This window comes from Schistocerca gregaria, chromosome 1 (genome assembly GCF_023897955.1).
Source record: "Schistocerca gregaria isolate iqSchGreg1 chromosome 1, iqSchGreg1.2, whole genome shotgun sequence".
In the NCBI taxonomy this organism is placed as follows: Eukaryota; Metazoa; Arthropoda; class Insecta; order Orthoptera; family Acrididae; genus Schistocerca; species Schistocerca gregaria.
The window spans coordinates 152888167-152960255 of NC_064920.1; the positions used below are offsets into that span (position 1 = coordinate 152888167).

Below are 72089 nucleotides of genomic sequence, written 5' to 3' on the forward strand. Positions count from 1 at the left end.
CGAGGTGGCCGTGCGGTTCTATGCGCTCTAGTTCGGAGCCGCGCTGCTGCTATGGTCGCAGGTTGGAATCCTGCCTCGGGCATGGGTGTGTGTGATGTCCTTAGGTTAGTTAGGTTTAAGTAGTTCTAAGTTCTAGGGGACTGATGACCACAGCAGTTAAGTCCCACAGTGCTCAGAGCCATTTTGAACACAGTTCAGCAGAAGGCAGTGTTACAGGACAGGATGCGACCATGGAGATGCTACAAAAAATGAACGATAGTATAACGAAACAGAATATACAGATAACGAAACAGAATCACGATATTAATAGACAAATGACGGATATTAATACACAGATAACGAAACAGAATACACAGATGACGAAACAGCATCAGCAATTGAAACAGGATAACCAGAACTTGAGACAAGAGATATAGACACAGATTCAACAGGTTAAAGTCCAGATGGAAGAAGGGATCGCTAGAATTGATAGATCACACAAATAAACAAAGACGCGAAAGAATCTAGAGAAAGAATTCAGGTACTAACACAAAGTCAGCAGCAATTAAGCACTTAGGTGGACAATGTCCAATTGGACATCGTTTACGAAAAAACCACGCGAACAGCAATACAAATTTCGGAAGAGCAAGCAATTCAAATCAAGGTCGCAGAAGTTGCACCGAAAAAATATGATCAAGGGATCAATAAGATAGAATTAAAAACAAAGATCTCTTTGAAAAGTTTCGAACAGAGTTGATACAAACTATTGAAGAAAAGATCGAGAACGATTCCACCTGTAGCGAAACAACTGATACGGCAAGCATTAATTCAGTACACGAACACGCGCCGTCTAAGAAAGTCCAAGTAGAACCAAGGCCAGACGTAACATTCGCGCAGAAATCGAAACAGAAAACCCCGACTAAAGTAATACATGGCATACCACAGAGCCAGGCACAGTATCTAGAAAAACAAGACACATACAGTCAGCCGATACCAACTGAAAGACAGACGACTGAAACAGGAGATCCAAAGACACAATATAACAGTAGCATAGGTACCGCGAATGACTAGAGTAGAGACAAATGAATAACACTTTTGTTCACCAATCTTACGATAGGATGCAATTATGGGGCAGGAAACTGAGCATATGCAGACAGGCAATAGATTACCAGAGAATGGGCAAGATGACACAGACAGTGGCAGATTGAGTCCATGAATCAGCCACAAACCGGATTTATGAGTAGATATGATGCAGACAATTTCCTAACAGAAAATTTCAACATTTCAAGGAAGCAGGCGGTAGCTTGCTTGCACGCACATTCATCGATCAGTTCCAAGTAGGCTTGCCAAACCATTGGAGTGTGGCTTACAAACTTGACTTCATTTGTGCACACATGTCAGGAACAATAGCGGAGGTGATTGCAAAAGATCGCTGCTACCTGTACGTCTTACCTATAGTTAAGAACATCATTTCTCGAAAGACATTGGTGTAAGGCGGCGCAAAATAAAATTAAATACGAGTTACTTCAGATAACGCCATATGATAACTCACGGGAGAAAAGCGTGCAAAAATTCTTTGACGCAATGGACAAAAAGAATCAATGCCTAGACAAACCATACAGTAACGGAGAGCTGATATGTCTACGTCGAATGAAGTTACCGGTAAAATATCAACAGGCGACAGTACGAAAAAATAAAAATACCGAAGAATTCAAATAGATCTTTAGGGAACCTGAATTAGTTTAAAGAAGACGAGGTGATAGAAAAAAGAAAGGAGGGGACAGCAAAAGGAGAGGACTAGGAACGAATATTCCAATAATAATAATCGTTTCCTAATGCCAATAATTTCAGGCAATTTAGCAGATCAGGACAGTGGCATAATGAAGGTAATTGGCATAGAAACGAGAACCAGAATAATTGGTACCGAAATAGGAACGGTAATGGACACTCTTACAGTGTTGGATATGGGTTTAGGAATCAAAATGCCAATGGTCAAGGGTACTTTGAAAGAGTCACGATGTCAGAAACAGCAACTGGCGAGATCAGGGCGTGAATAGTTACAGAGGAAATTATGGTCCACAGAGACAAGAGTTCAAATGGTTCAAATGGCTCTGAGCACTATGGAACTCAACTGCTGTGGTCATTAGTCCCCTTGAACTTAGAACTATTTAAACCTAACTAACCTAAGGACATCACACACATCCATGCCCGAGGCAGGATTCGAACCTGCGACCGTAGCAGTCGCACGGTTCCGGACTGCTCGCCTAGAACGGCGAGACCACCGCGGCCGGCAGAGACAAGAACAACACAGCAAATAAGTAGAAGTTAGTCCACTGAATACTGCAAAACGTAAAGATTGACATGAAAAATGCGGAATAGGTTAGGCAAACTAACATCCACCCTATCTTATACTATCCAGTAAATAAAAGTTAAATTAATAGATCAACAGAACAACATAATTAAAAGAAAAAAGGGACACAAAACAGATTATTTCTTGTAGTATTGAGTATCATCCAACATGCACACAAACAAAAAATGATACACAACCCATAAAACGATGAAGAAGTGGTACGACACAATTAGAACATATATATTTTTTTGCCACTATCAGAAAATTTTTGCATTATATAAAATCAGATTTTTTTAAAAATAACAATAACAAATATATGTAAAAAAATTGTAGATATTTCCACGTGTCTAAGGGACGTCGCCGCCACCAACATCAATCGCCATCTCCCTCAATACCAGATGCTTCGAGATAGCGATGGAGAGAGTACAGACATTTTGAGAAAGCACTTACGGCAATGACAACATGAAGACAAACGCCACACTGGAAATGCAGGTTGCAACCAGGTTAGACTTCGGAACAACAACTTGCAGCACGGACATGTCATATGCCACGGTACTGCTACTTCATGGACAAGTGTTGGGAGAATCATGATACGACGAGACTACAAAGAAGGTACAAGAAATAAACTCATTAACGTATCTTTTGAAAGGCAGTCAGATCCTACAATTTCTATATCTCTCTTACATTAAAATTCACATATTCCTAGCCAAAGAAGAACAGAAGAACGCAAGAAAGAAGATGCAAGACAGCAAAATATGGAAGGTAGGAGACGAGGTACTGGCAGAAGTAAAGCTGTGAGGACGGGGCGTGAATCGTGCTTGGATAGCTCAGTTGGTAGAGCACTTGCCCGCGAAAGGCAAAGGTCCCGAGTTCGAGTCTCGGTCCGGCACACAGTTTTAATCTGCCAGGAAGTTTCATGCCTGCGATAGACTGAAAAGGGCTGTTTATGGACGACATGACCCACCAACAACCCTGAGGCTGGCACTGAGCACTATGGGACTTAACTTTTGAGGTCATCAGTCCCTTAGAACGCAGAATTAATTAAACCTAACTAACCTAAGGATATCACACACATCCATGCCTGAGGCAGGATTCGAACCTGCGACCGTAGCGGTCACGCGGTTCAAGACTCAACCGCCTAGAACCGCTCGGCCACTCCGGCCGACCGACTCTGAGGGATCTACGCCGAATCCCTGTTGAGGAGTGGGACAATGTGGACCAACAGTGCCTTGATGGACTTGTGGGTAGTATGTGACGACGAATACAGGCATGCATCAATGCAAGAGGACGTGTACTGGGTATCATAGGTACTGATGTGTACAGCAATCTGGACCACCACGTCGGAAGGTCTCACTGTACTGTGGTACAACATGCGACGTGTGGTTTTAATGAGCAATAAAAAGGGCGGAGATGATGTTTCTGTAGAGGTTCCGGAACTCTCGGGACCGAGGTGATGCAAAACTTGTGTACCTGCCTGAAGATTGTATGGGTTGCTGCTTTGTTTGGGCTCAGCAATTCCTTTCTTTTCCTTGTATTGCAAGAGAAAGAGTAGTGTAGTTTTAACGACCCGTCGGCATTGAGGTCAGTAGAGACGGAGCACAAGCTCGGGTTAGGAAAGGATGGAGAAGGAAAGTGGCCGTGCCCTTTCGAAGCAACCATCCCGGCATTTGCCTTAAGCGGTTTAGGGAAAACACGAAAAACCTAAATCTGGATGACGGGCGCAGGTTTGAAGTATTGTCCTCCCGAGCGGGAGTCCAATGTGCTCACTACGGCCCCACCTCGTTTGGTCTTTTCCGTATGTTAGCATAAAGACACCATTTATTATCACAGGTAACGTTACAGAATTGGAATGGTCGGTGTTGTTTACGAGCCAATTGATGACGTGCAAGCACAGATGCACATATGGCCACCCCTCTGATTTTCGTGATTTTGGTTTTGAGTATGCTGGCCCTATACACCAGATTTTTCAACCTTCTACATCGCATGCAAATGCCACAAGGTCGTGAAACGATCAGAAGTCATCACATTCTCGAGTACACTGACGTGAATCTTATGGATTAACGCGTTTAAAAGATTTTCGTCAAACCCTGAGGGCCTTCCTGAACGTAGCGAGTCACTAATTGAGCCATGTTTGGCTCGTGTTCGTGCCATATCTCATTTGACATCCATTTTTTACTGTACTACCACCTCGTTGTGTTAATTTCAGTCACTGGTGTCACTGAGTTGCCGCCTTGCCTGCCTGTGAGCGGCAGCAGCGGCGCTTATCGATATAGGCCCTGGCGTATTATCATTGCTGACTGTTATTAATTCCCAGTTATCGTGTTTTCGGAGTTAGTTCGGATCAGCCAGTGAGTTGGAAGGAGCTAGCAGAGCAGTTCGGACCTGGCAGTGTTTGACATAAGATGCAGCACAAGTTCAGTTGGGGCGCGGCTGAAGTGAGGTCCGGACAGCCATGAATCACCCAGACAGTTGCCGATACATATCACTCGAGTGCGGACCACGCTGGTTGGTTGGTTGGTTGGTTGGTTGGTCGTCGGTCGACCGACTTGTCTGACAACGTGTGTGTTGGCTGGCGATCGCTTATGGGTTGCCTGTGTGTGCCGACTTGTGGTTCGTCCTTGTTACTGCACAATCTCTGACGTTAGTATTTTATAGACCTTCGTGTAAGTATTCGTGAAACTGTGTGTAGCTTGTGATGTCGACTGTTCAGTTATTTTAGTGCTGTCTCTGTGCTGATGAGTGGAGTTTGTCAGTTGGCGATGAGCAGTGAGGAAATCTCTGCGGTGCGTGTTTTGGCCGGGCCCGCTGGCGGCCTCTACGCAATGTCAAAGTGTGTGGGGCTGTTCCAATTGCTATGAGGTCCATGGCTCAGCGAAAGTTGAGTTTGGATTTAATTTAGCAGCAAGTCAAGACTCTTCACATTGTGCCATTTGGTTGTCGTTGTTGGCTTTTGTGACATTCCCACGAACAGCAACGTGTGTGTTCGAGTTGGCGAAGGTTTAGCCACCGTACAGTGGAGTCTAACTATATTTGGTTATCTGCAATTGAAGTGTGCCAGTGAAATTTTCTGACTTGTGGCCGTTAACGTTCTGGTTACCTGCCCTGCCTGTTGACGTAAATTTACGCAGTGGTCTTTCCTCACCGTGTTGTCGCTGTCCAGCACGGTGTGTAGTTCGACAGCTTAATGTATGATTGGTTGTGGGTGTCCATGCCTTTTACGTTCGCATTGAACTCCAGGTTTTATGCTGGTAGAGTGGAGCGCAAGTTACCTTGTCGGTGGGTCTGTTGACTGTTGGTTGGGTTGTCGTCGGATCGCGAATGGTTGGGCAGACAGCCTGTCTCACCTAAGTGATCGTTCGTATTTCAAGTGCTGTCTTTTCTTATTTTCTGTTGTGTGTATTTGTATGGCTCATACCCAATGATCTCGAATTAAAGTTGGATTGTTTTTAGTGGTGTTTTAAATCATGGGAACTTCAGCCACTTTAAAATTAAAATCCCTTGCTTGCAAAGTGTTAGATTGTTTGGGGCTTCAGCCTGATTAAAATATTGTTTAGAGATAGAGCCTTGGGCCTTCTGCCTACTAAAAATTTTGTCAGTTGTGTTTTGAGTCATGGGCCTTCAGCCGTTTTAAAATTAAAAGTTTCTTGGTTGTCAGATGTTAGATTATTTGGGCCTTGAGCCTGATTAATATTTTGTTTAATGATAAAGCCTCGAGCGTTCTGCCTAGTAAAAATTATTTTAGTTATGTTTTAAGTCAATGGGCCTTGAGCCGTTTTTAAATTAAGGACCTTTGTCTTTGGAGCATCAGACTATTTGTGGCCTTCAGCCTAACTGAAGATAAGGCCTTCTGCCTTTATTTGGTGTTTAATTTTACCTTGATTCGTAAATCATATGCCTTCAGCCGTCTTTAAATTAAATTTTTTGCTTTTCAAGTGTTAGATTTTTTGGACTTCAGCCAAATTATAGAACTTACTTAGCATGAGGCCTTCTGCCTTCTAAATATTCTTTTTGGCGTCTGAATTTTGAGTTAATAGCTTTTAGCCGTTTCTTTTTTGTATTAAAGTGGTTGTACCCTTAAACCGTACGATGGTGTGGCGTATTCATCCGTTAACTAAGTTCAAGAATTTGTACTGTAATGTTTGGTCAAATAAATAAAGTTGTATGTGTTCTAGTGTAACTGACAGCCACTCATGTTGTCCCGTTTCTACAGTTCCAACTACCTGTCCTATCCTGCGGGCTTAGCAGAGCGTTTCACTGATGTCAAGACGACCCTCCTTAAAACGAGAAAACCATTTTCTTCCCGTGCTCTGTCCAATTGCATTATTCCCATACTCTATACAAATGTTTCTGATTGCTGTTACTCTCTTACTGAACTCAAACAGAAGAATATGTCGGAAATATTCCGGTTTGTCCATTTGGCACTCCATTTCCTACAGTCCACAGCTCCACTCACTGTTTTAAAATGACAAAATGCTAACTAAAATAGCAATAGTGAACTACAAATAAAAATGACAATGGATAACTAAACCTGTAGTAATCGGAATACCAACAAGCAAAGCAAAAACGCTTCTAACTTACTCACCAAACTACTGCTTGCAAAATTATATCATTGTACTGCACATCATTCAAGTCATATGGCGTGGAAAACTAGCTTTTGCTTAAAACGGAGCTCTAACAACGCAGACTATACTCAAGCAGTGTTTGATAATGAGAACACTCAGCACTTCAAACGAACCTTAAATAAAACTTCAGATCATTCCTTATCTTTTTTTCACTTACGCTCTTAACGTCAAATCTTTAACACGTTAATTCATTTGTAGAGCAGTCAGAAGTGTGAAGCTGTTTTATACATGGGGGATCGTTCCTACCAAGAGTCGGGGTTTTACTGGTTGCATTATAAAATAAACCGAAACTAGTATATGAGTTTTGTTATTTGTGCAACAAAATATAGTGAGAAGTAATGAGGATCTGAGATGTAAACTGGGAATAAGAGGAAGAGGTTTCTCGAAAAATGTGTTAAAATTGACTGCAAATTTAAGATGGAGAGGAATTCTTCCAGTGCAAGGCACCATTTTATAGTTTTTTTACTACCCACGTAATTATGTTTCAGTGAGTTATGTACTATCGCCAGCGTGTTTCTTTTTCTTTTTTTTTGTTTGTTTAGTTTCTTTCTAAAAATTATGGTTACATGTTAAGCTCTGTTCCTGGTAATACGACATTTTGACTCAAAAATATTTACATAAATAACGGAACTATAGAACGATGTCCTCTCCAGTTTTTCTTAGCAAGCACAGAAAATAAATCAGCTACAATATCCAAAACATGATTAGAAATGGAAGTATGGAGTACTCTTTTAATACAGAATGGTTTCGCGTATTGTCTGATCCGGAAGTGCTGTAGACAAGAAGCGAATAGAAGCTTTTAAACGTGGTGTAGCATAGGATTACGAATGCATACATCGAATAAGTAGTGCAAAGGTACTGAAGCAAATTGTTTAAAAGAGAGATTTATGACGTAACTTGAGTAGATGAAAGGTTGGTTTGATTGGACACATCCGGACAAATTAAGCAACAAATTGAGTAATGAAACGAGGTTTGGGCGTGAAATTTGTAGAGGGAGTCTTAAGGGGGGTGGGAGGCTTGTTTGGGGGAGGAGACGAGACAGCGAGGTCATCGGTCTCATCCGATTAGGGAAGGAAGTCGGCCGTGCCGTTTCAAGGGAACCATCCTGGCATTTGCCTGGAGTGATTTAGGGAAATCACAGAAAACCTAAATCAGGATGGCCGGACGCGGGATTGAACCGTCAGCCTCCCGAATGCGAGTCCAGTGTGCTAGCCATTGCGCCACCTCGCTTGGTGGGGAGTCTTAAGGCTTGAGTAGGTAGGCAGATGCATATGGCTGCGTTAATGACTTTGTTGTTAAAACAATACTATCTCAGAAACTGACCAAGTAATGTGTTTACACTATGCGTTTTTAAGAAACAATGTTCTAAAAATGTAATAATTTCTTGTAAAACTCTTCGTTGGATGACTTTTTTTAATGATTTTCATAAGGGTCTAACTCAACAACGAAGTCACGGAACGCTTCGTTCAACTTTTAATGAACCTTTTCTTTTGGAAAAGACTGTTTGCAACTGTATTGAAGAATTTCACCTTGTTCGTGTTTCTGTCTGCGATGAAGATCGTGGAGGTCTACCGAAGTCTTTGGTTGTTCCGAAACACTTTGGTGATTTACACAGCATGGCTTAAGGGTATCGGCATGGGATTTCCAGTGAGAATAGGACTGTTCCGGTAGAAGTAAGTATTCCATACTTTTGTCTTGATACCAAGTACTTTTGGAATTGAATCACTTTTTCAACACTTACTCGTTACCGAAAGGAAACTACTTGTATCGAATCGTATTTAGGCGCTTATGCTAGTGAGTGAGTGAGTGAGTGAGTGAGTGAGTGATTGATTGCTTATGTCTGCTGTAAAGATGGAAACACACAACCAACGTGCAGCAGTGAACCAAATTTGACATGAATGATGAACATGGATAAAGAATTGTTCCCAGTGAATTCCGCACAGTTTCAGAAGTTTAAAAACAGGCTCGCGTTAATTGACACTGTGTATGGAATTGCTGAAACACTTTTACCTAGGGAATGCAAAATCCAGGTACCATATGATAATAAAAAAGACGTGGATACTTCATAACCATTCTTTAAATGGGGGTCACCAAGGTACGGCCCGCTGGCTGGATCCGGGCGGTCACGACATTTCATCTGACCTTCCGGCAGTGTATATTCTGTGTGTATTGAACCGAGGACCTAGAAATGGCGGAGAGGCTTTGTATCAGTGGTTCACAACCCTACAACACGCTACAGCAGTCCACCTTACCCCACCGCCGCACACCGTACCCAGGGTTATTGTGCAGTTCGGTCCCCAGTGACCAGACCACACCCTCCCCTCCCCCCTCCTCCCCACCTCCCGCGGGAACGTTTCATACCAGACGAGCGTAGCCCCAGATGTTTGCATGGTGTACACGTACATGCAGACAGTGTTTGCACAGCAATCGCCGGCATAGTGTAACTGAGGCGGAGTAAGGGGAACCAACCCACATTCGCCTTGGCAGATGGAAAACCTTCTTATCCGCCGACGGTACTTGAATTGAAACGCATGCCCTACTGATGATGTTACTGACTACGAGCAGCCGCTAAGCCTGACATTGGAAGCAACGCAGGAGACTTCATGAATAGTCAAGCATTCAAGCTCCCTTCAGAAATTTTCCAGCAACAACGGGGCCACCGGCCACAAGAACCTTCGTTACCACTGAACAAGTCAAGACATGCATAACTAAATATCATCATCGTTGGCCTCCTGATTTACGGATAACGATATCTTTGTACACAAGGATCTAAAGAACGCCATGTATCTCATGTTGCATACAAACTGTCAAATCGCTATTACAAACACCGCACAAAGGCCCTTATACCTAATAACACAGAATGAATATGCTTGAAGATACTTGTGAACGGTAAAACCCATTACGCTGTACTTGGAACACGTTGAATCAACCTACCTGCTTCAAGAGGACAATTTTTCGGGCCAGGTCTCCTCTCTTTGCCCAACGCGTACATTACACGGTGCAATTGCAACCGAGTTTACGCCGTCAACCGATCACCGTCAGATGCTCAGCACTTCCTCCGGGACAAGCTGCAGCACGTACTAGAGCTGGCAGAGTTGTGCGCGACAAGTACCCATTTTTTTTTATTTCCGCTGTTTCAAAGAGTTTTGCGCTACAATCACCGAAGAAGTCAACCTCGATTTTGGGGAAAAATTATTTATGAGTTGAATAAGAAATTTTTTGAGAGATTTTCAGATCTTGACATAAATGAGAACAACATTGTTCCGTTTATTTTCAAGCAAATGACTTACTGAAAGAGGAGCACGGAGAAGGAAAACTTTTTGAATTTTACAACTTCTTACCTGATGTTGAGTATCCAAATCTGAAGAAATCTAGAGTAAACATTTTCAAAAATGAAGTGTGTGAACTAAACACATCGAGCAATATTGATTGATGAACGCCTGTAAGCAATTTCCTTGATTGGATGCAACAGTACTAAATCGAACATTGGTGATATCTTGAAAGCAGAACTTCGGGTTTTTGCTGCTTAGTTTCTGAGATACGGGTATGTGTCTCTTTTAGTAAATATATTGGTTGTCTTTTGTGCATTGCACGTCACTCATCCGTGATTTCAAAGAATGGTGCACTTAGTTTTTCGTCTTTTTTCCTACAGTTTCAGTTCTGGCTTATAAGTGTTGTACAGAATTATCATCATTTTGTCTGTTATTCAGCCCACTGTGAAAAAAAAATGGTGATGTCTGCCTTAGATAATCGGAGAACAGTCAATACAACAATTTGTATCTCACAAGAGCAGAAAAACAACTAAATGCGTCGCTTCACTGTTCGTCGTGGCCCGTGCTGGCTGTGACGCTAAAGAAATTATAATATGGCCGTGAAAGACGTGGAATTTCCGTATCATGCCCATATTCGCCTAATTTACGTATTTCCTAAAGACACCTTGTTGTTTCTTGAGGTGAAAAACGTGCGTGGACCCGATATTCATCACATCAACGTACTGTTCGGTCTCTCCAGAACCATGTTTTTAAGGTACCAAAATGAGAACAGAAAAATGCTGTCAAAATTAGTTCGTATACATGGCAGAGTTTATAAAGTGTAAGGAATATTTCAGAAATAATAAAAATTTTGTGCAAAAAGATATTTCCTTTCACTGTTCTTGTATAAACTTAAAAAACACTCGTATGAAGATAGGGAAAGACTTACTGAAGAGACACTAAAGAAGAGAGGGGACGAAAATTAGTAGCTTCCTATATAATTAACATGTTCAGTGGCGTGAATATTCGGGAATGCTGAACAGTGGGATGCAACCCTGAGACTTTGACCAAAAACGTCACAATTTACCTCAAATGATGCATTGCGAATATTTAAAGCATACACGAATTATGAGAAACACACGATTGTAGCACAGAGAAAACAGATCGTGAAAATATATCAGGTACATCCATTATTCGAACGTAATGTTACGTATATCACTTTTTTCATAGTAGAAAAGCCTGGCTTCAGTTGTTCAATTGAACTATGTAGGTCAACCGTGGGATAAGATACTAACGCTAGCGAAAGCGAAAAAAAAGCGACGTACGTAAAATAGGCATAGAGTATCTCATCTGACATTTATTAAGATTTTAGGTATGTCGGTTTTTACACGTTCGCTAGTACGAATATAAAGTGAAATATAAGATACTAGTACTAACAAAGGCGAAAAAACCGACAAACTTAAAATCTGTATCCTACACTTTAGTTGACCTACATAGGTCAACTGAAGAATAGGATATTAGTCCTCGCGAAGGCGAAAAAAAGCGACAATCGAAAGTTTGTATTCTGTGCTTAAGCTGACTCATGTAGGTCAACTGAAGTATAGGATGGTTCAAATGGTTCAAATGGCTCTGAGCACTATGGGACTTAACATCTATGGTCATCAGTCCACTAGAACTTAGAACTACTTAAACCTAGTTTTAAAGTTCTGTGACATGTCAAATGTTTTTACAAAGGTTTTAGGGAGACGATTTTAATTTGCTCACTGTGTGACAAGCTAGCCCATATTTTATGTAAGTGGGCAGCCAATAACAATTTTCTGTGACATTCTTCTTGCTATGCTTCCCCTTTCCTTAGGTTTTACTTTCTTATGTAACATTTCCCTTCTTTTCCTGCTTTCTTTGAGTGTGTACTTCAGTTTTCTTAGGTCTGTCCACGTTCGTTCCTTTTAATGTGTGTCAGGGCGCTGATGACCTCGATGTTGAGCGCCCATAAGCCCCAACACACACACACACACACACACACACACACACACACACACACACACACACACACCCTAACTAACCTAAGGACAACACACAACACCCAGCCATCACGAGGCAGAGCAAATCCCTGACCCCGCTGGGAATCGAACCCGGTAAGAAGTATAGGTCATAACCTTCGTAGTTCAGCTGAGGTACAGGACGCCAGTGTTACGTTCGTCGCTTTTTTTTCTTTCAAATATACTAGTATCCTAATTTTCAGGTGACCTACACAGTAGAAGGTATGAATCAGTTACAAAGGAAACAGCAATTGGAACTATCAGAAAAAGTTATAATTCAAGACATGTACACAAATGATGTAACATTATGTAACACTTACTTTCGCCTACTTTGTCAATGTCAATTTGTAGTGTTGCTCATGTAGAGTGTTGCATCTATCTTGGAAATTCTTAAATTATGTATACATACAGTATTTCAGTTATGTGAATTTTTTGAACAATGCCGGCCGCTGTGGCCGAGCGGTTCTAGGCACTACAGTCTGAAACCGAGCGACCGCTACGGTCGTTGGTTCGAATCCTGCCTGGGGCATGGATGTGTGTGATGTCCTTAGGTTACTTAGGTTTAAGTAGTTCTAAGTTGTAGTGGACTGATGATCTCAGATGTTAAGTCCCATACTGCTTAGAGTCACTTTGAACCTTGTTTCATCCGACGAAACCGATTCCTTTAAGAACGGCCCAAAAATTGCAAAGATAGCCTTGACTGGCGACTCCATGGAGTACTGTGTGCACAACGAACATATATGTTAAATTAAAAGGCAGACTGACGCTTCTGCTACATCTTGTTATCACATCAATGCTCAGGGTTCTGAATTGCTTGAATCTTTTACGCTGAACTCTAGGAAAATTGCACAAGCCACGGCAGCTCATTCAGATTTGAACATTTTGCTAACCTACATTCGCACATCGCGATCTTGTTCCTTGCATAGCACGAATAACTCTGTAGTGAGCCGTTACTTTGTCCGCCGGCATACCCTCGCAGTATAGAAACGTGTGTCTTGTTCATAATGACAGTGGACAGTGACATGTGTTGATCCCTAAAGCTTTGCAAAAAGAAGTGTTGCAGTTACTGCAAGGGGGCTTAATTAAAAAGAAAAGACTAATATTGTTGAATAAATGCAATTATTTTACTAGCTGTGTGGCCCTGACTAGCACGCAATCTGAGTGCGTAAAATAAAAATAAGGCATGATAAGGAATTTCCATTAACACAATTGATTGATTAAGTCCCCTGCAACCATAAGACGGCCGTTGTGGTCGAGCGGTTCTAGGCGCTTCAGTCTGGAACCGCGCGACCGCTACGGTCGCGGGTTCGAATCCTGCCTGAGGCATGGATGTGTGTGACGTCCTTATCTTGGTTAGGTTTAAGTAGTTCTAAGTTCTAGGGGACTGATGACCTCAGATGTTAAGTCCCATACTGCTCAAAGCCATTTGGACTATAAAAGCTACGAAACAACAAAGCACAAGTGTAACTGTTCTGTGTGTGGTAGTGTGACTCAACGTACATTTATCTGGCTCGGTTGTTTCTCGATACGACAAAATATTTTAAACACCATTTACAATGAACTAACTGAAAAACCAGAAATACTATATTTGCACATAGAAACCAGAATTACAACAAGTCTAATAAATGAACACGAGCCAGATGCTTTGTTGACTGTGCCTGTGACCAAGAGGGATTGTTATTAAAGAAAACTGTAATACCTTTTTACCTCATTATATATTGACGAAAATATTCCATTACACCAGCATCATAAATCAAAAGCTCATCTCCTTTCTTAAATATAATCTGACAATTGCATCTTCTTCCATCTATACATTACACCAACCGAACAGTACAACATTTCAGTCAACACTCAGATCGTGTACTCTCTCGCCCAACAGAACAACGACTGCTCCCGAAATCCTCTGAAGTACTACTGCCCCAGTGGAGGTGGCGGAATAATAATCTTTGGCGCAATATCTGGCGCTGTGACTCAGTGTAGCCAGCTTTCATTAGTTCACCAAAGACGCGGGGGGATTGTTCGTACGATACAGCGTATCGACACTGTAGTGGGCAGTGTATGGACACCCAAATAGAACAGATGACGTCACGCAAGTGCGGAATATCAGTCCGCTGCGACTCAAAAATTCTATGCTTGATCTGAGCCGCAACCACCATGGCAACGTGTGCACATAGACATTACATCACATCAAATGAAACATTCTGTGAAAGAATGGCGTACAGCATCTAACTAGTGCACCGCTCTATCCCCAGTCAGTGAAGAGGAACGATTTGTCAGAACCTTCAAGCAGCAGATGGCCAAACTTCGCTCCGCTCACACCAGGGATCACGCATTGCAACTGTTTCTCGCCTCCTATCGTTCGCACCAACGAGATGGACCATCGCCGGCGGTATTGCTTCACGGGCGCCGCCATCGGACACTGCTCCACCTCCTCCATCTTCCTCAGCGTCAGGCGCCGAAGGAAGGCCGCAGGTATCGCTACGCGCCGCACGATATTCTCTTTTACAGAGTTTTTAGCGCCAGCAGACGGTGGGCGCGAGGCGAGATCGTCCGTCGACTTGGCGCTTGCATGTATCTTACTTCAAGTCCAGATGGCTCGCAGCGCCGACATCAAAATGAACTTCGCCTCTGTCGTTGCGCGATGATCTTTCAGTGTCTCTTCCACCAGATTCACGGGTCCAGAGGACAGCGCGGCCACAGCAGCCGCCAGAGGTCTCATCACGACACCACGGGACGACCCCGTGGAGGCGGAGCCTTCACCTCCTCTCGTCCTGCCGACGGTGCTGGACCCGCCCACACTGCAGCAGTCGCCGCCTCCATCTGGTTCATGGCATCAGGAGGTGGACGCGTACCTTTCTGGTCGTTTTCCGGGGGACGTTTCCGCCAGAGCGAAGGCCGGATGGCGGGGTACGGCCGGAAGCCTGACGTCCCCTGCAGCCACAGCGTCCGATCCAGCACCGCGCTCACGCTCCTGCCTCCCCCACCGTTGTCGCTCTCTCTACTTGACGTCGCGGCGAGGGGGAAAGGGGGGGGGGGTAGAGGGAAAGCGAGGAATTTTTCGATGTAACGACAAGCGACGGCACGAAGATGAAGAACGCAAGAGCAGAGAAGCCTTTGAGACGACGTCAGCCAATAGATTTCTGAAACTTCCTGGCAGATTAAAACCATGTGCCCGACCGAGACTCAAACTCGGGACCTTTGCCTTTCGCGGGCAAGTGGTTCACAGAAGAGCTTCTGTAAAGTTTGGAAGGTAGGAGACGGATACTGGCAGAAGTAAAGCTGTGAGTACCGGGCGTGAGTCGTGCTTCGGTAGCTCAGTTGGTAGAGCAATTGCCCGCGAAAGGCAAAGGTCCCGAGTTTGAGTCTCGGTCGGGCACACAGTTTTAATCTGCCAGGAAGTTTCATATCAGCGCACACTCCGCTGCAGAGTGAAAATCTCGTTCCGGAATAGATTTCTGACTAGGACCGAACCACGACAGGAGTTGCCTCTAGCCGAAGAGCATATAAGCGGCGCTCCTGCCAGCCTAGGCAGGACAGTAGAAGATGGACGTTAGTGGAGCTGTTATTTGTGAACCATATCCATTACTTGCATGGACATTGTAATAGCGAAAGACACTGATTATTTGCATGTCGCCCATCGCTTGCGACGCCATTCTAAACCGAAGTTAAGTATTGTCAATCTACCTTATTGTAATAAAAACCATTAATGTGATTTGCTTGAATCGTTATATAGCTATTCGAGAAAGCAGCACCCTTCAGGCACCCTATAAGAGACGAGTGGGCCTGCCCCACAGTTTCTGTGACAGCCACTTGCTTGTTTTGCCACTACACGTTTTGATGCTTCACACGATCATCTTCAGGTGTAAAATTGTTTATTTACATTACGTGCTGGTGAAGAGTGAGACGCGTGTTCACAGTCGCAGACCAATGGCACTGTTGGTTATTTTGCGTCTTTACCTAAAGATAAAAAATATTTATTTAGAAACGGCACATTAGAGGTTAAAAACACGGATTTCCGACAGTGAACTCTACTGGCAGGGACAAATGTAAAAGGTCTGGATTTGTTTGTTCGTAACTGCTTAATATGATGAAGATTGTACAGTGACACACACTATAGTAGTATCTACCCCCGAGTCTGAACCTAGACCTGAACAACCATCTCGGGATAAACGGAAAAATCACTGCTGTATTTGATGTTTTCTAAGTACTTTAATACTTCAAAAGATATTGTTCTACTTTAACATACATTTACCCCCCCCCCCCCCCCCCCTGTTAATACCACGCCCATTAGTCACACTCGAGGGAGACATTATACTGCTCACATTTATTTTATAACTACACGTTATCAGCTGCGGTATTCTTTGAACGTAACGTCTTCTGTCAAGTGCTGTTCCAGCAGCAACCACGTTCAGTCCTCGCTGACCTCAGATGGGAGCATTATACACTGACGCGCCAAAGAAACTGGTATAGCCATGCGTACTCAAGTGAAGCTTTTACATCTGTTACTGCTTCTACAGTGGCAGGTTATCAAGATTTAAGCGAGTTTCAACGTAGTATTATAATCGGCGCACGAGAGATGGGACACTGCATCTCCGAGGTAGTGATGAAGTGGGGATTTTCCCGCACGACCATGTCACTAGTGTACCGCAAATATCAGGAATCCGGTAAAACATGAAATCTCCGCCATCGCTCCGGCCGGTAAAAGATCCTGCAAGAATGGGACCAATGATGACTTAAAAGAATCATTCAAGCTGCAACCCTTCCGCATATTTCTGCAGATTTCAATGGTGGACCATCAACAAGTGTTAGCGTGCGAACCATTCAACGAAATATCATAGATATGGGCTTTCGGAGCCGAAGGCCCACTCGTGTACCCTTGATGCTTGCATGAAACAAAGCTTTACGCCTTGCCTGAGCCCCTCATCTCCGACATTGGACTGATGATAACTACTGCCTGGTCGGACGAGTCTCGTTTGGAATTGTATCGAAAGGATGGACGTGTACGGGTATGGAGAAAAGCTCATAAATCTATGGACCAAGCATGTGAGCAGGGACTGTTCATGTTGGTGGAGGCTCTTCAATTGTGTTTGGCGTTTGGAGCTGGAGCCCTGATATGTCTAGATACAACTCTGACAGGTGACACGTATGTAGGCATCCTGTGAGATCATCCGCATCCAGTCGTGTCCATTGTTCATTCCGACGAACTTGGGCAATTGCACAAGGACAATGCTACACCCACATGCCCAGAATTGTTACAGAGTGGCTGCAGAAACTCATTTTAGCTTAAACACTTCGGCTGGTCTGTAAACTCCACATACGTGAATATTACTGATCATAACTGGGATGCCTTGCAACGTGCTGTTCAGAAGATATGTCCAGCCCTGTACGATTCATGGTTTCAGTTCCCTCCAGCACTACTTCAGACATTAGCCAAGTCCATGCCACGTCGTGTTGCGGCACTTCTGCGTGCTCGCAAAGTACCTACATGACATTGAGAAAGTGTACCAATTTCTTTGGCTCTCCAGTGTAAATGCCACCGCATAACACACACACACTGTGTAATTAAAAATATCTGGACGTGCACAAGTAATGTGATATTACTGAGTAGCTGTCACGAGAGGTAGACCAGCCAGTACAAAAAGAGAGGCATGGCTTTAGGTTGTCAGTAGGGGAGCAATAACAGAATGGGTATGTCAGGCGAGCTCAGTGATTTACATGGACTAATCATTGGAGGTCACGTAAGCAACAGTTCCATTAGTGCAACCTCACTAATGCCTCCCTGGCTGATTGTTGATGATGCGATAGTGAAGTAGAAACTTGAAAGAACAACCACAGCTAAAGCGAGACTTTCGAACACTCCAGAAGATAGTTGTAAAAAAAAAAAAGAATCGCAAGAAATGAGCGAAAGGAATCGTCCGTGACTTCAAAAATGCTACATGCAGTCCAGATAAAACAGTGCGTAGAGACTTAACAATAATAGGTTACAATGGTCGTACAGTGCCTCATAAGTCACACATTTATTTTGTCAATACAAAGCTTCATGTAGTGTAAAGATGGATGCCAGTAGACAGTGGGTGTCTGGAAAACAGTATTTGGGGGGACGATTCACGCTATATACTTTTCAATCCGATGAAAGGGCTTAGGTTTAGCGAATACCTGGAGAAAGTTACCTACCGTGATGTGTAGTGTTAACAGTGAAATATGAAGGAAGTTGTGGCTCGAATGGCTCTAAGCACTATGGGACTCAACATCTGAGGTCATCAGTCCCGTAGGCTTAGAACTACGGCTTAGAGCTACCTAACTAACCTAAGAACATCACACACATCCATGCCCGAGGCAGGATTCGAACCTGCGACCGTAGCAGCAGCGCAGTTCCGGACTGAAGAGCCTAGAACCGCTCGGCCGCAGAGACCGGCTGAAGGAGGTTTGTTAAGGTATCGTGGTTAGCGTGTGGTTCCCTTTCCGCGCTGAAGAATGCGGACAGATTTGAACACGTTTTACAGTAGTCTGTACAACATACAGCCAAGAAACATTTCTGAGACGGTGATTATATCAGCATGTCAATTCATCGCGTCTTAAAGCAGCATCTGTGATGCAATGGTTTCTGGTCAATAACATTTCTGAAATGGACTGGCTTACCCAGAATCCCATCCTGAACCCAACAGAACAGCTTTTGGATGAGTTGGAACGTCGACCTCGCTCCAGACTCTAGGGTCCAAGAGCACTGCCTTCTCTGATTTCGGGTCTTAAGAATAAAGGGCTCCACATATCAATGTTCACTAATAAGTGTCCTGTTTCTTTTGATCAGATGGTGTACTCCTATCCGAGTTCGCAGCGTTGGCGAACGGTGCGTATGCACTGCCGTCGTATCAGTCTTCAGTCTGTGGTTTAAATACTGCAACAAACCAGTCTGTCCTCGTATCTTGGTTGGACATTTGTAATGTTGATTTTTGGAAAACAAACAGCGACTCTAGAAATCTTCATGTGAATTTAACTGTCTTTTAATACAACTCGTTGCCGCACTCACAATGCTATCGCTAGGATAGTCAGGTATCCCAATTTAAGCGGGTTTTTCCCGATTTTCCTATTGAAAACCCAGCTCGCAATTAACCCTTTTCGGGATACGTAAATATCCGCATTACACCAAAACGGACTTTATTTCGCCCCGGCAATCTGTTCATTATGCTAGTATTTAAATTAAATGGGTCAAATGGCTCTAAGCACAATGGGATTTAACATCTGAGGTCATCATTCCCGTAGACTTAGAACTACTTAAACGCAACTAACCTAAGGACATCACACACATCCATGCCCGAGGCAGGATTCGAACCTGCGACCGTAGCGATCGCGCTGTACCAGACTGTAGCGACTAGAACCGCTCGGCCACTCCGGCCGGCTTAGGAAGAAGATGCTGTGATATGCAAATGATTAGCTTTTCTGAGCATTCACACAAGGTTGGCGCCGGTGGCGACCCATACAACGTGCTGACATGAGGAACGTTTCCAACCGATTTCTCACACACAAACAGCAGTTGCCCAGCCTTTCCTGGTGAAACGTTGTTGTGATGCCTCGTGTAAGGAGGAGAAATGCGTACCATCACGTTTCCGACTTTGATAAACGTCGGATTGTAGCCTATCGCGATTGCGGTTTATGGTATCGCGACATTGCTGCTTGCGTTGGTCGAGTCCAATGACTGATAGCCGAATATTGAATCGGTGGGTTCAGGAGGGTAATACGGAACGCCGTGCTGGATCCCAAAGGCCTCGTCACTAGCAGTCGAGATGACAGGCATCTTATCCCCATGGCTATAACTGAGCGTGCAGCCACGTCTCGACCCCTGAGTCAACAGATGAGGAATTATGCAAGACAACAACCATCTGCACGAACAGTTCGACGACGTTTGTAGCAGCAAGGATGTCAGCTCGCAGACCATGGCTGTGGTTACCCTTGACGTTGCACCACAGACAGAAGCGCCTGCGATGGTGTACTCAACAACGAACCTGGGTGCGCGAATGGCAAAATGAATCCAGGTTCTGTTTACAGCATCATGATGGTCGCCTCCGTGTTTGACGACATCGTAGTGAAGGCACATTGGAAGTGTGTATTCGTCATCGCCGTACTGGCGTATCACCCGGCGTGATGGTATGGGGTGCCATTTGTTACACGTCTCGCTCACCTCTTGCTCCCCTTGACGGCACTTTGAACAGTGGACGTTACATTTCAGATGTGTTACGACCCGAGGCTCTACCCTTCATTGGATCCCTGCAAATCCTTACATTTCAGCAGGATCATGAACGGCCGTGTGTCGCAGGACCTGTACGGGTCTTTCTGGATACAGAAAATTTTCGACTGCTGCACTGCCCAGCACGTTCTCCAGATCTCTCACCAATTGAAAACGTCTGGTCAATGGTGGCCGAACAACTGTCTCGTCACTATACACCAGTCACTACTCTTGATGAACTGTGGTATCGTGCTGAAGCTTCATGGGCAATGTCACGATACCGCAATCGCGGTACCTGTACACGCCATGGGCAGCTGCATGGGCAGCTGTACCTGTACACGCCATCCAAGCTCTGTTTGAGTCGATGCCCAGGCGTATCAAGGCCGTTATTACGGCCAGAGGTGGTTGTTCTGGGTACTGATTTCTCAGGATCTATACACCCAAATTGTTTGAAAATGTAATCACATGTCAGTGCTAGTATATTTGTCCAATGAATACCCGTTTGTCATCTACATTTCTACTTGGTGTAGCAATTTTAATGGCCAGTAGCGTAAAACGTTGCTCATTTAAGAGGATTGCCCAGAAAGTAATACACCGCATTTTTTTCAACAATTCTTTATTGAACATAATGAGAATTACACACACGAAAGAATAGTGTATTATCTACACACCATACTTTGCCACGGAATCTCCATCCCTTTTCATGGTCTTGCTCAAGCGCAAAACAAGGGCGTGTATGCCCTGTCGGTACCAGTCCTCGTTCTGATGACGGAGCCAGTGCTACACTGTCTCAAACACGTCCTCGTCGTTCTCAGAATGTCTTCCACGAATGACATCCCTTAATGGCCCAAACAAGTGGTAGCTCGCTGCAACAAGTCAAGTGTGACAGCCGTCGATGGTCTCCCCGATCGCTGCAAATCGTGTAACTCCGCCGAACCATCTTCTGATGACTTCACCCTTCGTGCCCAGCGGCTAACTGTATTTTTGTCGCCAACAGATGCTCCATAGACTTTGGACAACCGTTTGTGAATACTCCCCTCACTTTCTTTGTCTGCAGTGAGAAATTCAATGACGGCGCGTTGATTCTAACGTGCATCACCTATAGACGCCATTTTCAAACTGTCCTACAGCTACGGCATCTGTCAGAGGTGACAGAAACTGAGCTCGCTCACTCAGATAACTTCAAATAATACGTACGTAACGTTTAGCCACCGTTTCCAAGTACGCGTACACCATAGTTATTGTACCACGTAAACATTCGCGGCAACACTCGTCTGGTATGAGACGTTCCCAGGGGGCTCCGCTGGGGGCCGAACCGCACAGTAACCCTGGGTTCGGTGTGGGGCAGCGGTGGGGTGGGTTGACTGCTGTGGCCTGTAGTGGAGTTGTGAACCACTGAGGGCTACGGTGGGACGAAGCCTCTCCACCGTTTCTAGGTCCCCAGTTTAATATATAAATACATATATACAACGGTTTGCATTCATAAGATTGATTTCAGTTGAGAAAAAAATGCGGTGCAATACAATCTGTGAAACCCTCGTAATCTCAAGCTGCTAGAATTTGACTGCACTCACTGCTTTCTTGGACAGTAAAGTAACAAGAAATTTTTTAACTTTGTTTAAGTTCAAAAGGGTTATTGTTAATCCTTTGAAATTCTGAGTGTGAAACAAACGTGTTGTGCCTTTTAATGCTGAATGATGTGTTAAATTACCCGAGGTCCAGTCCTTTCTCAACAGCATTTGTTGGCACCGACTTAGGCGCAGTTACTAGTTCCAGTAACAAATAAAGAACTGTATTAAGCAATCGACATGACTTTATTAATAAAATCCACAATAATCAGGTAACTTAGAGAGGAAATTTATTTACGTTATTAATTTGCTTGTCAGTAGCCACATTTGCAGTTGAATTACTGAATTAATGGTGAATGTAAACTATTCATTTATGAGCCTGCAGTTCCATCGTTGTCTCCGTTGAGAAGAAAGAATGGTCGTACAGGGGAAGTTAAAAAGAGAAGTATCAGCAAATTCAAACTTGTCGATATATTGTTATCCGTGCTCTAACAGTTTGACTGAAAATAATTAACCAGTACAGTAAATTCATAGGGTATGATTGACTGCAGTCACCCAAGAAAGATGTTTAGCCACCTGTTCGCAAATTATTTCAATTGGACGCCACTCCAGCGACTTGGACGCTCATAACCTATCCCACTAACATTAACGGTGGAAGGGGAACTACAGTTTAGTCCCGTTTGACTGTTGGCACTTCAAAGTACCACTTCTTCTGATCCTTGTTCACCGATCGCACATACAATTTCCACATCCTTTCAAGTGCATGTTTATCTTGAGTTGGAAACACTTCACCGCCTCCTAGATTTCATTTAGTATTCAAAATGTATAACTATAATCTTTGGTGACAACTGAAGATTTACTTTGGAGAGACGGTATTTGTTTTGTTTGCTGTCCTACAATAGGTAGTTTTTTTTGTTATCGTACATATGATAAAGATTACGCCGTATTTCATCTCTTTTGTTAAATATGTAGTTTTTATTTACAAAATAAATTAAAAACCATACAGTACTTTAGAGTACAGTCTGGCTGCGTGTGCATTTTTCGGGTACTGCTACACATGTGTAGTCTATCGACTTCTTTGACGTTTTCCAATCTGTTTACAAACTTTCACGTTCAAGTTCCATAATGGCCAGCCTCCTTTCTGTATTAGTATGTTCCTCATTATTGTAAATATTGCTTCACAGTGAATTATTACATTTTGTACGTCGAAAATGCTAACCGATGATGAAATTGTTGCAGCTCCGCTAGTAGATTTTCCAGATGATGTTACGGATATAGAGGGTGACTAAAACGATGCTACTGAAGCAACTGATGCTAATAATTCCGCTGCTTTAGATTTTAACGCGGTTTTTGAAACAGTTTTAAGTTTTTATACATTTTTAAAGAGGTTTGATAGAAGGTGCATCGGCGGAGCTAAAAATTGGTTTACCTGAAACTGTAGAGGAATGCGTAAAAAAAAGAGATAAACTGTTGCTTACATGAAAACACTCGCAAAAGTAGAAACGTGCCTGAAAGCGAAATTGACGGTAGGAGGTACAAATGATTCAGTCATGCTCTTCAGAGGCAGAAATTCAGTGAAATAAGACAACCCAATGACGCCTGCCTAACGCGTTTACAAACTGTGTTGTATTGACTACCAGAAAGGCTACTTTCCTGCCTCTGACATTTATCGTGGGAGAAATAAAGCTCTGAAGATGGAATTTGAAAATTACGCTTAGGAGAAAGAGTAATTTCAGATTTATCGAGATTCATCGAAGATGTTTGGGGCAAAAACAAGATACTGGACTTTGATAACTGTTTTACTTTGCCCTGCCTGAAAGTCTAAACGTAGAGGAAAAGTAGGTTGTGGCGTAATGAGAACAAACCTATATTTTCCGTAACGCGTTTTATCTTTCTGTGGAAATGAAAGGAGGTGACTTTCACTATAAGGTGATATCATGTTGAATCAGGCTATTCTTGTGCTAAGACAACAAAACTGCGTATCTGGTTTCCGATCACCACGGAGTGTAATGTTTGTGTCCAGATAGCAGAGGGAGGGCTCTGAAATCAACATTCTTCTGTAGTCAAGGACCACAGTTGCATTATGGGAAGTGTGAACCGTGCCGACAGCCTTAGGTCTACTTGTGGGCTGGGAAGGAAATCCAAAATGTATTTGTTCGTCCCAAAGGATGTAAAAATAGGAAATAAAGAAGTCGTCACTTTCGCAGGTAACAGGGGAAGGTAAGTGGTATGTTGTAAAAGAAAGCTTCTTTGTATACTAAATTCAGACTAGACGACTTTTTTTTTTTTTACAATGTCCACAGGAAAACAGCGAGCGATAGAACAGTCTAGATGACATGCAAGTTGTATGTATTTCATTTGGTGACCGGTTTCGGTCTTATAACAGGACATCATCAGACCAAATTTTTACTCTTTTATATGAATGCGTGGTGCAGTCGCCTCTGTGGGCTATGAATCCACAATCATGTTCGATCACCTGCGGAAATCTTTAAGCAGCGAGCATGGAGGAAGGGTAGATGATGCTACCTGGGAGTGTTGGTCGGCCAAGGGGCCTTCCGAGACACACACTGCGTCTAGCTGGCGCAGTGCCGTTCGAGTCCCGGTGTGGCACTCGTCGCCGTTGTTTCGCGTAAAGTCCCGAGAGAGCTGATATCATTAGTTCCTTCCATTTCCTTTCCTTTCCACCCCTCCTCTTAAATTTACATAACTTTTTTTTTTTTTACTGCTTGGTGTCAGCAGGAGCTAGTGGCGTGGAACTCGCCGTTCTGGAGCTGTGTGTAGTCAAAATCAGAATGTTTATTTCAAGGAGGTATTTTTCCTAATGTTCAGTGACTTTGGCCTTGGTACAATTGAAACCGTTCTTTAGAGAGTGGTTGTATAGAAACGAATATTGGAGTAAATTCTGTGCCAAAGAACGGTTGCAGTGTTTAGTAGTAATAGCTAGTTAAAATTTTACAAAGAGTAGATATTCTAAATAGAGTAATATAGTATCCAATGGGAATCCAAGGAAGACGTAACAGAGCTGCGTCTTGTTTGAACCTAACATATAAACCAATGCGCAGCATTGTTAGGTCTCTTGAGTTTTTGTTTTCAGCGCTGGCGTTCTTACAACTGGAGTGGTGGAGAATCGATTATTTTGGGATAAATTCAGAGAGGGAGTCAATTAGAAGTGATTGGGTGTACGAACATTGATATTTAGATGGTTCAAATGGCTCTGAGCACTATGGGACTCAACGTCTGAGGTCATTAGACCCCTAGAACTTAGAATTAGTTAAACCTAACTAACCTAAGGACATCACACACTTCCACGCCCAAGGCAGGGTTCGAACCTGCTACCGAAGCGGTCTCGCGGTTCCAGACTGCAGCGCCTAGAACCGCACCGCCACTTCGGCCGGCCATTGATATTCAAGTGTATGGTGATTGTAAGTGTTAAACGAAACGCTACGATCGTATACTTACGATTGTCAAGAGATTTATTGACTATACGGAGGCTTTTAATTTGAATTAAGGCTTTATTCGTTGTATGCGAATTATTAAAGAGTATTAGGACCGAACATAGTTTGGACCTTATCTTTGCCGCTCGTTGTCAAGGTGATTCCGCTAATAAACGAGAAGTGAAAAATGGTATTCGTTAAAAGACTAAACTTGCGCTGAACAGACATTGAAAGGATCCGAAGCCATAATTAATATCGTGTCTTGATAATTGAGAAGCTTAGACAATGTAGGGCCCAGAGAAATATTTATAATTTATCGGACACTAATGGCAAAGTACAGTTTAATGGGAAATCATATCTTTGGTGATAGGTACGCGAAGGAATGTGATATTGACTGACTGTTATCATACCGAAACAATAAACACTAGGATAAACACTCATTTCATTGATCTCCCAGTGCTATCTCTCATTAATTGTGTCAATAAAACAGAAACACATGAGACATTCCCAGTATTTACTAAATTACATAATCAGCTAGTACATTGAAAATAAGATCTGTGAACGTTCTACGGTTATTGAAGGAGGCTGATAAACCTTTTACAGACATATTTAACAGGATTCAACGAATGCATACAGACTGTTGAAGTAACTAAATCAAACTACTCAGGGAAGCAAATTAGTAAAAATAGACTAGAACTCAACTGTAATCTTACTCCAGAGTAATAAGATATCAAAACTGTCTTTGGATCCATCATGGTTGAAAGTGTATGAATTATCTCTGGAAAAACGCGATCAGTTTTCAGCTGCTAGTTCACACGACTAGATTCCCAACGTGATTCAGAGATGTTTCACGCCCGACCCACAAAGCAGGGAATGGTTCTTAACTAGCCGGAAGAATGTATACACAAATTTCTGAGATCAGCTCCGCTACCGTAAGGGGGGGGGGGGGGGGACGTCGAAGCGATATCAGTGCATTCGCGACGGCGGTGGGTGCGCGGGCATACACTGTAAAACGTTTTGATTCTTTACTTACGAAAAGTAACCATCTTCATGAAAGGGTCATCATCATTTAAGACTGATTATGCCTTTCAGCGTTCAGTCTGGAGCATAGCCCCCCTTATAAAATTCCTCCATGATCACCTATTCAATGCTAACATTGGTGCCTCTTCTGATGTTAAGCCTATCACTTCAAAATCATTCTTAACCGAATCCAGGTACCTTCTCTTTGGTCTACCCCGACTCCTCCTACCCTCTACTGCTGAACCCATGAGTCTCTTGGGTACCGTGTTTCTCCCATGCGTGTAACACGACCCCTCCATCTAAGCCTGTTCGCCCTGACTGCTACATCTATAGAGTTCATTCCAAGTTTTTCTTTAATTTCCTAATTGTGCACGCCCTCCTGCCATTGTTCCCATCTACTAGTACCTGCAATCATCCTAGCTACTTTCATATCCGTAACCTCAACCTTATGGATAAGGTAACCTGAATCCACCCAGCTTTCGCTCCCATACAACAAAGTTGGTCGAAAGATTGAACGGTGCACAGATAACTTAGACTTGGTACTGACTTCTTTCTTTCAGAAGAGAGTAGATCGTAGCTGAGCGCTCACTGCATTAGCTTTGCTACACCTCGCTTCCAGTTCTTTCACTATGTTGCCATCCTGTGAGAATATGCATCCTAAGTACTTGAAACCGTCCACCTGTTCGAACTTTTTTCCTCCTATTTGGCAATCAATCCGTTTGTATTTCTTCCCCACGGAGATTACTTTTGTTTTGGAGATGATAATCTTCATACCATAGTCCTTACATTTCTGATTAGCTCTGAAATATTACTTTGCAAACATTCAATCGAATCTCCCATCACAACTGCTTATTTTGTGTTCACATATCTTAACCTCACCCAGTCAGTCTATTGTTTTCAAGATATGATCCATAAATAATATGAACAACAGTGGAGACAGGTTGCAGCCTTGTCTTACCCCTGAAACTACTCTGAGCCATGAACTCAATTTACCGTCAAGTCTAACTGCTGCCTGACTATCCATGTAAAGACCTTTAATTGCTTGCAAAAGTTTGCCTCCTATTCCATAATTTCGTAGGACAGATAATAACTTCCTCCTAGGAACCCGGTCATATGCCTTTCCTAGATCTATAAAGCATAGATACAATTCCCTGTTCCATTCATAACACTTCTCCATTATTTGCCATAAGCAAAAGATCTGGTCCTGACAACCTCTAAGAGGCCTAAACCCACACTGATTTTCATCCAGTTGCTCCCTTTCTCGTGAAACGGTAAAGCAAATAAAATTAGAATTAAAAAACCACTGTTGTTTTGTTACTATTTACTGCTGTGATCCATAAAAAATGGCTCTGAGCACAATGTGACTTAACATATGAGATCATGAGTCCGCCGCGCCGGATTAGCCGACGGGTCTGGGGCGCTGCATTCATGGACTGTGCGGCTGGCCCCGGCAGAGTTTCGAGTCCTCCCTCGGGCATGGGTGTGTGTACTTGTCTTTAGGATAATTTAAGTAGTGTGTAAGCTTTGAGACTGATGACCTTAGCAGTTAAGTCCCACCGGCTGGTGTAACCGAGCGGTTCTAGGCGCTTCAGTTTGGACCAGCGCTGCTGCGACGGTCGCAGGTTCGAATCCTGCCTCGGGCATAGATGTGGGTGATGTCCTTAGTTAGGTTTAACTAAGTCTAGGGGACTGATGACCTCAGATGTTAAGTCCCATAGTTCTCAGAAGCATTTTAACCATTTTTTGAGTTAAGTCCCATGAGATTTCACACACATTTGAACATTTTTGTCATCAGTCCCGTAGAACTTAGAACTACTTAAACCTAACTAACCTAAGCAGATTACAAACATCCATGCCCGAGGCAGGACTGGAACCTGTGACCGCAGCCGTCGCTCGGTTCCAGACTGAAGCGCCTAGAACCGCTCGGCCACTGCGGCTGGCGATCCATAAAAAATGAAAATCTGTGAGTTTTCATAATTCAGGTAAGAAAGGAGTAACATGAAATGCGAACCACCAGTCGTTCCTAGCACATCTTCACATCACTGACAGTTGAAGGGTAGCATAAAAGGAGACTGAAAGACTGTGATATCTGACACGGATTCGATGCGATCCTGAGATCTTACCGTCTCTAGGCTCTCATTTTACCGCTAGACTACGAAGCTCGCCCAGAAACAACAGCAATTCAATGGTAGTTGTCAATAAGCACACACAGAAGGAAGAAACCTTATAGCTTTCGGAGTTATCCTCTAACGAACTGTCTGGTGTAAAACACAGACACTCTGACACACACACACACACACACACACACACACACACACACACACACACACACAGGCGCGAGACCGCAATCTAGCCGGCTCCGTGTGTGTGTGTGTGTGTGTGTGTTTAGCACGCCAGAGGATAACTCCGAAGCTAGGAAGGTTCCTTTCGTCTGTGTGGGGCTGTCGAAACTCAACGCTTCTGCTTTCCGTTGAATGGCCCCCTTTAATCCAACAATTGTAATGTAAACGACACTTGTATGAAGACGTGTTAATACCAGCTGTCAGCTTGGAAAAATAGATTGCAGTTTAGAAGTGTCAGGTTCGTAGAAAACCCCAACTGTGTCCAGAAAAAAACCTGGCGACCCTGGTTTTAAGTAGCGGGCTACCTGGTGCGGTCGCCACGCAACCGGCGGGCCGGTACAACACGGCAGGTGGCGGCTAATAACCGCCTGTCCGAAAACGGCGGTCCTGTCCTGGCGGCGCTATTGAAATGCGACGGGCGGGGGAGCGGCGCGGGGCGACGGGCGGCTCCGCGGATCTTGTCCGGCTGGGCGTCGACGGCGACTGCGGCGGCGGGTATAAAGCGGCGCGCCGACGCTGGCCGGGCACACAGCACTCCAGCTCTCCAGAGGACCCGTGCCCGCAGCCACCACTCTCCACCGCCATGTACAAAGTGAGTAGTGCCCGATCCTGGGAGTCTCACAGCGTCGCGTCGCATCACGCCTCTACGTTTCGGTCACTTGTTTCTTTACTATGGGACCTGCAGCACGTACTATGTCACCGTAGGATATTATGCAGAGAATTATGACACTATGCTGCTTGATATTTTATTTCGGCCTTATTGCCTTGATGAGAACATCTGCCGACAATAGCGCTGATTTATGTATTACATAATACGTAATTTATAGATCTAGAAAAGGCGTATGACCTGGTTCCTAGGAGGCAGTTATTGTCTGTTCTACGAGATTATGGAATAGGAGACAAACTTTTGAAAGCAACTAAAGGTCTTTACATAAAGGTCTTCCTGCCAGGAAGGTCGCAGTTCGTAGAAATAGACGGTAAATCACCGAGTAAAATTGAAGTGATATCAGGTGTTCCTCTGGGAAGCGTCCTGGGACCTCTGCTGTTCCTGATCTGTATAAATGACCTGGGTGACAATCTGAGCAGTTCTCTTAGGTTGTTCGCAGATGATGCTGTAATTTACCGTCTAGTAAGGTCATCCACAGACCAGTATCAGTTGCAAAGCGCTTTAGAAAAGATTGCTGTATGGTGTGGCAGGTGGCGGTTGACGCTAAGTACCGAAAAGTGTGAGGTGATCCACAAGAGTTCCAAAAGAAATCCGTTGGAATTCGATTACTCGATAAATAGTACAATTCTCAAGGCTGTCAATTCAACTAAGTACCTGGATGTTAAAGTTACGAACAACTTCGGTTGGAAAGACCACATAGATAATATTTTGGGGAAGGCGAGCCAAAGGTTGAGTTTCATTGGCAGGACGCTTAGAAGATGCAACAAGTCCACTAAAGAGACAGCTTACACTGCACTCGTTCGTCCGCTGTTAGAATATTGCTGCGCGGTGTAGGATCCTTACCAGGTGGGATTGACGGAAGACATCGAAAGGGTGCCAAAAAGGGCAGCTCGTTATGCATATCACGTAATAGGGGAGAGAGTGTGGCAGATATGATACACGAGTTGGGATGGAAGTCATTAAAGCAAAAACGTTTTTCGTCGCGGCGAGATCTATTTACGAAATTTCACTCACCAACTTTCTCTTCCGAATGCGAAAATATTTTGTCGAGCCCAACCTACACAGGTAGGAATGATCATCAAAATAAAATAAGAGAAATCAGAGCTGGAACAGAAAGGTTTAGGTGTTCGTTTTTCCCGCACGCCGTTCGGGAGTGGAACTTTAGAGAGATAGTATGATTGTGGTTCGATGAACCCTCTGCCAAGCACTTAAATGTGAATTGCAGAGTAGTCATGTAGATGTAGATGTAGATAGTCAGGCAGCAGTTAGAGTTGACGGTAAATTAAGTTCATGGTTCAGAGTAGTTTCAGTGGTAAGACAAGGCTGCAACCTGTCTCCACTGTCAAAATAACGAAATACGCACTATAAATACGTATTATAATATATCTGCAACATCGTATCATCGAACCGCTTTCAAACGCTACTGAAAAAGAAAAGTGTTACATCCAACAACTACGTACAGCAGTGACTGTTTATTCAAAGTTGGTAAATGTCCGTTTACAAGATCAGAATGGTCCGCAGCTCGTGGTCGTGCGGTAGCGTTCTCGCTTCCCGCGCCCGGGTTCTCGGGTTCGATACCTGGCGGGGTCAGAGATTTTCTCTGCCTCGTGATGACTGGGTGTTGTGTGCTGTCCTTATGTTAGTTAGGTTTAACTATTTCTAAGTTCAAGGGACTGATGACCATAGATGTTAAGTCCCTTAGTGCTCAGAGCCATTTGAACCATTTTGAACATCGGGATGTGAGTACAATATCCAATGTAAAAAAACTTTTATAAGTTATATATTATGTAAAATATAACTAAATGCTATTGTTTGCAGATGTACTGATTAAAAAAAAATAAATCCGAAAGCCGAAATAAGCTTATATACAAAAATAAAATATCAAACAGCATACTGTTCACTAATTCTATGTTTCGGTCACCGTTGCGGGTGGCTATCATAAAGTTAATAACGCAAAGATCCACGCAGTAACTTTGCTGAAGGTTGCTTATAATACTGACCGAAATGTAGGAATATTTTGTCGAGACTAGTAATTCGAGGAAACGTTTTTATGGCTTCATCTTCCTTTGACGATGAAGAAATCAGGGCCGGACCACCAACTCAGATTTGACAAGGGGGCATTAAATCGCCAACCCTATTCAATCGATTTAGAGAACTCACAGAAAGGCGAAATCTGGACGGCTCGTGACAATGGCTGTGAAAGAGCGTGATAACACACACCTACCACGTATATAGTAGCCGTCACTGCGTGGGTGTTATTGGCTCATCTACCTCGTATACTCTAGCCACTGGATAATAGCTAGCGGATGGTACCTCATAGCACTCCCTCTTCAGGCCACAAGTGGCCCATTGGGGCCATCCGATTGCCGTGTAATACTCAGCTGATGATGCGAATAGGAGGGGCGTGTGGTCAGCACATCGATCTTCCGGTCGTTATGATGGTTTTCTGTGACCGGAGACGCTACTGTTCGGTCGAGTAGCTCCTCAATTGGCATCACGAGGCTGAGTGCACCGCGAAAAATGGCAACAGCTCCTGGCGGCCCCGATGGTCACCCATCTAGTGCCAGCCACACCCGACAGCGCTTAACTGCGGTGATCTGACGGTAACCGGTGTATCCACTGCGGCAAGGCCGTTGCCTGTATCTCATAGGAATGTCATCTATTTTCTGTCCTATTTCGTTGGCGTATGGAAGAAGACAAAAATTGCAGTCTGTATGTTCTGTACAACCTAATTTGTTTCTTCTTACTCTCGCGGAATTTAAGCTTGGTATTCGACAGACAACCTTCTTCGAATGCAAGGAAGTTTCCTAAAATTACCCAACAGGTTTCGGGAGAACTATGTCGCCTTTCTTCCAGTAATTCCCATTTACATTCTCTGAGCATTTCGCTTACACCTTCGTATGGCCCATACAGACATCTTACAATACTTGCAGCGTGCCTCCCAATACGTTACATGTCTATTGTCAGAATACAGAACACTGGAACCGTTCTCTAGAACTGCTCTCACCGATGTCTTGAGCGTGATTTCCTTTACAGATGCAGCGCAGTTTCTCGGTAACCACCTTCCAATAAATCTAAGTCTTCCATTCCCCTTTATCAACACAGACTTTACGCGATCTTTCAGATCAGTTCTCAGTATTGCCTCTAAAATACGATGTGACTTGCTACCGACTTTCAGCAATAATCCTCTAGTCTAAATATACCGTTGAAAAAAAAAAAAAAATACACACACTTATGGCATTACTAGTCGGGGGGGGGGGGGGGGGGGGGGAATGTTGGAGGGAGGGGGAACGATCGTGTGGCGTTACTTGTTGGGAGACCCCGCTTGGGCCTGTTCTACCACTTAGGGCAAGTCTTTCTATTTGACGTCACTTCGGTGACTTGCGGGTCGATGATGATGAAATGATTGTGACAACAACAGAACGCTCAGTCTCTGAGAGGTGAATATCACCATCCTCGCCGGAAATCGAACCCGGTACTGCAAGGATCTGGAGACAGCAACGCTACCAATGGACGGCGACCCTGTGGATTTTAGTGCTGCTGATCCTATTTGATAAATCGTTTGTGTGTACTGGGAGGGTCCTATTACTATTCCTTGGAGCAAACTAAACGTCAATTTCGTTCTTTTTAGGTGGCTCGTTTGAACTTGGAATATGCTCTCTGCTAGAGAGACACATCAGCGATATTGGCCTGTAATTCTCTGCGTCCGTACTTTTTGGAACATTAGGAATAGTCCAGAATGAGATTTTCACTCTGCAGCGGAGTGTGCGCTGATAAGAAACTTCCTGGCAGATTAAAACTGTGTGCCCGACCAAGACTCGAACTCGGGACCTTTGCCTTTCGCGGGCAAGTGCTCTACCAACTCACGCCCGGTACTCACAGCTTTACATCTGCCAGTATCTCATCTCCTACCTTCCAAACTTTACAGAAGATCTCCTGCGTACCTTGCAGAACTAACACTCCTGAAAGAAAGGATACTGCGGAGACATGGCTTAGCCACAGCCTGCGGGATGTTTCCAGAATGAGATTTTCACTCTGCAGCGGAGTGTGCGCTGATATGAAACATGCCCTCGAGAGGCAAAGGTCCCGAGTTCGAGTTTCGGTCGGGCACACAGTTTTAATCTGCGAGGAAGTTTCAATAGCAATAGTCAGTTGACATATGTAACGCCATGGTTTCCATCTTTCTTTTTTTTGCTTTTTTAAGAGGACTTTTGTCCTTTGACGGCAACTACGCCACCAGTCCTTGAATCAGTATTCTACTCGCGTCAGGTTTCTGATGAATCTCAGAATAACTGAGGGGCTTGTTCAACAGCAAATAATTTTCCTTGCTGTGTTCACCTTCTCCCTCCCTCCCCTCACACCCTCCATTCCGCAGAACACTGTGTACACCTTTCTTTCCTCCAGTGCTGAGACTTATAAACATCAAGGCGTCTCTCTTTGTGGTAATCAAATTAAATCGCGTTTACTTGTGTCTTTGCCAAGCAGGATGCAGCGATTCACTTTTTCCTGTGTTAGTCATCTCGGAACCTTTCGATCTTTCATACTCTTCCTGAAGCTTCCAGGCGACTCTTCATGTTTACTTGATACAAAGTATTTTCAGTCGCTCACATATTTTCAAAAACATTTTGGGAAAAGTAGCGATCAGTTTCACAATTGTACTGGTGGCCGGTTTAACTCCAGAGGCGGACCATCTTCCATCTTCAGACTGTACTCCAAAGGTGATTTGTGGAGACGAATCCACGAAACAGGAACTAAGGAAGTCTCCAGATGCTGTCAGCCGCCAATTGTCAGTTGATAGCATCTAGAAACTTCTGTGAAAAGGAGGGTTATTCGAGAATTTGGAATTCTAGGTAAACCTAACAATTATTCTGGTGGGTTTGCTTATTCATTCGTGACTTATAATCTGTGTATTATTTTCGATTAGATGAATACTGGATTCATTTCAAGTCCTGTCTACAGTGCCTGGATGAAATTTCCGCATTGTGTGATGAATGACAGCTCTCTTTAAATGTGAATAAAATTAGTATAATGCCTCTAGCGAGAAAGAACACTACAGTTTCCGAGTAAGAGATTAATAGTGAATATCTTGAGAGTGTCACATTGTGTCAATATTTAGAGAAACATTATTCGAGGAAGACTGTGCGACGATTCTAGTGAGGCCATATTTTATCTCGCTTAGGTATTATGAGAATAAGATAAGAGACAGATTAGGGCACGTGCAGTGGGGTACTGACATTGTTCAACTCGTGACTTGACTAGGATAGGGATTCGCTAATTTTGTTACGAGGCACCCTCCGCCTAGCACTATACAGTGTACCGTGTAGTTTATAAGCAGATTTAAATGTGCTACAGTCAATTAAAGGTGTTTACACACGCCAGACCGCTTGCATCGACATGAATGTGTACAACATTCGCATTCCCAGCTTTCTCATACTCGCCTTAACGTTAGAAAAACATCACGATTACGAAAGCTAGTACCGTATCTTGAGGTGTTCGTAGAAATGATCACATATAAATAGACGGAAGAAGGTATATTTGTCAACTGTTTCTCGTGCTATTCAAGAACTTACAGATTTGTCGCTTGTTCTGAGGTTGTTCTTCTCTCACTCATAAACTTCCACAGACCTCTACGTCTTATCTTTTGCATCGATATAAACAGATGCTGACAAGCTTAACATGTATTATTCAGTACAGCAAGATATCAGAACAATTTGTGGCGTCTCACATTTTGCCACGTAACAGAAAACAATGCTATTTATAAACAAGAGTACACATTGTTATCTGAAATAGTACATCAAATATGCACTGCATCTGAAGAGAATCTACGATGTCTCAAAAAGGGGAAATACTCGTAAAATCAACGAGTAGCAATCTCTCTCTGAAATGAAGTATCATCTTCAACGATGTCACCGATATTACTCTTTGCAGGGGGAATTGCCGAAACTGACTGGATTATCGAGCTACAGTTCCTTTACCTGATTCCTATACTGAGAAGAAATTTTTCATTACATCTTACTACAGCCCTTAACTTAGAGTATGTTTCATCTCATGGGCGTATTTCGCAATCAGATTAGAATCCTGTACAATTAGTTCAGTAGTAGAGGTCTTATCCTTTTATAGTGGTTCACGTCATATCTTGAGTAAACACAATTGCAGTAGAAGATGTACTGTGGTTAGTATTGTACACATAATTAGTAATTTGCAGAAAATGCAAGTTACCTTTTGAGAAATTATCAAATAACTTTGGTAAGTTGGGTATACCAAGTTATCCTTTTCACTCTGATCTCACTAGGAATAAAAAAAAAATCAGCATACGTAGTCTGAGATTCAGATAGCCACAATAAAATGTTAAGGTACCGAAATATGAGTACAGACTTTTCTCCATATTCTCTATTAGGCTTGTAGTGGAAATTACTGTTTCCTCTCAGATTTGGTTATCAAGGAACAGCACAAGCAGTACCAAATATGACGTGGACCCATATTCATTAATTGATCTTTTAGATACTGAGAGTTTACATAATTATGTCCGACATGATATTAAAACCCTTTTGCCCTGTGTCATATTACCAACAGCACTGTCCCTTTTACAGTTCCTGGTTCTCGCCACCGTCCTGGCTGTCGCCAACGCCGGCTACCTGGGAGGCTACGCCGCCCCCGCTGTGGCCTACGGCGCCGCCCCCGCCGTTGCCTACGGCGCCCCCGCCTACGCCGCCTACGGCGCCCACGCCGTCGCCCCGGCGGCCATCACCTCCCAGCACTCCAACATCCTGAGGAGCTACGGCAACCTGGGACAGGTGTCCACCTACTCCAAGACCATCGACACGCCCTACTCCAGCGTCACCAAGTCTGACGTGCGCGTCAGCAACGACGCCGTCGCCCACGTGGCCGCCCCTGCTGTGTCCTACGCCGCCCCTGCCTACGCACGCGCCTACGCCGCCCCCGCCGCCTACGCCGCCCCTGCCTACGCGCGCGCCTACGCCGCCCCCGCTGCCTACGCCGCTCCCGCCGTCGCCGCCCACGGTCTGCTGGGAGTGGCCTACTCCGCCGCCCCCGCCGTCGCCCACCTGTCCTACAGCGCCCCTGCTCTGTCTTACGCCTGGTAGACAGCCTGTCACCATACTACCATCTCATCTCTGACTGTATTTATTCCGTGCTTCATGTAAATAAATCTTTCGAATCGTAACACTCTGGCTCATATTTATTATCTCCTTCCATAGACTCCACATAACGCACCACTGGGGAAAACAAACAATATACCTACAGGGCGGGCCAGAAGTCAAGATCGTAAAGGTTTAATGTTATTGTATTGAAATATTGTATTGTGAGGTCAATTGAGGAACTGCTTGACTGAGAAGCAGCGGTTCCGGTCCCGAAAACTGAGAATAGCTGGGAGAGTGGTGTGCTAATAACCACTTGCCTCCCATATCCAATAACCACTTGCCTCCCATATCCGTATCCAGTGACGCCTTTCTGCTGCGGATGATACGGCGGCCGGTCGGTACCGTTGGGCTTTCCGAGGCCTATTCAGACGGAGTTTAGTTTTAGTTTTGTATTGAAACAAGAAGCAACATGAAAAGAACATGAAATGTTTCTCTAGTTGGAGTGGCACTAAAAAAGTAAAGCAACACATTTTATTTCTGAAAGCAGGATTGATTTATTTAGGATTCCAATACACTTATTCTCCACTCTTTCGGGTACAAAATCACACTTTTCAACAATCTCCGCTCAGTACAACAGTATTACTCCAACTTACTGTGAGGGTCTGTTTGCACACTTGGTACCACTGTACTGATCGATTTCGGGGGAAACGTCTTGGTGGAACAATGAAGTCCCCATCAACCACGTACTGTTTCCAGCGGAGTGAATCTTTCTGTGGGACAAACAGATGGAAGTCTGAAGGTGCGATTTCGGGGCTGTAGGGTGGATGAAAAATAGTTCAGTGAAGTTTTGTGAGCTTTTCTCGGGTGCGCAGACATCGATTTGTGCAGCTAAGTGTCTGATTGTGAGCCGTCGATCACTTCGAATGACTGTGTCCGCACGTTCCAACAGTGCAGGAGTCACAGCCGAGTGATGGCAGCCGGCACGTCGGATATCGGATAGGATTGTGCGACCTCGTACGATGACGGCAGACGCCTCTTCCAACGACCCACCGTGCTTTTGTTTACTGACAGATCTTCGCAGACATTCTGCAGGCGCCCATGAACAACTGCGACGCTCTGGTTTTTCGGCAAAAGAAATGACAGTTTTCTGTTTTGAACGGTCCGCAGCTCGTGGTCGTGCAGTAGCGTTCTCGCTTCCCATGCCCCGGTTCCCGGGTTCGTTTCCCGGCGGGGTCAGGGATTTTCTCTGCCTCGTGATGGCTGGGTGTTGTGTGATGTCCTTAGGTTAGTTAGGTTTGAACCATTTGTTTTGAACGCACCTGCGTTGCCATTTTGAAGGTTACGTATAGCGTCGCCACCTATCGGGATTTTGTAGAGCCATAGGGGCCAAAGCGGGAATATTACACGATCTCCCCACAACAATTTCCGCATTTTCCAACCGAAATTGCTCGAGAAAAAAAATTGTTGCATTACCTCTTAAACGCCACTCGTAAGTAGCAGAAAGAGGTGCATGCAAGAATGTTCTTACGTACTTCTTACATATTTCAAACTCTCTCTGTGTGCTGATATCCATTGTCGGTGCAGAGGTGGATTTGCTGTCACGTGCGTCTGCTTGCCCCTCGTAGCATTTGTGGAGTGATATTCTCATTTCGGCGAGATACAAACATTCCGAGATCTGGAACTAAGATACGCTAATGTTGAAAAAGCTGCAATTACTTTCTCGCACGTATCACGTCACATATTCATATCATGCTGATGTAGTTCATTGATGCTGCTTGGTGGAAACGAACGGCATCCAGCGACGTATGGAGATTCTGGGAATCTTCATCTCCATCAGTCACTTTATTAGTGGGCTGCTTCTGTGTTGGCAGCGCTGTATAGCGCTTTACGTTGGATCTCTGACTGCGCTTTCTTTGTAAGAGACTCTGTGGCTGGTTGGAATCGTTGTTGGATGTTACTCGCCAGCAGTGATGGAAGTACTGTTGGGCACTTAGAGGCGAACAGCTAGCGGTGATGGATGTTAGATGAGAGAAGATAGCACTGATGGAGGGTAGAGGTCTGAAGTGTGAGCGTAGGCTAACGATCTGGAAGTACCCAACTTGGAGATTGAAATTGATTCATGATTATATAACTTTGTACTGGATGTCAATGACGATTTATATTCGTGTTTGAACTGGATGTCACATTATCAAGGTAAAAAATACATTATTTGGTTTACAACAAACTCTTTCCTTTGCTAACCACATGCCTATTAGTAGTTAGTGGCTTTAGTAGAATCTTTTATTTAGCTGGCAGTATTGACGTGCGCTGTACTGCAGCACTTCGCGTAATGAAGATTTTTGAGAGGTAATTGCTTAATAAAATGTATAGGTTACTGTCAGGATTGCTTCTCATTCAGGGCCATTCTTTTGGTTTAACTTGGTTGGACTTGGGCAATTCCAGCAGGACAAGGCGACACCCTACCCGTCCAGGATTACTACAGCGTGGTTCCAGGAACAGTCTTCTGAGTTCACACAATTCCTCTGGCCACCAAACTCCCCAGACATGAACATTATTGAGCATATCAGGGATGCCCTGCAACGTGCAGTTCAGAAGAGATCTCCACCACCTCGTACACTTACCGATTTATGGACAGCCCTGCAGGATTCACGACATCAGTTCCCTCCAGCAGTACTTCAGACATTATTCGAGTCCACGTCAGTTCGTGTTGCGGATATTCTCCGTGCTCGCGGGGGCCATGCACGACGTTAGGCAGGTGTACCAGTTTCTTTGGCTCTTCAGCGTACTACGAAAACTAGCAACGTTAAAAAACAGATCTAAATGGATGATATAATGATAAAAAATTGTAATGCTCATCTTTTTTAGTGAATGTATCTATGCCTCCAAAGGCAATGATGTACAGGTCAAGGCTTATCGGCTATTAGTGAACATTTATTCACGTTTTCATATTTCCTTTCTTTTTCCCATGCAGCTAAGGCAAAATGCATCAGTTTTCGATACATCACTAAAGAGAGTCTTCTTTCAAGTATACACGCATTTTATACTGATCACTGTCATCAGTCAAGAAATCTGTAAAGCATTCCGAATGTATTTTCAGTGAAAATAACAGTTTCCAAAACATGAAGTCGTAGGTGGCGCGTATTCTGTCTGTAGAAAAAACACTACTTTACTATTCGCGTCCAGACGAAGACTGTCTTATAGGAGCCTGAGACAAAGAGTAATTACTTTCCAGCACATATGAAATGATATATTACAGCGTGAAGCTGTAGATTGTTACAAAACCGGAAACTGGCGAAATTAACATTTGTACATAGTTTTCTGCATAGACGAGTGAACAGTTACAAAATTTACATTAACAAAATTTATAAAAATAAAATTCATCATATTATTAGACGTAATTCTGAAAGGAAGCTTTGTAGAAACTGCGGATTGTGACACATCGCCAAAATAGTAAAGATTATATATTTTCTTTTCTATGACTGTTTTTTTTATGAAAAACTGAGTTTGCTTTCAAAAAATTATTACTGTTCTCGATTTAACGAATAAGAAAATGTGATGAAAAATTTCGTAACCAAGGTATTGTAAAGTGCGAAATTTATGCCATTTATGTCCAAATAAAAAACTGGAATGTATAGCATATTTAAAGTCTTTTAAAATTAGAAATAAAAATTGTTAATTAGTATTAGAGAGAAATTAATAAAAGTGTGAAATTTAAACAAATATATCCAGTAAATACACCGATTCCATATGCTGATCTCTTGTACTTCAGGCTTGTAATTTTAGGTGAAACGCAGGAAAGAGAATGGAGTCCCCAATTCTGTTAAACATGCTTAGTAGCAAAATCTAGTCAAAGATCCCCGTCATTTTTCTTTATGAGGTCGGGTACTATCTCTACCACTCATTTCCAGCATTTCCGCATCATTCAAAATCTCACCTAATGTGTCATCACTTCAAGAATAATAACTCGTTATTCCGGGCAGTCACTCAGCTCCTGACGATGGTGAAGCTTTTCGAAACGTCAAGTTCGTGCTGGTAGATGATGCAGTTTAAACATACAGAAAATTTTAAACCTGTATGTCGTCGCGAAACACTCCGTTAAATAACCATATTTCTGTCAAGTTGAAATAATTCTACTTCCCTTATTACGCAGTGGTACTTATGGCAGTACATATGTTTAAATCACATGTGACACAATACGTAAATAAGAGCTGTGGTATACGTTTCAGTAAGACATTGATGACACATCTTCCTTCGAATGTAAAACGTTCTACGCAGTAAAACGATTACCATTCATCTATCTTATTGGTTCCTTTTTATCGTTGAAAAACATACCATTTTCAGTCTCAACACGAACTGAGCTACAAAAGTCAGTAGCAGTGTTAGCTGGGAAACAGGGCGGTTTATTGGATAGGTTTCCTTCTTTTACCCAAGTTAGTAACTTTCCTTCGCAAAGTGTCAAAGTTGTATATTAAGAATACGTATTGAGACTACATGAGAGTGAAATGTGTGAAATTTTAGCGCCGTTTCTGTGTTAGTGACGGAGGTGTAACCACGTAGCCTAGCCCTGCCTATTAGAACCGAGGGGGCCACAGACCTTACCCGACGCGGGCGCTAATTTTAGTCTACATCTCTTCACACTTCCAGTGAAATAAAGGCCGTGAAAATGTGTTCCACCACTTGCATTTGGACCAGGCACGTCCAAGTCGAGCGTCAACCCAGCTGTCTGCGTTCATCAGTTTCAGATGAAAAAACTGCGATAGTTATTATTCAAAAATACACGAAAGTGACCTCAAGGATAGTTTTAATGTCACGTCAGATAAAACTGCAAAAGTGCCATTAGTAACGGCTTTTGGAGATGGTACATTGTCGGAAAATAAACTCAACACCCTAACGGACAGTGGAAAGTGAGGTGCAGATACTTCATTATTGTAGGAGTGTATATCACAAATTATGACCAAATAAGAAACATGTGCCCAAACAGTCGCATCAGTACACCGTACATCCTCTCTGGCGGCAACGCAGGCAGGAAACGCCGCAAGCAGCCGATTATAAAGGCGCATCCTGCGATAGACTGTCCCAAGCACCTTTTGTTGCAATTCGGCAGTGCTTCTCGTAGGTCCTGGAGAACGAGCACATGTGCCTCTGACGAGGCAACCACCGACACTACGGAACCGCCAATCATGGCTACTCTGGTGTCGTCAAGGATGTGACTGGAGAGTGGAAAGGTATTCTGGTATCTCCAGTGATGAGAGTAGGTACTGCCTGTATGCGAGTCGTGGACGTGCTCGTGTACGGTGGATACCTGGCGAGGTGACTTTCCCGAGTGCATTCGTCCACGAGTTACTGACCCCACACAAGGGTTCTGTTACAACAACATGTGCCGCTTCATCATGTCCCACACATGTTCAATTGAAGAGAGGTCTTGCAGCGAACACAAAGTGCGTAGTGAGGCGTGACAGGTTTGCGGGAGGGCTTACATGACTTACATTGTATATATTATTATTAGTACAGTACCACATACCTGAATGTAGCTTAACATTTATAATCCATTTGGATATAACGATACATGAGGCAGACCAGCTGATATAAAATCATTGCCACGAAAAATAAAAATAAAAACATCTGCTCTCATGGTGATTCTTTCCCATCAGATATGTAAAACCGAAGTCACAATATAAAACTATTTGGTACATGACCGCTGCTCGACTAACAACGGTCGGCATCACACTGCCCTATTCCGCGCAGATTTACCTGCTGCGATTCTAGTGGTTCACAACCGGCCACTAGATAGTGCTGTCCAAGCAGTGCACACACAGTTCCAAGGTATAACCACTCATTACTACTACAGTACAACTTTACTATCAGTGCTAATCAAATACCCATACAAAGGACACTTTCGCATACACTTACTGTACATACTATACACACTATAAAGTCCGTCAATTACAGAGTAAAAACATCTGAAGCAAAGGCATTATCCATATTAGCGCCATACAAAACTACATATTATAATTTACCCTTATTCGTACATGGAAGTCAGGAATTTACACACAGTAAGCTGTTCATAACACGACTTAGATACAATGTGACGAGTGATAAAATCCTATATTCTGGGCTTTACCTGCCTGGGCACTACGGTCTTAGGTATTGTAAACGCAAAAAAAGTACTAATGTGCTATAAAAGGCTCTCACCATCAATACACCCATTACAAACGTAGTAAGAACCGACTATGAAAACGTGCATAGGCACATGAAATTAAGGAAGGCCAAGCCAGAAACAAACCGAGGGAGCACGGGAACAGGGGAAGCTACATGCGTTCGCACTGGCATTCATCTCACCGAATGCGGGCCAATGCGAAACATATTACTACGATACCAAGAAAACCCCATTCTGGTCGGCCATACACAAATATATCTGTAGCATGTAGAAACGTGACGGCGACACATTTGGCGGGCAGCGGTACTCATCAAGCAAAGATATACTGGCAAGGCTGACCAACTGCATCCGACCTCATAACAAGCATTTAGTATAAAATGGCAGGCTATTCCCTCCAAAAAAGAAACGTGACCAATAAATGGCATTAGCAGTACTCTATAGGTGGTGCAGTGTTACGTGGGTTTTTTTTTTTTTTTTGCTTAATTACAGACTTACTATTTTATCAGTTGCTGAGCGATGTATCATTTTTCGTTCTGACGCCGCAAGTCTTCCTTTCCTATATCTTCACTACTTTTTATCTGTATAAATGATGAACTATAGGTTTTGCCGTTTTTTAATAACTGTGGAAGTATTACAGGCATCGGGTCCCACCTAATGTGTCACCCGCCTATGCGTTTTACATGAACATTTCAAGACTCGATCGATCTGTTTACAAAGAGAAAGCAGAATATCTCTTCCTTTGACGATGTCCAACAACGACCTAGGAAGCTGGACGCCCTCGCGTCCCAGGCTCTTCCGTGGCTCGCGGTAGTTTGCAGCATCGGTTTTATTCCTTGCCCACTTGCCGCTACGTCGAACTTCCGTGGTGATCGTTACGCAACGTCTTCCACGTTATTAGCAACATAAATAAACTTTCTTCCCACAGTATTACTGAAAACCCAAAAACAAACTTAAAGAACATAATAATAATAAATGTTCTTACAATTATTCATATAAGTCTTGGTCGGTTTAATGAGGGGTGGGACAGACCTAAGCCTTGTGACACCACAGTGGCTTTCCGAGCATAACAGATACACAACATCCATCATAGTGAGTGAATAGGTCGCACAGGCTGTCAAGAGCACCGCATCAAATATGTCAAAGAAATTATGGTCCACCGATTCTAATTGGTCGTTCAACAATTTGCTTGGAAACCTCGTTCTGTTTTGTAAATTTCGAGTTTCCCAAAACGTTGAGTTTCCTTCCTTTCACACCTTTTTGCATATCAGTAATTTTATGGTTCAACTCTTCACTTGTGTCAATACTGCGAGGTCGTCCACAACTCGGTGTACAGGTGTGGGTATGTCCCACCGACCATGGTTGAAAACAGCAACACACCACCGATGTACTGGACCCAACATGTGCAACAGTCCGCCTGTATGGCCCAACATTTTTCTACAGGCCCACAATGTGACCCACTTCACATGTTCAGCAGAAGCTTGTACTCGTCAGTGGGGCACGGTTACGCCGTAGAACGAATGCTGAGTGAACACGGTTCACAGCACAGCCACGCCTACAGAGTCAAGGTAGAGAGTACACAGACTGGTCTCCTGAGCTCCATCTGAACAGCCTGTGAGGTGACTGTGACAAACGGACCACTAACATTACAACCCCATACATGCGCATATTATACCCTGAACACAGTCCGTGAGGATGTTGCATTTTTTCCGACAGGAAAATAAATGACCAGTTACTGTTTCACTTTCTTTGGAAATAGAAGCGCTTAGCGAGAGTTATGTTTAATCTTCTGGTACTCAACACGCTATACGAATTCCTCTTTTGGTGCTTCCAGAAAGATTACATATTTGTATTGTTGAGCAGAAAACAGTAATCTTTTCATTAGTGGCACAGACTCACTCTTACGCAGGTCTGCAGCTTTTCATGGGAAAGAGAAACTGATGATGAGAAGTACCTACACAACCAGCTCATCACGTGAATTCGATAACCAATATTGGATAGTGTTGTGATTCATGGAAGGAAAGTAAGTAACTGGTTCTGGATATCCATTCCACTGCCTTTCCACTTCTGGACATGATGTCTTAATATCGGAAGTAATTGCCATTTATATCCTCACTAAGAATGTCATGAGTAGTTTTTCATTGTTTACTCTAGTAATCAGCCAGGCAATTGTATCTAGTTAGATCCTTGTTAAGTTTTTCTTAACTCTTATTAGCCTACTCTTTTTGGTATTTAATTGCTTTGTTGCTTTAGTAAACCTGCATGTGTGTGTGTATGTGTACGTTTGTCCTTCAGGAACTGCATCTGTAAACGATTTAGATCTAATAAACTGTTTAACAGTCAGAAAACACTCACGTCATGACAATTCACTTTGACAACTACGCACCCTATAATCAGATATACTCGTAAAATTTCATCACAATAATTAAGTCTGTGTACGTTATGTACAAACCACTTGTTCTGCGACGCTTCGTTGAAGTTGTTACGTTTTTTGCCCTTACAAATACATACTGTTTGATGCTGTTATTCCAGTGTATAGAATCTTTGGTTTGTGGTTTAAAAGTAATATTGGGTATAGCGTCCCTTCCACGTCGAGGTCATTAGAGACAGAGTACAAGCTGGGATTGTGTCAAGGATGTGGAAGGAAATCGGCAGTGCCCTTTCAAAGGAACCATACCGACATTTGCCTGGAGTGGTTTAGGGAAATCACGGAAAACCTACATCTGTACGCACGGCGGCTGGTTTTAATCGTAGTCCTCCCGAATGCATGTGCTAACCATTGAGGCACCTCACTCAATTGGTTTGTGGTTTGTTTTCATAAAAAGAAAATAGTACTTTTCAAATGGTTTATTTACATGCAGCGCAAAATAAATACAGTCAGAGATGAGATGGTGCTATGATGATGGGCTGTCTACCAGGCGTAAGACAGAGCAGGGGCGCTGTAGGACAGGTGGGCGACGGCGGGGGCAGCGGAGTAGGCCACTCCCAGCAGACCGTGGGCGGCGACGGCGGGGGCGGCGTAGGCGGCGGCGGGCGCGTAGGCGGCGCGGGCGTAGCCGTAGGCGGGGGCGGCGTAGGCGGCACGGGCGTAGCCGTAGGCGGGGGCGGCCAGGGCGTCGTTGCTGACGCGCACGTCAGACTTGGTGACGCTGGAGTAGGGGGTGTCGATGGTCTTGGAGTAGGTGGACACCTGTCCCAGGTTGCCGTAGCTCCTCAGGATGTTGGAGTGCTGCGAGGTGATGGCCGCGGGGGCGACGGCGTGGGCGCCGTAGGCGGCGTAGGCGGGGGCGCCGTAGGCGACGGCGGGGGCGGCGTAGCCTCCCAGGTAGCCGGCGTTGGCGACGGCCAGGACGGTGGCGAGAACCAAGAACTGTAAGTAAAAGGGACGGGGTTCTTGGTAAAGTGGTACGAGGAAAAATCTTCAGACTGTTCAATAACAATTAGTTACAAAACTAATAAGACCCAAAATTTTAATGGCAGGAAGTGAGCATTCTAGACATCGTTTCATAGTTTAGAATTGATTAGAGGACAGTAGTCGTAAATAAGAGAGAGGAAATGCTCCTATGAGTATGTGGCAGTAAATATCTCTCGAACTCCTTACCATGTTTACTCTAAAGGGAGACTTGGCTGCCCAAGCTCTGCCCAGTTGTAGATTAAAAATCTTTTTCAGCCAAATACCAGCAAAGCTGGTGAGGTAGAGGGAGGGGTTTGCAGTTAAAGCATTTGCCTTAGAACCAATGGGAATTTCCCGAAACTTTGATCAGAACCGTGGACCGTAGATAAGTTGCTGGAAATATTTTTTACTTCAATTCTGGGAGAATATCTTCCACGTGAAAAATGCACTTTTATAAGTAAATGTATTTGTTTGTGAATGCAGAGACTTTATTCTGTACACACAGTTGCTGTCTTGTTTGGAGTGAAATGGAATGATCATATGGCGTTACTGACAGTTTCAGGTTGTTCGGCCGCCTGTTTCAAATCTTTCTATTTAACTATTGGTGACTTGCAAATGACGCTACTTATGAGTAATTGCACCTGAGTGACTGACGTACATTATGTTTTGTAGGAGGAGTTGAACTGAATACAAGGCTGAACTCATATTCAAGCACGAGCATACTTCAAACTCCGGCCCAGTCATCCAGGTTTATCAGTCACTGTAAATCCCTTAACCTCCTGATACTTTATTTTTCCATTTTCCCTAACACTCTACTTCTAAAACCTTCATCGCTAGTGACATCTAAAACTCTGTTCCTATATTTGTTTTCAAATTATAAAACGAAGTGGACCTGATATATAAAAAAATTATCACTGTTCTACTGTGGTTAGTTAAACGGACCGTCTGGAACATTATAATATTAGAAGCGACATTTATTCATCAACGCAGCTTCGCTATGGAAAAAAGTAGAAAGGAAGCTGATCTGTATCGTATAGGAACGAATGCTTTCACACCGCAGAAGGTACTTGCTGTCAATATATTACTGACGGAAAAGTCGATTAGTAGTGAAGATTGCAGCGGTGTGCTTTAGGCTAGGTCCTATGATGTATCTCGATGATGTATCTTACGTTTTAACTACCTCCAGCCTATGAACCAGTGTCATGAATCACTGATATGGAATCTAAACGAACGTTAAGCTCACTCTTTTTCGCACTTCAGGATATTCTATTTCATTTGTGAGATTGTTCAAGTGATTTTACAAAATGAGAAGAAATGAACAACAGAGTGAGCTTAGAACTATGTAACAATGTTGTCACTCTCTGCTTGTAAACTCTTCATAAGTAATAGTCATACAGCTACTTTGTTCCTGTTTTAGACAAAGACAACATATTTTCCCAGAAGTCACCTAAGCGTAGAGCAGGTATTCTTCCGCAGTTACAGCAAAGTGATTTTCCAGCTTTGATTCAGATATGGCTATCAGGAACATCAAACTACGTCGCAAAATTGTTCATTACTGCTTTCACCAAACGTTAGCACTTGATATAGCTTCAGCAGTTGAATGTCATTTGCTGCGAGAATAGTTCCGCAAATGGGTATACAGAAGGTGTAGGAATGAGGGGGTAATAAGAAGAACGGAAGAGAAATAGGAGACTATGTAAAATTACCATACTAAGGTAGGAAATTCTTCTTCCTTCGCTCCTACAGAACGTTATGAATTGTTTTGTACTGAATCCGACAATTTAGTAATATTTTTATGTAGACTCGTCTTTTCCCATAAAACGGTATGGTTTTTAAGAAGGAAGAAGAGTATGTAGAAGCGCTTAAGATGAGCACCACAGTGTTGTCTTGTGGGTGTATCGAGTAATGTATGTCAATGAAACCTACGGTGATACTCTCGAATCTTAACTCCACCTGCACACTCCATATATCGTCTTATAGATGGGAGTTTCATCCCTTAAAAAAGGAAAAAATAAAGAAACGATCCCATGATAGTTCGTGCTGGACTGAGAATCATCTTGAAATATTCCCCGCCTAATAGAATGAAAAACTCATAACGAGCCGCCCCAAGGCTACGTTCTGTCTCTACTATCCTCCTTGACAAACAGCAGGGGAAATGTGCTCTAAAATAGACGCTGCTATAATGATCTAGTCTCAGTAGCAGAACAATGAATAATAATCGTATCAGAGATGAACAAGCTTTCACAGTGATTCAAAAACAATCCGAGTAGTCACAACGTGGATAAATCCCTACTGTAGCGAGATGAACGTTGTATAAGTTCCTCGGAAGTTCTGTGGCAATGTGATCTGAGCAGAAGACGGATCATAGTTGGATGAAGTTCTTATTACCAATACAAAACGAACGAACTTTTTGATTCTGTAGCTCGTTGGTTTAGTGGGTAAGCATTAGACTCAAATCTAGTGCTCCTGAGTTAGATACCCTCTCGAAATTGCGATCTTTGCTGATTCTTTCCGCTTCAACCACCTGTGGCAATGATTAGTTCATACGAGAAAAGCCGTTAGCAACATAGTTCCGAGTCTGCCTGTATGCCTGTAATTGGCATGTCCGTTTGGAGGACTGAGGAAGGGAACTCCTTGCCTAGTACAGCGCAGTGATGTTCAAAACAACTAACTTACTTGCCGCATAAGTTTGAACAAAATTGGTTTGTGAAGTGACTTCAGTGTATTCAAGCTGTACCTGACACATAGATTGTGAGCGGAGGACGGATAAAGGCCCTTAGCCATCGTCTATGCCAGCTAAGGAAATTGTGTGTGTCTACAGAGCGAGGGAGAATCGTAAATATTTTCAGTACTGACGGACATTTCATGTCAATGAAGCTGCATCATTGTATAAGATATTCCAGCGTTTCCGCCATCCTCGCAAATGGCCTTCATCATGGGGGACGATATATAAAGGATCACTCTGATGATGACCACGTGAAGTAGGGTCCAAAACGTCGGGACAATTTACACTGGTGCTTCGTGACACTGCCAGCGCGTGTACTGCCGAGGGCGCGTAGTACTCACTTTGTACATGGTGGCGTCGGCGGAGCGCTGCGTTGCAGGTCTGGTGTGATGGAGAGCTGGTGGGCTGTGTGTGCCTGGAAGGCGGCCGGCCGCCGTTTTATAGGCGCTGTGCCGGCGGCCGGACAACGTTCACGCCCCCCGCACCGCGGCGGAGGCGAGCAGCCGGTGGCTGGCGCATTTCCATAGCGCGGCCAGCAGGGACCTCTGTTTTCGCAACAGCGCGGGCCCACTTTTTTTTTCTTTTTTCACTGATGTTTTAATATCGTTCGATGATCTGATAACGCACGTATATTCTAATACTTTTTTGACTGTCGTAGAATTGCAAGTTTAGCAGCTAGTTGGTTACTCAAAGACATTTGTTGCTGTTCGTGTAGTTATGGAACTGTTATTGATTTGTTCGTAATCTATATGGAAAAACTACCCAATAAAGTAAACTAAAAGGACACGAACATGAAATTAGCCTTCGTAAACAATTAATTTTAGCACAAAACTAACTTCAGGTAAAGCCATACTCCCGAAACTCTTAGATCCTGGAATTTAGGAAATTAACTGAAATAACTGCACACAGTTTTGATCTGCCAGGAAGTTTCATATCAGCGCACATTCCGCTGCAGAGTGAAAATCTCATTCTGGAAACATCCCCCAGGCTGTGGCTAAGCCATATCTTCGCAATATCCTTTCTTTCAGGAGTGCTAGTCCTGTAAGGTTCGCAGGAGAGCTTCTGTAAAGTTTGGAAGGTAGGAGACGAGGTACTGGCAGAAATAAAGCTCTGAGTACGGGGCGTGAGTCGCGCTTGGGTAGGTCAGTTGGTGGAGCACTTTCCCCCGAAAGGCATAGGTCTCGAGTTCGAGTCTCAGTCGGGCACACAGTTTTAATCTGCCAGGAAGTTTCATATCAGCGCACACTCCGCTGCAGGGTGAAAATCACATTCTGGAACTGCACAAAACTTTGTGTAGGACATACGGGACGAAATTTGATCGTTAGATTCAGAGAACACAAGAGAGAAACAGATAACAACCAAGACAACATTTTTGACAAGCCTCAAAGATGTAAAATACGAATTCGACAAAACTGAAAACCCCCTACAAATTCTCCACAAAATACCAAAAGTGAAATCACGAATACCTTGCAGGAATGTGAAATATACATAGACACTAAGGGTTATCTCCTAGCTACACTAAATGCACAAAACGATATCAAGCACACACATTTTATTGAAATTTTATGTATGGATAACGAATAACCAAAACACCAAAGATAAAAAATACATCAATAACAGTTCCATAGATACACGACCTCAAATGGTTCAAATGGCTCTGAGCACTATGGGACTTAACATCCATGGTCATCAGTCCCCTAGAATTGAGAACTACTTAAACCTAACTAACCTAAGGACGTCACACACGCCCATGCCCGAGGCAGGATTCGAACCTGAGACCGTAGCGATCACGCGGTTTCAGACTGAAGCGCCTAGAACGATACACGAGCTGCAACAACATAAATATCTCTGAGTAGACACCTAGCTTTCAAACTCGAATTTTTACGCCTGTCAAAATAACAAAATACGTATTATAATATCTACATCTACGTCCATACACCGCAAGCCACCCGACGGTGTGTGGCGGAGGGTACCTTGGATACCTCTATCGGTTCTCCCGTCCATTCCAGTCTCGTATTGTTCGTGGAAAGAAAGACTGTTGGTATGGCTCTGTGTGGGCTCTAATCTCTCTGATTTTATCCTCATGCTCTCTTCGCGAGATACGTCGGAGGGAGCAATATACTGCTTGACTCCATGGTGAAGGTATGGTCTCGAAACTTCAACAGAAGCCCATACCAAACTACTGAGCGTCTTTCTTGCAGAGTCTTCTACTGGAGTTTATCTATCATCTCTGTAACGCTTTCGCGATTACTAAAGGATCCTATAACGAAGCGCGCTGCTCTGCATTGGATCTTCTCTATCTCTTCTATCAACCCTATCTGGTACGAATCCCACACCGGCAAGCAGTAGTCAAGCAGTGGGCGAACAAGTGTACTGTAACCTACTTCCCGTGTTTTCGGACTACATTTCCTTATGATTCTTTCAATGAATCTCAGTCTGTCATCTGCTTTACCGACGATTAATTTTATATGATCATATCATTTTAAATCACTCCTAATGCCTAATCCCAATTAATTTATGGAATTAACTGCTTCCAGTTGCGGAACTGCTATATTGTAGCTTAATGGATAAGGATCTTTCTTTCTATGTTTTTGGAGCACATTACACTTGCCTACATTGGGATTCAATTGACATTCCCTGCACCATGCGACAATTCGTTGCAGATCCTCCTGCATTGCAGTATAATTTTCCATTGTTACAACCTCTCGATAGACTACAGCATCATCCGAAAGAAGCCTCATTGTATTTGATATTAGCCACAAGGTCATTTATATATATAGTGAATAGTAACGGCCGTCCGCATCTCGTGTTCGTGCGGTAGCGTTCTCGCTTTCCATGCCCGAGTTCCCGGGTTCGATTCCCTGCGGCGTCAGGGATTTTCTCTGCCTCGTGATGGCTGGGTGTTGTGTGATGTCCTTAGGTTAGTTAAGTTTAAGTCGTTCTAAGTTCTAGAGGACTAATGACCATAGATGTTAAGTCCCATAGTGCTCAGAGTCATTAGTAACGATCCTACGACACTCCCCTGCAGCACACCTGAAATCACTCTTACTTCGGAAGACTTCTCTCCATTGAGAATGTCGTGCTGCGTTTTATTATCTATGAACTCTTCAATCCAATCACACAATTGGTCTGATAGTCCATATGCTGTTACTTTGTTCATTAAGCGACTGTGGGGAATTGTATCAAAGGCCTTGCGGAAGTCAAGAAACACATCTGTGAACTCATGTCTGTGGCCCTCTGAGTCTCGTGGACGAATAGCGCGAGTTGGGGTTTCACACGATCGTATTTTTCTAGAGACCTACAGTACACCGCTGCAAGAAGGGGGGCAAGTTCCTTGGCGTACTCTGTGTAAAATCGAACTGGTATCGCATCAGGTCCAGCGACCTTTCCTCTTTTGACCGAAATTAATTGTTTTTCTATACCTCTGTCATCTATATCGATATATACTATTTTGTCATCTGTGCGACAGTCTACAGATGAAACTACAGTGTAGTCTTCCTCTGTGGAACAGCTTTGGAAAAAGACATTTAGTATTTCGGCCTTTAGTCTCTCATCCTCTGTTTCAATAACATTTTGGTCACAGAGTGTCTGGAAATTTTGTTTTGATCCACCTACCGTTTTGACATAAGACCAAACTTTATCAGGATTTTCTGCCAAGTCAGTGTATAGAACTTTACTTTCGAATTCGTTCAACACCTTTCGCATAGCCCTCCTTACACTACATTTCGCTTCGTAAAATTTTTGTTTGTCTATAAGCCTATGGCTGTGTTTATGTTTGCTGCGAAGTTCCTTCTGCAACTGTAGATGTGATGTACATGCACAGCCAAACAAATGATTACTATTTCAGAAAAATTGAATGATTTATCCAAGAGAATTTTCACAAGTTGAGCAAGACCATAACCTGTTGTCTATATCTGGCTCTTATGGAACCTGTTATTCGGCTTGGCATTGGTTGAGGGATAGCGAGGCAATTTCTGTGCGACTGGTGCGTTAGATTATCGAAATCCCGAGCTGGTTGCAATGTCCGACCCATAATGCTCCAAACGTTCTCAACTACGTGGAGGTCCGGCGACCTTGCTTGTCTTTCGTGGCAGGCACGGTAGAAGTAGTAGAATAGTGGCTGTATGCGGATGAGCATTATCTTGCTGAAATGTAAGTCCAGGATGACTTGCCATGAAGAGCAACAAGACATGTCGCTAAATTTCGTTGCTCACCACTGTGCTGTAAACGTGCAATGGACGAGAACCAAAGGGGTCCTCCTTTGATAAATATCACCAGCACTCCTGGTTACAGGACCGCATGTAGGGCGTGGTATCCCACTGCTATCCATGGCGTCTCCAGACACATCTTCGGCTTGGAATCTGACTGGAGTAGTCTTTAGTGAGCAATCACTCTTCGAATTCTGCATCGATGATGAGCGACGACGTGTCTGGAGATGTCCCGGTCAGCGGTGGAATATCAGCTTGACCATCACCGGTCAAGCGGACAGACAGGCAGGAGTGACGGACTGGGGTGCCACTACTTTTCATAACAGGACCACTTTGGTTGTCATCCACGGTATCATTGCAGCAAAGCGGTATGTTGACGGTATTCTATGCTTTGTTTTGTTCCCCTTGATTGCAACCTATACTGGGTTTAGATGCCTGCCCTCACACTGCGAGAGTTTCTACTGCTTCTCTTCGTGCTTGCCGAACACTACCTTGGCCGCAGGATCTCTCCCCAGTTGAGAACGTTTGGCCCATTCATCAGCAGCACCCTCCAACCATATCCTGATTTTGACTATCTAACGCTCCAGTTGGACAGAATTTCGCACGATATCCTTCAGGAGGACATCCAGCAACCCTATCAATTAATACCGAGTAACTGTCGCATAAGGGATAGAGGTGGATCAACGTATTACTGAGAATCTTACTCTATTGGCCATTCAAATTGCTACACCAAGAAGAAATGCAGATGATAAACGGGTATTCATTGGACAAATATATATATACTAGAACTGACATGTCCTTACATTTTCACGCAATTTAGGTGCATAGATCCTGAGAAATCAGTACCCAAAACAACCACCTCTAGCGTAACAACGGCCTTGATACGCCTGGGCATTGAGTCAAACAGAGTACAGGTACAGCAGCCAATGCAGCTTCAACCCGATACCACAGTTCATCAAGAGTAGTAACTGGTTTATTGTGACGAGCCAGCTGCTCGGCCACCATTGACCAGACGTTTTCAATTGGTGAGAGATGTGGAGAAAGTGCTAGCCAGAGCAGCAGTCGAACATTTTCTGTACCCAGAAAAGCCCGTACATTGCCTGCAACATGCGGTCGTGCATTATCCTGCTGAAATGTAGGGCTTCGCAGGGATAGAATGAAGGGTAGAACCACTGGTCGTAATACATCTGAAATGTAACGTCCACTGTTCAAAGTGCCGTCATTTCGAACGAGGGGTGACCGAGAAGTGTAACCAATGGCACCCCATATCATCACGCCGGGTGATACGCCAGTATGGCGTTGACGAATACACGCTTCCAACGTGCGTACACCGCGATGTCGCCAAACACGGATGCGAACATCATGATGCTGTAAACAGAACCTGGATTCATCCGAAAAATGACGTTTTGCCATTCGTGCACACAGGTTCGTCGTTGAGTACACCATCACAGGCGCTCCTGTCTGTGATGCAGTGTCAAGGGTAACCGCAGCCATGGTCTCCGAGCTGATAGTCCATGCTGCTGCAAACGTCGTCGAACTGTTCGTGCAGATAGTTTTTGTCTTGCAGACGTCCCCATCTGTTGACTCAGGGATCGAGACGTGGCTGCACGATCCGTTACAGCCATGCGGATAAGATGCCTGTCATCTCGACTGCTAGTGATACGATCCAGTACGGCGTTCCGTATTACCCTCCTGAACACACCGATTCCATATTCTGCTAACAGTCATTGGATTTCGACCAAAGCGAGCAGCAATGTCGCGATACGATAAACTGCAATCGCGATAGGCTAAAATCTGACCTTTATGAAAGTCGGAAACGTTATGTTACGCATTTCTCCTCCTTACACGAGGCATCACAAGAACGTTTCACCAGGCAACGCCGGTCATCTGCTAATTGTGTATGAGAAATCGATTGAAAACTTTCCTCGTGTCAGCACATTGTAGGTGTCGCCACCGGTGCCAAATTTGTGTGAATGCTCTGAAAAGCTCATCATTTGCATATCACATCATCTTGTTCCTGTCGGTTAAATTTCGCGTCTGTAGGACATCATCTTGGTGGTGTAGCAATTTTAATGGCCAGTAGTGTAATTTCTGAAGCTATTTCTCTTGAATAAATCATCCAATTTTCCTGAAACTGTAATAATTTCTTCGTCTGTACATGTACACCACATCTTCCGATGCCTGTCCCTTAAGGATAATTCCTTCACGGTGTCTCTTTTCTTTTTAGCTGAGAGTGTAATATAAACACGCTGCCGCAACTGCATCATTCTTGTAACGTGTACTATAGTTTGTCTATAATGCACCCAGAATGACAGTTGTAGGGCTGTGTTCATCTTATCGCAGGTTACATACTTCCAACAAGGGTATCTGTATAGTATATCTGTGATGTTTGACGCAGATGTACTAGAAGTTTCTAAAGTTAGTGAACTGTCATTTGAGCCCAATGAGTTAATGGGCAAAATTTGTGGATGAAAATAGAAATTTACTGACAGTGCATTGAAGAGGAATTCTACTTCCAAAAAGAAAGAAAGGCTGCGTTTAAATAGTGTATTGACAGCACAAAAATATTTCGTGATGAGCAAATGTTCCATTTAGCAGTAGATTACCTTGCTTTGAGAGCACTCATGTAAATGGGGAAAATTACGCAGGGCAGACAAATGTTGCCGTGCCCGAGCTGCACTGAACATAAATGCGTTTCTAGAGCAGAAATATAAACAAACTAAAGGACATAACGTTACATCTGAAGCTATGAAGATCTCATTTGATGCTCCACATTAGTGGATCGAGTGACGGGGCGAACGACGTGTTTCGGGATGTCTCCACTTCGTATCCAAGTCCAACGACACAGAGATTCAGCGTACCCGTGTTTTCACTTAATCGTATACAGCAAATGGCGGAATAGATCCTTTGTGAAGGACACAGCCGATTCATTTCCCGTCCTTCCCTAATCTGAAGATGTCCTCCAGCTCTAACGACATCATCGTCGACGGGAAGTTAAGGTGTACTCGTACGTTCCCTTTAGTAAAGTTGGAAATTCAGGTGTACACTAGAAAATTTAACACAGAGAGTAGTTACAGTCTCAGTGGTAACAAGAGCGTTCACACACAATTAAAATTAAAAACTCGATTTGCAGACATATGGTGATGCTCGGGGCGATTTATGTTCTCCGTCCATTCTACTTCTAAACCAGGCGACAAAGATGGGGTGGAATAGAAGGTTCTAACACTGTTGCTACCTATGTTCGTTTAAAAGTTATTGTTATGAGATTTGGTGACAATTGCATTTTTTCAGCAATTCACAAAGGTATGTAAATGCGTACTTATACACATTGAAGCGCCAATGTAACTAGTATAGGCATGCATATTCAAATGCAGTGATATGTAAAGAGGCAGAAAACGGATCAGGGGTCAGCAATGCCTATATAAGACAACAAGTATCTGGCGCAGTTATTAGATCGGTTACTGCTGCTACAGGGGTAGGTTATCAAGATTTAAGTGAGTTTGACGTAGTGTTCTATTCGGCGCGCGAGCGATGGGACACAGCATCTCCGAAGTAGGGATGAAGAGGATTTTCCCGTGCGACCATTTCACAAGTGTTCCGTGAATATCAGGAATCAGGTGAAACATCAAATCATCGACATAGCTGCGGCCGGAAAAAGATCCTGCAAGAAAGGGACCAACAACGACAGAATTCTGCAGATTTCAAAGCTGGGCCACCAACAAGTGTCAGCGTGCGAACCATTCAACGAAATGTCACAAGATATGGCCTTTCGGAGCGGAAGGCAGACTCGTATACCCTTGATGACTAAACGACACAAAGCTTTACGCCTCGCCCGGGCCCGTCAACACCATGGGACTCTTAATGACTGGAAACATCTTGCCTTGTCGGACGAGTCTCGTATGAAATTGTACCGAGCGGATGGACGTGTACGAGTATGGAGACGACCTCATGAATCCATGGACCCTGCATGTCAGAGGAGCACTGTTCAAGCTCTAGGAGGCTTTGTAATAGTCTGGAGTCTGCGCACTTGGAGTGATGTGGGACCCCCGATACGTCTAGATAGGACTCTGACAGTTGATACGTACGTAAGCATCCTGTCTGATGAGCTGGATCCATTCATGTCCATTGTGCATCCCGATGGGCAATACGAGCAGGACGATGCGACACCTCACCCCACCAGAATTGCTACAGAGTGGCTCCAGGAACAGTTTTCTGAGTTTAAACACTTCCACTGGCCACCAAACACCTCACACATGAACATTATTGAGGATATCAGGGAAGCCTTGTAAAGTACTGTTCAGAAAAGATCTTCACCACATTGTACGCTTACGGATTTATGAACAGCCCCGCAGGATTCATGGTATCAGTTCCTTCCAGCACTACTTCAGACATTATTAAAGTCTATGTCAGTTCGTGCTCGCGGGGGCCATCACGATATTAGGCAGGTGTACCAGTTTCTTTGCCTCTTCAGCGTAGTACTAGAACCAGATATGTTAAAAAACCTAAATTGGATGATATAATGCGATAAAAATTTAATACTCATCTTATTTCGTGAGTGTATTTATGCCTCCAAAGGGAATGATGTACAGATCGAGGCAGTCGATCATTAGTGGAGATACATTCCCATTCTCATATTTCCTTTCTTTTTCCCATGCAGCTAAGGCAAAATGCATCAGTTTTCGATACATGACGAAAGAGAGTCTTCTTTCAAGTATACACGGATTTTATACTGATCACTCAAGAAATTTGTAAAGCACTCCGAATGCATTTTCAGTGCAAATAACAGTTTCCAAAACATGAAGTTGTACTTGGCACGCATTCTGTCTGCAGAAATTACTACTTCGCTTCCAGACGAAGACTGTCTTATACGAGCCTGAGAAAAAGAGTAATTACTTCTGGCACATATGTCATAAGGTATATTAAAGAGTGAAGTTGTAGTTTATTCCAAAACCGGCAACTGGTGACATTAGCATTTACACATAGTTTTCTGCATAGACGAGTAAACTGTTACAAACAAAGTACACCTCTTGACATTAATAAAATTTATAAAAATAAAATTCATCCTATTCTTAGACATAGATCTGAAATGAAGTTTTGTAGAAATTGCGGATTGTAACACATCGCCAAAATAGTAAAGATTATATATTTCCTTTCATGTGACTTTTTTTTATGAAAAATTGAGTTTGCTTTCGAAAAATTATTACTGTTGTTGATTTAATGAAAGAGAAAATTTAATGAAAAATTTCGTAACCAAGGTATTGTAAAGTGTGAAATTTATGCCATTTATGGCCAAGTAAAAAATGTTCTTAAGTATTAGAGAAAAATTAAGAAAATGTGAAATTTAAACAAATATATCCAGTGAATATACCGATTGCGTATTCTCACCTCTTGTACTTCAGGCTTGTAATTTTAGGTGAAACGCCAATTCCGTTAAACATGCTTAATAGCATAATCTCGTCAAAGATCCCCGTCATTTTTCTTTATAAGGTCGGGTACTATCTCTACCGTTAATTTGCAGCATTTCCGCATCATTCAGAATCTCACCTAATGTGTGTGTCGTCACTTCACTAAGAATAACTCGTTATTCCGGGCAGTGACTCAGCGCCTGACGATGGTGAAACTTTTCGAAACCTCACGTTCCTGCAGGTAAGTGATGTACACTCCTGGAAATTGAAATAAGAACACCGTAAATTCATTTTCCCAGGAAGGGGAATCTTTATTGACACATTCGTGGGGTCAGATACATCACATGATCACACTGACAGAACCACAGGCACATAGACACAGGCAACAGAGCATGCACAATGTCGGCACTAGTACAGTGTATATCCACCTTTCGCAGCAATGCAGGCTGCTATTCTCCCATGGAGACGATCGTAGAGATGCTGGATGTAGTCCTGTGGAACGGCTTGCCATGCCATTTCCACCTGGCGCCTCAGTTGGGCCAGCGTTCGTGCTGGACGTGCAGACTGCGTGAGACGACGCTTCATCCAATCCCAAACATGCTCAATGGGGGACAGATCCGGAGATCTTGCTGGCCAGGGTAGTTGACTTACACCTTCTAGAGCACGTTGGGTGGCACAGGATACATGCGGACGTGCATTGTCCTGTTGGAACAGAAAGTTCCCTAGCCGGTCTAGGAATGGTAGAACGATGGGTTCGATGGCGGTTTGGATGTACCGTGCACTATTCAGTGTCCCCTCGACGATCACCAGAGGTGTACGGCCAGTGTAGGAGATCGCTCCCCACACCATGATGCCGGGTGTTGGCCCTGTGTGCCTCGGTCGGATGCAGTCCTGATTGTGGCGCTCACCTGCACGGCGCCAAACACGCATACGACCATCATTGGCACCAAGGCAGAAGCGACTCTCATCGCTGAAGACGACACGTCTCCATTCGTCCCTCCATTCACGCCTGTCGCGACACCACTGGAGGCGGGGTGCACGATGTTGGGACGTGAGCGGAAGACGGCCTAACGGTGTGCGGGACCGTAGTCCAGCTTCATGGAGACGGTTGCGAATGGTCCTCGCCGATACCCCAGAGCAACAGTGTCCCTAATTTGCTGGGAAGTGGCGGTGCGGTCCCCTACGGCACTGCGTAGGATCCTACGATCTTGGCGTGCATCCGTGCGTCGCTGCGGTCCGGTCCCAGGTCGACGGGCACGTGCACCTTCTGCCGACCACTGGCGACATCATCGATGTACTGTGGAGACCTCACGCCCCACGTGTTGAGCAATTCGGCGGTACGTCCACCCGGCCTCCCGCATGCCTACTATACGCCCTCGCTCAAAGTCCGTCAACTGCACATACGGTTCACGTCCACGCTGTCGCGGCATGCTACCAGTGTTAAAGACTGCGATGGAGCTCCGTATGCCACGGCAAACTGGCTGACACTGACGGCGGCGGTGCACAAATGCTGCGCAGCTAGCGCCATTCGACGGCCAACACCGCGGTTCCTGGTGTGTCCGCTGTGCCGTGCGTGTGATCATTGCTTGTACAGCCCTCTCGCAGTGTCCGGAGCAAGTATGGTGGGTCTGACACACAGGTGTCAATGTGTTCTTTTTTCCATTTCCAGGAGTGTAGTTTAAAGATAAATAAAATTTTAAACGTGCATGTCGTCGTTAAAAAAACTCCGTTAAAAACGTATTTGTGTCAACTAACATTTAACTTAAGTTGAAATAATTTACTTCCCTTAATACGCATTGGTACGTAATGCCAGGACTTATGTTTATATCACATGTGACACAATACGTAAATACGAGCTGCGCTATACGTTTCAGTAAGACTTCGATGACACATCTTCCTTCGAATGTAAAACGTTCGATGCGGTAAAACGATTATCATTCATCTGTGTTATTGGTTCCTTGTTATCGTTGAAAAACATATTATTATCAGTCTCATTACGAACTAAGCTACAGAAGTCAGCAGCAGTAAAGGCCAATGTTAGCTGGGTACAGGCGCGCACTTCCACGGCTTGTTCAATAGGTTTCCTTCTTTTACCTAACTTGGTCACTTTCCTTCGCGAAGTGTGAAAGTTGTATATTAAGAATACGTGTTGAGACTACATGATAGTGAAATGTGTGAAACTTTAGTGCCTTATTTAGTGACGGAAGTGTGACAGCGTAGCCTAGCCCTGCCTGTTATAACCAAGGGGCCACAGAGGTTACCCGACGAATTTTACTCTATAACATCTCTTCACATTTCCGTTCAAATACAGGCCCTGAAAATGTATTCCACCACTTCCATTCGGACCAGGCACGCCCAAGTCGAGCGTCAGCCCAGCTTCAGATGAAAAAACTGTGATAGTTATTATTTGAAAAGCGATCTAAAACTGAGTCGTTGACTTCAAGGATTATTTTAATGACAGGTAAGGTAACACTGCGAAGGTTCCATTAAAAACCACTTCCGGAGATTATACGCTGTCGGAATATAAACTCAACACCCTCACGGACAAGGTCACTTTATTGGAGCCCATTGTGGGTCCTGTGTGTCGTCGCCGAATGCACTCTGGAACAGACAGCTCGCCAGGCATACTGAAACGTCCCATTACAAAAATTATACATGACTGTACTTAAACTGACACACTATATTTTTAATAATCCCTACAAAAGAATAGCCCTGACTAACATTAACCTATACCTTTCACAAATCACTTACCTCACAAAAATCTTCGTTACTCGAGCTACTGCAATACAGCGAGCGCCAATACTGCCAGCCAAATAAAAGTTTGAAACTGCGGAAGACACTAACTACTGATAGGCATAGTTAGCAAATGAAAGATTTTAATAGAGAACAAACAATGTATTTACCTTACTAGTGTTCAAAAGTCATAATATATATAGCAGTTTATGACATCTAGTCTTACAATTTTCAAAACTCCGCCATTTCTCTCCCCACATCCACCACTGCTGGCGGCTCACCTCCAACTGCGTAACGTTACTCGCTGTTAACATCCAGCTGCCGCTGCCCAACACTACAATGGCAGAGAACAATGCAAACCAGCCACAGACTGCACACAGCACAGCCAGTGATTTTCATACAGAGCGCTACGTGGCGGCGGCGTTACCAATATAAGAACATAAACAACCTACTTACAGAGCCCCCATGCTCCACACTAAATTTTACAAATTGTTTTGGGCAATGGCCAATAATGATATGATAAAATTTTTCACAATTACAATAACAAATAAATCAAATGCACACAGTTATTGATACAATGTTGGTCAAAAGCAAAAATTTTCTCACAGTCACATAAAGACAGTCCTGATCATTCATCACAGTAAAATTGCAGTGTTTTTTTTTTCTCAAAGTCTGAGCAATAAAAGAGAATGCATACAGAAGTAGTGGATTTCTATGCAGTCTTGAAGAAGCAGTGTTGTCCTTCCAACGGAAAGACAGTGTTGACTCTTGACATGCAGACAGGTAATGGGCCACAACAGAGCAAACCCACAGCATAGTCAGTCGAAGTTGAAGAATATTGGTAGGTATGTCATCACAGAGCAGATCTACTGCAGTCCTTGTAGAATTAATGGTATTGGTGAGTCATCAAAGATGCAGACCCACTGTAGTCCTTGTAGAGATGGCCAGCAGCTAAGTGTTGCGACTGTGCAGGTGCACAATCACCATCGAAGAATCTTGTGGAGAATATAGCAAGTCCATAAACCACCACTTGTGCACTCACAAAGCTTTTTTTTAATTATCCTTAGAACCAGCAATGCTGTTATCCAGTCCCTTGCTGAATTATTAACACACGTGCAAACACTATCAGTCTGTACTTCTCACATATTGTCCGTATACTATACCAACAGAAACGTGTGCAGTGAAATGTAACTTAAAAGTTACTTAATTTGATGAACTGGTGTCAATTTTATAACAAAGGTACAAAATACATTATTAAAGAACATAACAATACAGATAACACTAGTGGTAATACAGGCTTTACAAAAGAATTGAACTAACACATACATCAGTGTTACAGGAATTATGACATAAGTAAATACATGAAAGATCAGAATAGCTTTTGAAACATCAACTTTACACATGAGCATTAAAACAAAACAGAATAAATAATGTCTAAACATCTTTACAAAGTAAATAACATATTATCAGAAAAATTCTACAACATAACTCTCATCAGAAAACACATAAAGATAGGAAGAACACAAATTCACATAGTGTAATAACACAAAAATACAGGACAAGGTTTGTTTTCAGTGTGACATTTGGTACTGCAGTCCAACCCAAAACTTCATTCCATAGATCTTTTGTCTTATTTCAACATTTGTTTTCACCAAAAGAAAATCCTATCCAAGCATTCTTTCTGTATTTATATGTTCACATATTTCTTACCTCATCATTTATTTTCCAGTATTTTACTTCATCATTTATTTACAAGAAAATCGTACCTATACCTGCTTTCTGTACTTTTTTCGTAGAACTTCTCAATGCATTTCTTCTAATTCATCGCAAATCATTCTCTTATATAGTCTACTCCCTCTTAAGCTAACTTAAATCTGCTGAGCTCAGATGCTAAACTAAGGGACGAGGCAATGCAGCAGCACTAAACAATTAATACAAACAGCAATGAAAGAAATGGAAATTGTCAAAGCAAGCAGCAGCAAATGCAGTAAGATATCTAAACATGACAAAGCTCAAGCAGAAAAATATTAGAGTAAAAATGGCCATGTTTCATACCTATGTCACATCTTACACACTAGGGTGATGCATCACAAGAACTTACACTAACAGATAAGTTACCAATTCTTAAAAAAAATATTCATGCAATTCCTGTAAAGGGAAATGTCTATTTATGTGCCCTCGTTTTCTTGGAAGTAGATCATAAATTTATTGTTGACTGGATCTGTAGGCATAAAATATTTATATTAGTACATCTATAAAATTTTATTTTAACCAGTGCTGCAGTGCAACTAGAAACTAGATATTAAACAAAATGAGCAGTCTCTCAACAGCAAAGACAATAGATGTACTATGTTTCTTATCATTTCATTAGGCCTTTTAGTAAATATCATAACTTAAGAACTCTACAGTGTAATCATGTTTTCAAGTTTGAGCGTGTCGTATTTGCGATGCTTTCTACAAAGAAATGGCAATAGCGAGGATAATGGTCTCTTTTTTTTCTCCACCTGTGCCTCTGAAAGACATACACTAATGGCTTTTTTCCAGGCAACTGATCGCAGCTGGGTGCCCGCGACGCATTACGTGAAGGTGGTCACTTAACTTTTTCACCGAAATATTTACGACAGCACTTTACACTACAGTGACAGTCTCATATAAAAATTTCACAGGTCGATAATTTGCTTTACAAATGTGTAGAAACAAAATCCTATAAATATAACAGTGTCCAAAAAATTTTCGGCTGCGTTGTGATACATTTACGCATATACATACATTTCATAAATCTTAAAGTACGATTCTTGGTTTCCAACAACCTTTTTCACAAACCAGAGTCGCTAACCACTACTCATTATTCCTTACCTTATTACACATATACATATTCGTCGACACTTCTTCAATATTTCATCATAAGAAATACGTAGCATAATCAAATCCCTCATATACGGTAGCAACAGCTTATTGATCATAGACATACCTCAACAGCATAATACACATCTGCGACGTAATAATAACATCAGAACACCTCAGTCAATTCTCAAAAACGTTGTAGCTTCCTCCAATAATTTCAAAACCAAAAAACAATTGTCTGCTCATTTCAATAGTGTCATCTACCTCAAACGTACTTTAAAAATCATGATATAATACCAAATACATCATTCAAAGCTCTCGTAGTATCACAATGGTTCCAAAAAAAATATGAACAGTTCACAAAGTACAGACAAAATACAATTTCATAAGTGTGAAATAACCAACTGTGTAATTGCGTAAACATCTGTCACTGATGTAATAAAATAAATATTTGTCTCTCTCAGTTAAATGAGAAGATAGCTGTGTATTTGTGTGTTAGAGAAATATGGTACTGATGTGCAAAGTTGTATAAGCAAATACCATATTATCTAGGCCTCCTTGTGCTTGCCAGACACATGGTACACAAAGTAAGCGTGTACCCCCTGAGGATTAATGTAATTATACCCTCAGGTGTTACAGATTACAGCAATGGAATGAAATTATCACAAAAAACTTTCTTTGTAATTAAAAAATCTCGAAAAATAAATGGTTTAAGTACAAAATTAATCACTCAAATGCGTGTCCTGTAGCGCTAAATGTGCGTCTTGCTGTAAGATAATCTCTATGGAAGTGTCGTAGTTACCGTCCTCCGAAAGCTAAGTTCTGCAGAAGTCAATGTACTTACCTCGTGATAAACAAAAGTGAAATGCTTTGCATATAGATAACTTAGTTATTATGCTTATTGCCGTGATGAAGAAAGTGCTGTGCTGTAACGTATTGTTGTGCTACAGAAAAGGCTGTCTCATTGTAGCTATACCACAAAAGGTACTACTAAAACATGTTTTACTTTCCAGAATAATACAGAAAAACTGTGCAGATATAAAACAGATACACCGCAAAAGCAACATTGTAAATTGTCACTCATTAGTAGCGTCGTGATAAAATCGTGTAGTTGTCACTTAAACTAACCACTGTGTCATCTGGCATCTCACAGAAAGTACTTTAAATCCAGAATGTATCTTCAAGTAAACCAAAATGTTGCATTAAAATCTCATTAGCAGTACCAATATATGTCCTAAGTATGTAAGACTCATAGTCATTACGTAATCGTGCAACTAACAAGCAAGAATGTACATACACAGTAACGCTGTGTTCTCTGTTCACTATAACAATGCATTTGTAATTACTCGTCTAAGTAAGTTCCCTAGGTTCTTGACTGGATAGTTAACTTTAAAACATAGTTGCATGTTAACAGTTTCTCAGAGTGGCAAATTGTTCTAGTAGCGTGAAGTGAGAAATTTTATGGCAAAGACAAAGTTAAAAAGCAGATTATCTTTCAATAAACGGTTTTACATGTGAAATGTGGTGCAATCCTTTACTCTTCCTAGTACGCAGAGTTTCAACTTCAACGCAATTATCATGTGGTATACGTCGGTAAAGAATACTGGAATGTTTCTCAAGGTTAGCGCCTATGTTATTTTTCTCTGAGCCACCCGGCGCAAGTGGCTGCCTGCGGTGCCAGTCATTGTCTGTCTCTTTGTTGGCGCGCGTCGTTATTGGGATTAGGAGACCTAACTTCTACAAATTCACCTTGTCGAGAATGCCCTGCTCTGTTTGAATCTCGCCAGTTCTGATGCAATTCAGGTCTGTCGTTACGATTATATCGACTGTCGTCATGTAGGTAGTTCCTGTAGTTTCTTTCTTGTCGGTCACGTGGTGGAGAATTTCTCCCTGAATAGTAACCGCGCCCTGGACCGTTGCGTCTGCAGTTATTCCGTCTCCCTTGATAATTATTTTGGTTCCCATATTGTCTGTTTCTGTGATTGTCTCTGTGATAGTCACTACTGCGGAGTGGTGATCTTTCCCTGTAATTATTACTACTCTTCCAACGGTTATCATATGGGTGGTGTCTGTTTTGGTCACGATTTGTGTTGTGAGAATAGCCTTGTCGTGTCCAATTATTATTTCTTTCTTCGCGGAATTGCGACGGATGTGACCTGTAATTGTTGTGCTCCTGTCTTCGCGTTCCGCGATTGTCAGTGTCAACTCCGAATTCTTGTAATAGTCCCTGAAAAGCTTCAATGTCGTATGTCGTAAATGTTCAGGCAGTTTGATTAAGCAAATGCGGCTGAGTTCTGAGGGGCTGTAAGGGTTTGAAAGATACTGATTCTTATGAACATGTCTTCAAAATATTTCATAAGACTGAAAAATTCAGACTGTTAGAATCGTTTCATCATTATGATGCTATGTTTTACTCGGTCTTGTGTAGCTTGAGACCAATATGCTGAGAGGAAGGCATGATAAAACTCTCCTTCACTGTGACAATCGTGAATGACCGATCGCATTCTTACAGCTGGTTCATTCTCTAAGTAGCCACACATAAATTCTAACCTGTGCTCCAAAGACCAGTTGGGAGGAAAACAATGAGAGAATTGATGAAGCCATGCTTGTGGACGAATGTCGTTGTCAGAATTCTTAAATGTTTTGAATTTACGTGTAGTAATGAACAGCTTATAGTCAAAATCATCGTGACGGCTAGCCGCACGTCGCTCATTGTTACTTCGTTTCGGCGGTTCCATCTCAAAATCCAATGCTCCTTGCCAATTTCTTTCATAATTTCCGAAGTGTCCTGTGTTATTATTTTGTGGTTGTTCTGTATTTCTATGTCCCTCTTCACGTACTGGAGCGCGAGTGTCCTCAAAAAATATGTAATTCTTGTATTACTTTTGCCAACTGATCTTGTACTTCCCGGATTTCTCTTTTGTACTGTGTATTGATTTGATTTTGATTTTGTTTGAATTTTCTAATTTGTTCATACTCTTCAGTGTCTGTGAAGGCTACAGGTCTTGTGTTATTCAGATCATCATCTACCTTTGTAGATAAGTTAGTGAACTGATCTGAAAGTTCGGCTACTTTATCCGATAGTGAAATGGCTCTGAGCACTATGGGATTTAACATCTATGGTCATCAGATGTACGTAGAACGTAGTAGAACGTAGAACTACTTAAACCTAACTAACCTAAGGACAGCACACAAGACTCAGCCATCCGATAGTGAAATTATTTCCTCTAATTTTTTTTCTGAACCAAGTTTCAGAGTGTCCATTTGTGTTGAAATCGTATCTACTGTGTCCTTTAAGTTTTCCTGAATTTTTGCAAGTCGCGTAACCGAATCGGTAGATGCAACTGAGTCAATTTTAGCTTGCAAGGTGTCGTGATTTTCATGAACAATAGTTTGCAGTTCTTTTATAGCTACTTCGTGATTCTGTAACTCATTTTCATGACCCGAAAAAATAGATTGTAAATGCTCACAAATTTGTGTTTTTACGTCATTACAGACCTTTTGACACTTCGATTCAATGTTATGTAACTCAGTAGTTAAATTTTCACGTGTTTGTTCAAGTGTGATGTCTAACTTCCGAAGATTTTGTTCCATTGTGTCTAACTTTTGAAGATTTTGTCCCATTTGTTTCTGATTTTGTTCAAGCGTTGTGTCTAACTTTTGTAGCCTTTGTCCCATTTGTTGCATTAACTGTAATAACAGTGCACTGGTGTCTGAAACATGTTCCTCAGTGATATTCGGCAGTGCATTTGAACGGGCAATATTCGCATTCTGAAAAGCAGAAAATGTGTCTTGATTTATTTGAGAAAACGGTGAGGACGCAAAACCTGAATCTACAGTATTTGCAAGATTGTGTCCTGTCATTTCGGAATCCTGAGGCGAGCTGTTGCCGACCGATAGATCGATAATGCTTCCCTGTTCACTGATTGTTCCACTGCCTACACCATTATTTGCAGCCCACTCCATTTCCCTAAGCACAATTACCAAATTACTACTTTGAACATTAGTTAATTCATTTCATGGTGGCACTAACACACTGCTTTCGTCTTCACTGTCATTTCTCAGTTTACTTTGGAGCCTAGTATTACGTTTCTCACACGCCATTATTGTCACAATATTTCACACGATAACACAGAAAAGCACAATTTGAAGAGCCAGAATAAGAGAACACATTAACATAGCACTGGAAATAATATCAAGTTAATTGCAAGCGCAGCTGCGAAATACTTGGTGCAAATCTACATGATGTCACAACTGATTTACTGTACAGCAATGGAAGACTACAACTACAAAGGAGATTCTACCTACAATTTCGTGCTAACAATAAACAAAAGCTACACTAATTACACAAACTACAAGAAAAAATCAGAAGATTCCAGTGAGGTATCCTCGGCTAAGGGTCGACATATGAGACGTTCACTTACAAAAATTATACATGACTGTGCTTAAACTGCATCACAATATTTTTTAGCGCAACGCGATCTGACTTTCAATAATCCCTACAAAAGAATGGCCCTGGCTAACATTAACCTATACCTTTCACAAATCACTTACCTCACAAAAATCTTCGTTACTTGAGCTACTGCAATACAGCGAGCGCCAATACTGCCAGCTATATAAAAGATTCAAACTATGGAAGGCACTAACTACTGATAGGCATAGTTAGCAAATGAAAGATTTTAATAGATAACAAACAATGTATTTACCTTACTAGTGTTCAAAAATCATAATATATATATATATAGCAGTTTATGACATCCAGTCTTACAACTTTCAAAACTCCGCCATTTCTTTCCCCACAACTGCGCAACGCTACGCGCTGTTAACTTTCAGCTGCTGCTGCCCAACACTACAATAGCAGACAACAATGCAAACCAGCCACAGACTGCACACAGCACAGCCAGTGATCTTCATACAGAGCGCAACTTGGCGGCGGCGTTACCAATATAAGAACCTAAACAGCCTACTTACAATACGTCCATCACTCCCACATCGACAGTACCTATCCACATCACGGAAGACAACAGATTACCTTTACACTCTCAAGTCAACTATTTCATGACGCCAGAGTGGCCATAATTGGCCGTTTTGTAGCGTCGGTCATAGCCTGGCCAGGGGCATATGCGCTCATAACTCTGAGGCAAGAAAATGGTTCCGCCGGCCGCGGTGGTCTCGCGGTTCTAGGCGCGCAGTCCGGAACCGTTCGACTGCTACGGTCGCAGGTTCGAATCCTGCCTCGGGCATGGATGTGTGTGATGTTCCTAGGTTAGTTAGGTTTAAGTAGTTCTAAGTTCTAGGGGACTAATGACCACAGCAGTTGAGTCCCATAGTGCTCAGAGCCATTTGAACCATTTTGAAAATGGTTCCCAGTGGTACCTGATGCCACAGCAGGTCTAACATGTGCCTGGAGTTCGTCCCTGGGTGATGTTTAGTCGGTCACCGCAGCTCGTATAATGTGTCGATCTTCACATGTTTCAATACTCCGAGGACAAAATGTTTCAAATGGCTCTGAGCACTATGGGACTTAACATCTGTGGTCATCGGTCCCCTAGAACTTAGAACTACTTAAACCTAACTAACCTAAGGACATCACACACATCCATGCCCGAGGGAGCATTCGAACCTGTGACCGACTCCGAGGACATCCACAAGCCAGTGTACAGGTGTGTGAATGTCCCACAGGCCACTGTTGAAAGCAACCACCCACCAAAGATGTGCTGGGCCCCAAGATGTTCAACAATCCGTCGATATGGCCAACCATTTTCCTACAGGGTTCAGTAGGAGCATGTACTCGTCGATGGCGCACGGTTATACTGTAGAACGAATGCTGAGTGAACACAGTTCACAGCACAGCCACGCCTACAGAGTCAAGGTAGCGAGTACACAGACAGAACTCCTGAGCTCCATCTGAACAGCCTGCGAGGTGACTGTGACAAACGGACCACTAAGATTACAACCCCATTTATGCGCATATTATACCCTTGGGCCGCTGAACACAGGCCGTGAGGATGCTGCATTTTTTTCTGGCAGGCTGCTGACCCTGGCAATGACACGAAGTGTAAATAACCAGATACTGTTTCACTTTCTTCGGAAATAAAAACGCTTAGCGAGAGTTAGGTTCAATGTTCTAGTGATCAACAAGTTACACCAATTCCTCTTTTGCTGTTTCCATAAAGATTACATATTTGTACTGTTGATCAGAAAACAGCAATTGTTTTGTTAATGGCACAGACACACTGTTAAGCATTTGTCAGCAGCTTTTCATGGGAAAGAGAAACTGATGATGAGAAGTGCCTATACAACCAGCTCATCACAAGAATTCCACAACAAAATTAGATAGTGTTGCGATTCATTGAACGAAAGTAAGCAACTCGTTGCAGATATCCATCCCACCACATTTCCAGTTCTTCACATGATGTCTTAATCACAGAGGTAATCGTCGTTTATATCCTCACTAGTAATGTCATGAGTAGTTTATCATTTTTTACTCTAGTTATCAGCCAGAGAGTTATATCTGGTTGGAACTTAGTTAATTTTTTTCTTAGTCCTCATTACTCTCTTTAGTATTTAATTGCTTTGTTACTTTAGTAAACCTGCAATAGTGTGTCTGAGTATGTGTACGTTTGTCCTTTAGGAACTGCTTTTCTAAACGTTTTAGATGTAATTAACTGTTTAACACATTCAGTAAACACTCATCACATGACACTTCACTTTCACGACTAGACATCCTATCATCAGATAGACTCGAAAATTTCATGATATAAGTTATCTCTATGTACTTTCTGTACGTTTTTTGTCCTTAAAAATACATACTGTTTGATACTATTATTCCACAGTCTATAAAATCTTTGGTTTCTGGTTTAAAAGAAGGAAGAACGAGTGGGTGTAGAGGACCATCCACACTGAGGTTATTAGAGACGCAGGACAAGCTGGGATTGTGTTAAGGATGGGGAAGGAAATCGGCCGTGCCCTTTCAAAGGAAGCACCCCAGCATTTGCTTGGAGCGGTTTAGGGAAATCGCTAGAACCTAAATCTGTAAGCACGGACGCTGGTTTGAATCGAAGTCCTCCAGAATGCATGTGCTAACCATTGCGGCACTTCATTCGATTGGTTTGCGATTTGTTTTAATAAAAAGAAAATATTACTTTTAAAATGGTTTATTTACATGCAGCGCAAAATAAATACAGTCAGAGATGAGATGGTGCTATGATGATGGGCTGTCTACCAGGCGTAAGACAGGGCAGGGGCGCTGTAGGACAGGTGGGCGACGGCGGGGGCGGCGGAGTAGGCCACTCCCAGCAGACCGTGGGCGGCGACGGCGGGGGCGGCGTAGGCGGCGGCGGGCGCGTAGGCGGCGCGGGCGTAGCCGTAGGCGGGGGCGGCGTAGGCGGCACGGGCGTAGCCGTAGGCGGGGGCGGCCAGGGCGTCGTTGCTGACGCGCACGTCAGACTTGGTGACGCTGGAGTAGGGGGTGTCGATGGTCTTGGAGTAGGTGGACACCTGTCCCAGGTTGCCGTAGCTCCTCAGGATGTTGGAGTGCTGGGAGGTGATGGCCGCGGGGGCGACGGCGTGGGCGCCGTAGGCGGCGTAGGCGGGGGCGCCGTAGGCCACGGCGGGGGCGGCGTAGCCTCCCAGGTAGCCGGCGTTGGCGACGGCCAGGACGGTGGCGAGAACCAAGAACTGTAAGTAAAAGGGACGGGGTTCTTGGTAAAGTGGTACGAGGAAAAATCTTCAGACTGTTCAATAACAATTAGTTACGAAACTAATAAGACCGAAAACGTTAATGGCAAGATATGAGCATTGTTTATTGTAGACAACGTGTCATAGTTTAGAATTGATTAGAGGACAGTCGTCGTAAATAAGAGAGAGAAAATGGTCCTATGAGTGTGTGGCAGTAAAAGTCTCTTGAATTCCTTACCATATTTGCCCCAAAGGGAGACTGGCCTGTCTAAGTTCTGACCAGTTAAAGATTCAGAATCTTTTTCAGCCAAATACTTCCAAAGCAGGTGGGGTAGACGGAGGGGGTTTGCAGT

At 43.3% G+C, this 72089-nt stretch overlaps 3 protein-coding genes and 1 non-coding gene across 5 annotated transcripts in view; 2 read left to right on the forward strand and 2 right to left on the reverse strand.

Moving 5' to 3' along the window:
• Positions 1 to 3144: 3144 nt before the first annotated feature.
• On the forward strand, positions 3145 to 3219 carry Trnas-cga (transfer RNA serine (anticodon CGA)). The gene has a single exon. It is a non-coding gene; the product is annotated as a tRNA-Ser (tRNA).
• Positions 3220 to 29345: 26126 nt separating this feature from the next.
• Positions 29346 to 36676, forward strand: LOC126335072 (cuticle protein 67-like). Its single transcript, XM_049997958.1, has 2 exons — positions 29346 to 29418; positions 36084 to 36676. The coding sequence occupies exons 1-2, from the start codon at positions 29410 to 29412 to the stop codon at positions 36594 to 36596; spliced, it is 522 nt and encodes a 173-aa protein (XP_049853915.1). The 5' UTR covers positions 29346 to 29409; the 3' UTR covers positions 36597 to 36676.
• Positions 36677 to 45579: 8903 nt separating this feature from the next.
• LOC126335112 (cuticle protein 67-like) lies at positions 45580 to 49289 on the reverse strand. Its single transcript, XM_049998060.1, has 2 exons — positions 49208 to 49289; positions 45580 to 46117 (listed from the first exon to the last, which is right to left on the reverse strand). Exons 1-2 carry the CDS (start codon positions 49214 to 49216, stop codon positions 45659 to 45661), a joined length of 468 nt encoding a protein of 155 aa, XP_049854017.1. The 5' UTR covers positions 49217 to 49289; the 3' UTR covers positions 45580 to 45658.
• Positions 49290 to 71197: 21908 nt separating this feature from the next.
• LOC126335099 (cuticle protein 67-like) overlaps positions 71198 to 72089 on the reverse strand; it is a 19680-nt gene continuing 18788 nt past the window's right edge. For both annotated transcript variants that reach the window (XM_049998038.1, XM_049998046.1), the window contains exon 2: positions 71198 to 71736. In XM_049998038.1, the coding sequence (XP_049853995.1) occupies positions 71278 to 71736 (459 nt within the window). In that variant the 3' untranslated portion in view covers positions 71198 to 71277. The remainder of the gene's footprint in view (positions 71737 to 72089) is intronic.